The sequence below is a fragment of the Triticum aestivum genome, chromosome 5D (assembly GCF_018294505.1).
Source record: "Triticum aestivum cultivar Chinese Spring chromosome 5D, IWGSC CS RefSeq v2.1, whole genome shotgun sequence".
In the NCBI taxonomy this organism is placed as follows: Eukaryota; Viridiplantae; Streptophyta; class Magnoliopsida; order Poales; family Poaceae; genus Triticum; species Triticum aestivum.
Window position 1 is genome coordinate 472,117,935 of NC_057808.1, and position 71,411 is coordinate 472,189,345.

Below are 71,411 nucleotides of genomic sequence, written 5' to 3' on the forward strand. Positions count from 1 at the left end.
TAATTACTTATGTATTTTACTTTAATTATTTTATTTTTATTTATTTTACTGCTGCTATTTTTATTTATTTTACTGCTGCTATTTTTATTTAATTTATTAAGGTTTATTTATTTTAGTTACTATAGTTTATTTTATTAAGGTTTATTTATTTTTATTTACTATAAAAAATGAACATAGATGCGCCTATAGAGAAAATTCAACCTAAATTCATAATAAATTTTTATGAAATTCAAAGAAATTTACTGTAAATTTAGGTCAAATTCCCTGTATAAGGGCATCTATTTTCACTTTGAGAGGAGCTCAACAAGGCAGAGAGGGACGGGCTTATAAACTGGTGTGAGCGCCCTTCGGTTGGCGAGGTGGGACTAAACACTGGCCCCAACTAGGACCAGGCCTTTAGTCCCGGTTTGTGGTATGAACCGGGACTAAAGGGTGGTGGGCCAGGAGCGTGGCCCATTGGTCCCGGTTTGTCCCACCAACCGGGACCAAAGGGTCCGGACGAACCGGGACCAATGCCCCCACGAGGCCCGGCAGGTCCCTGGCCGCACGAACCGGGACCAATGCTTACATTAGTCCCGGTTCGTGACTGAACCGGGACTAATGTGAATATTGCCCTGTGACCAAAGCCCAGTTTTCTACTAGTGTCACTTGGTATCAAAGTAATTATGGAATCATTAATACATGTAAGAGATCAATGACTCCTACATGAAAATCAGCACATATGTTGTAAAAGAAAACTTCAATTATTGGCAAACATGCTTTGAGAAATATACCGTTAAATCCATCTGGTACGAACACTTTGTCGGAGGGAATAGTAGAATAGATGCAACTACATCACCAATTTCCTTTTCAAAGAAAGGAGCAGACAAATCGTGGAGGCAATCAATGGTTTGAAAAGGATTACTTCGGACTCATTTCACTCACATAACATAAAAAAATGAGTAAAAGCAGGAAGTAGTATTTGCCCTTTCGATTATGAGGAATGGACTACTCAAAAAATAAAAGATAAAAACATTTATATGTTAGTTTTGAAAAAATCATGGTAATCTAGAATTCACTTGGACATCATCTCATCTTATATTCCAACACGCAAAGAAAAAGATGGGGATCTTAAGTGGCATACTTGCATAATTTTTGTCATAAGGGGTTTTAGGGAAGTTATCCTTCGGTGTGAAAGTCTCGTGCGTTCTCTCCTGTGAGGCAAAGACCCAAGCGGCTGTCTACTAGGGTTTACTCAGCCTCTCACCCGCGCTGCCGCCGATCCGCCTCGAATTCTATGGTCCTAGGACCATGGAGGCGCAGTGGATCCTGACACTTGCCGACGAGAGGGCTCCATTTTTAGGTATTTTTATAGTATTGTTAGGGTTTGTGCCATGCTCAGGAAGATGAGGTGGCGGCTTTCTGAAGATGGTATAAGGTTCTCCCTGTCTAGCCCTATTCTTGGTGGCCCTTCTGGCATGTCGGAGGGCATATGGAGGTGTGTCTCCGGTGGATCTCGTGGGATTCGGTCGGCGTTTGTCTTCGGTGGATCCAATTGGATCCGGTCTTCGTTCGTCTATGTTCGTGTCAGGTTGGATATTCCTTCTCTTCATCGGCGGTGATTGCTGTTCTGGTGAGGTGGTCCAATGGGGCCTTAGCACGACTTTCCGACTATCTGCTACAACAAGATTTGCCCGGCTCGCTCTAGTGCTTGTAGTCGTCCCTAGGTGGTCTACGGATCTGGAATTTTTTTTTTACTTCTAGTGTTCTTTGTACTACCTTTGACATCGATGAATAGATAGAAAGTTTTCGCACACAAAAATAAAAGTAATGATGGAACCGTTATTACGTGCAAGATCCATGAATCCTACATGAAAATCAACACATATCTTTTAAAAAGCACCCTTAAATGATTGGCCAACATGCCTAAAGAATTTGTTTCCGATAAAATGCTCTGAAAAATCTGTTATTAATTAAATCCATCCGGACAGGCGCTTTGTAACCGAGGCAACTGCATCACCATCTAGATGTGCATCATCCGTTCCTTGTCAGGCACCTACCTGTAGAGCGAGGTTATGACGATCGAAACTGCTGCCACGAGGAGGACAGACAGAGCCATTATGTGATGATGCAAGAGCATAGTGTCTGATTGCTGGTGCCAGTATGTACAGCCAGCCCGACAGAGATCGTGTTTGGTTGCCTCTACGGAGTCGTGTACCTTTTCTCTCAAATATCTCAAATGGCATCTTCCTCAAGCTCTACTGTGTTTGTGTGTGAGTGTGTGTGTGTGTGTGTGTGTGTGTGTGTTTCTTTCTTTTCTGATAACTGAGCAGCTGCGTGGGCCGGAACTGGGAAACGAGACAACGCAGCCCGTTGGAAACTGAAATTTCAGTGGACTCGAAAGGCCCAAGAAGCTGAAACTCCTCGCTGACTCATTCCTCGTGTCCATCATCGCGAGCGCCGGCGACAGCCGGCAGCCGGCCTGGCGGATCGCAGCGGGGCAGAGCGAAAACGACGAGATCGCTTAATGCGCCGACGGCCGCAAATGCCAAAACATCGCGCGCTTATCAGTACCTCCGTTTCTCTCCCCACTCTCTCTCTCTCTCTCACGCACACACACGCACGCACCTCACATCAGTGATCGACCAGCATGGCCGGCGCCGCGCCTCACGTCATGGTGCTGCCGTTCCCGGCGCAGGGCCACGTCACGCCGTTCATGGAGCTGTCGCACCGCCTCGTCGACCGCGGCTTCCAGGTCACCTTCGTCTGCACCGAGCTCATCCACGCGCTCCTCCTCGACACCGGCACCAGCGGCGACGCGCTGTGCGGCATCCGCCTCGTCTCCATACCGGACGGCATGGCCGACGGCGACGACCGCAGGGACCTCTCCAAGTTCGTGGGCGCCATCACGCGGTACGTGCCGGGCTACGTGGAGGACCTCATCAGGGAGACGGCTGCGTCCGGGGAGAAGGAGGTCAAGTGGCTCCTCGCCGACGTCAACCTGGGGTTCTGCTACCAGGGCGCCAAGAACCTCGGCGTCCGGGTGGCTGCCGTCTGGCCGGCGGCCGCCGCGAGTCTCGGGATGTGGTCCAGCATTCCCAAGATGATAGAGGATGGCTTCATCGATGACAAGGGTACCAACTATCCATCCTTCCACTGCCTACTTTCCATTGTTTATAATTATATCATAAAAGAAAAGTTTCGATTCTTCTTTAATACTTATATACATACTCCTCCCGTTTCAAAATATTAAAAGTTCTACATTTGTCCCAAGTCAAACTTTCGTAAAATTCGACCAAGTTTGGTGAAAACTTTACTAATATCTAATACATGGAACAATATGGTTTAAAATATATATTATGATAAATCCAATGAAACTAATTTTCTGTTGCAGAAGTTGTTATGGTTTTTTCATATACTGGTCAAACCTAAATAAGTTTGGTTTAGGAAAAATAATCTAAAACCTCAAATATTTTAAGAGGAAGGTGTACATTAAAATTTAAAAGATATTGTGAAAGATTTACATTTTTTTTCCTTTTGAGAATAGACACTCGAAGAGTATTCTGTTCAATGAAAAGACAACTAGACACAAAACAACCAGTAAAAAATTACTTCGAAAATCATACACGTCATATTCTTTCTTCGATTGTATGCCGCTCGTCGGAAATTGAAAATCACACTGAACCGACGATAAAGAAAAGGGACACCTGCAAACGATCTCGCCACACCATGCTTTGAAGGCCGCAGTAGTCATCCGCCTCTTGAAACGGGATCTACAAATCGCTAAACGAACATTAATTGGAGCATAACCCCATGCAAACACAAACTTACATTACTTCTCCACCTGTCCAAAGGATTCAAGAAACCGGATCATTTGGGTTAACAAATTGAAAGAAGATGTCCAAGTCACCGCACTATGATCCAACCAATTGTTTTCCTTGATCGATACACCAGCTCCCAAGATCTTAAGAGAGCCAACAAAATACAACATTGTCGTTGGAATCGGTTTAGCGAAAGGGTCGCTACTTCGAGGTGTGTAGTTCAACCTCCGTCGTGCGGAACATCTACAGATTTAGAAACCATTTTATGTCCTAACACTTGAAAATTATGCATGCATCAAGCCTTGCACACTTGCTAAGTCAAGCCGATATCTTATTTATAAAAATATATTTCTCAATTGTTCAATTAATATGTAGTTTATTGTAAGAAAAACCTTAATTTTGAAGGTATGCTAGATAAATAATACACCAAATTTTCAGTGAAGTCTAAGAGGCAAATTCACGTTGGGTCAGATACTTTTTTTGGTATGGCCATATCGAACTAACCACAAATTACATGTTATGTCATTTCGAATTAAATTTTGAGCGTAGTTCCATTTCGAACAACATTTGGTGACTGCCCAAATGAGATTCTTTTTATGTAGATATGGGAAGCTTTATTGTTTGATTTCCGACATCTGTATCAAAAGGCCAAATCTCATTCGCCCACTCAAGTTTGAACCATGCATTGTGTGTTTGTTAAAAGATAAGCTAGAATTTCAGCAAAATAAATAAATAGATAAGCTAGAATCTTGCTAAATTAAAAAACTCTGCAGCAATTCCGCCAACTAAAAAAAGAACTCTGCAGCAACTCCGCTGCAGAAGTCATATGTGCATCTTCTCTGCAGATTGCATATGTGCATTCAGCTTTGCGACTTTTGCCTTGAAGCACACATGATAAAAAAAATAAGTAAATTGCAGGCATGGCAAAGCGAGAGGGGATATATGAGATCGCCCCCAAGATGCCGCCGATCTGCATGTCACGCATGCCGTGGTGCATCGACGGCCCACCCGAGGGGCAGCAGCTGGTCTTCAAGCTCGTGGTCACCGACAACGCCCAAGCGACCAGCCTCGCCGAGATCGTCGTGTGCAACTCGTTCCTCGACGCCGAGGCAGCGGCGTTCGGGATGTTCCCGGAGATACTGCCCATCGGCCCGCTGTTCGCCGATCAGGAGCTTCGGAAGCCCGTCGGGCAGTTCTGGCCGGAAGACGTCAGCTGCCTGGAGTGGCTCGACGCGCAGTCCGAAGGCTCCGTCGTGTACGTGGCGTTCGGCAGCTTCACCATCTTCGACCCGCGGCAGTTCCGAGAGCTCGCCGAAGGGCTGGAGCTCACCGGCCGGCCGTTCCTGTGGGTGGTGCGCCCGGACTTCACCTCCGACGTCCTCGGCAAGGCGTGGTTCGACGAGTTCCAGAGCCGCATCGCTGACAAGGGCATGATCGTCAGCTGGTGCCCCCAGCAGAAGGTGCGTACATTGTCAAGAACTGTGCGTCCTATCGTCGCTCAATGGAAGCTTCAGGCAATCTCCAGGTCCTGATCCATGTCAACATGCAGGTTCTGGCGCATCCCGCCGTGGCGTGCTTCGTGTCGCACTGCGGGTGGAACTCGACGATGGAGGGGGTGAGGAATGGCGTGCCCATCCTGTGCTGGCCCTACTTCGCCGACCAGTTCACGAACCGGAGCTACATTTGCGACATCTGGAGGACCGGCTTGGCCGTGACGCTCGGAGATGGAGTCGTGACGAAGGAGGAGGTGAAGAGCAAACTTGAGCAGGTCATCGGCGACGAGGGAATCGCGGAGAGGGTAGCGATGCTCAGGGATGCAGCTCGTAGGAACATTGGCGAGGGCGGGTCCTCGTATGAGAATTTCCAGAGATTTGTTACCCTCCTAAACGAGTGAGCTGCATTTCACTATATACTGTCTGTCACTGTCTGAGACAGACGACAATTTTTTTTTGTGTTTCTCTTTTTATTTTAGTATTATATATTGTGCACGCTTTTCTGGCTTGTTTCCCTAGCGAACCAAAACATATTGAATTTGCAAAGATTATGATTGCTCACCAAGTATGCACGTGATGCCCTAGCGTACACATGACACATCTTAATCTGTAAAAACAAAATCCGAACGATTTTAACCTGCTAACTGTACGGAATTTCCAATACAAAGTAGGTTATGAAGAACAAAATCAGCATGAAAGGAATGTGCTATGTATCACAAATAGGTTGTGAAAGGAGTAGGGGGAGGATGTGTGCACGTGCATTCATAGACATAAGCGTATATGCATATATGTAAGCGTTTGGGATTGTACTATGTTCAAAAATATATATAATAGTGTGATCTCTTAAAACACACCATTTCAAGAAATTGAATAACACCCACTGTGACGCAGGATGGTACACTCCCAACTTACAGACAATAAATTTTAACTCCATAACCGCATCTACCAAGATTATGCTATACTCTATTCATGAACCTTTTTTCTAAGAAGTTCTAAGGCTATATATTAAATAGTGCTGGTCCTTTACAAGCACACCTTTATAGAAAAAGAAAAATACATCCACATCTTTAGGTTGTCGAAGTCTTCTTCCTCTTGCAACCATCAAGGGCGCGCAGTGAGCAAACCTTGTAGTTGCCTCTGGGCCTTCATCTCGATAGAGTAACTTTGTTTCAACCAAGGAGCTTGTAGAAGCAGTGGCCGAAAAGACGTTGTTCAAGAAATCGGTAACTGGTAGCTGCTCGGCCTGCTTTGGAGTGGCGATTAATCGGTGAATCGGCCTATTAACTGGATTAATCGGTCGACCATTAACCGGTAGATTAAATAGGAACTTTCCAACATATATCTAGTTTTTTTAATGTATTATACCATACTTTCATGCTCTCATCTATGTAATATACCAAAATATGCTACTGTTTGGTCAAACCCTAACTATTGAGGAGCGAGAGGGGGAATGGAGGGGTTGTGGGCCAAAATTTTGGGCTCATTTTCTCACAAATCAATGGGCCAGCAATGATTAATCGGCCGAACAATCAATTAATCAGTCTAACAGACCAATTAATCGGCCTAACAAGTTAACACGATGAATAGATGTTATTCAATTCGACAGCCCAACGAGTAGCGATTAACTGGCCCGTTAACTGATTAGTCAAATGAATTCTTGAACAATATGCAGATCAGAAGATGCCGGCGGCCGCAATGTGCGTAGAAAATCGCTGCCCTGGAGAAGAAACCACCCAAAAGAGCCTGCAAGTACTCCAAAGACCACAAGTGTCGGCCGAATCTATACGGATCCACCGAAGCTCAAAACCGTTCGAATCCAGGAAGATATGTTGAAGGCACACCTCCACACGCCCTCCATGGACACTAAGTGCACTGCCGAAATGGGAAAGGACAAGGACGACATTATTCCTAAACAAGGGCAACTCCCCCGCCCTAGCCGCCCCGACCAAGGCACGAAGACTTCCTAAAGTCTATTACCACCCATGATCATATCTCGGCGCTCTCCTCTGAAGAATAGGACAACCAAGTAGCCACCGAAGGTTACTGAGTCACGGGATTTGAGACGCCAACACACGCTGCTACAGTGGCACCGCACAACCGCGTCGAATCCATCACATCCACTGTGCCATGATGCGAATGTTGCTCTGCCATTCACACGCAGGGCTTGCGCCAACACGCACAACAAGGTTTTTGCCTAGCAGCGCACCCTTGCGGTGGCGAGCGCAGTAGGAGGCAATGGGTTTCCCTGACTGGGTAGGCCATTTATGGCTTAATTATGCCTTATCTTGAAATTTTGCAACAAGTCAAAGACCCCATTCATCTTCTTGAAATAAAGCAAGTCCGACATGTCCATAACACCATTTGATAAGTAGTTATGCATGTACAAGCAACCAGTCTTCAAAATAACCGTTTTGTGCATAGGCACTGCAATATAGACATGACCGAAATGATGTGGAAGGCAAAAGTGAAAAAACATTTAGTGGAAAGTGGCAAAACCAAAATTAAGTAGGTTGGATCCAACTCAAGAAAAAAGATTAATAGGAGTATATACTATTTGTAGTCATTTAGCGCAAGAGCTATACGTTGCCCGTACCGATTCCTAATGTGTTTCGCAAGAGCTATACACTCGCTGTATGTGGGCCGGCCTAGTGAGAGATGAGTTGAGGAGAGGTTTTGTATTTTTTTATTTTTTCTTCGGTTTTCTTTGTTTATTTCTCGATTTTCATCATTTCTTTCTTTTTTCTTTCTTCACCACATGTTTACATTTTGATATGCATTTTATATTTTTTTATACACCAGGAACAATTTTTTGTATGCATTTTCTAAATACATGATTATTATTTTTCAAGTATTTGTTTTGGTGTCTAATTTTTTCATACAAATTGTAAAAAAAATTATACATCTAAAACATTTATATATATGTTTCATATTTTTAAATAAATAATTTTACATTTTCTATATACTTGTTTTTGAACATTTTTCCAATACGTGTTAAATAGTTTTTCAAATGCACGTTGGAACATTTCTTTTATGATGCTAATTTTTTTCCTTGAACTATGCAGACATATTTTTTTACATCTATAAACATTTTTTTAAAGAAGAGCACAAACATTTTGTTTGAAACACATGATCATTTTTCTAAATGCAACGAGCATTTTTTTGGAATGGTACGGAACATTTGTTTACATTGTATAATATTTTTTTCAAAATGAAACATACATTCTCTTTTAAACACATGATTTTTGTTTGAAATTTTCATACTTTTTTTAAAGTTGAGCGGACACTGCATTTACAATTTTTTTTACTGTGCGGTGAACACTTTGAAAATTAACCATTTTTTTATTATATATGTATTTAGCAATAAGCGTGATGCATAGCCGCGCCCGTCATTTAGGAGATGGACAGAGGTGTAAGTGCAGCGCCTGAAAACTCTGGTTAGCCTGTTATGTGTGTATTATTGTTGGCCACACAAACCAATCACAAGGGTTGGTGCAGCCATGATTGAACTAACACATTTATAAACCACAAATCTGCACTCTCTGATCCATGTGCTTTCCTCCTTCTACCTCAGAACAAACCTTATTATGGTCTGCAGTACCACTACCTACTAATTACAACTTGTGTGTTCCACAGAACTTAATTTTCCCGACCGAATGGAGCATCGTGCAGCACAGATTGTCTTGCCGGTACCTGCAGGTCAATCTCTGTGGCAAGGATTTTTTTTTGTCTTGCCGGCACCTGCAGGTCAATCTCTGTGGCAAGGAGTCACCATGCAAGTGAAATCAATGGAGGCGGCCCGAGCGGGGCCTCTCTGACATATTAGCCCGGTCCGGCCCAGCCCGTTGTGCCGGCGGGCCTGAACCCAACTATAAAAACTGCCGCACGGACACGACGGACACGACGCACCGAAACGCAACAGAGAAACAAACGCTGGCGGCACAGGCTGCAGCAAAGCTAGTTGAGCGGCATCCAGCTCGCCATGGCCGTCACCGTGCCCTCCGCCGCCCGCCACCTCCTCCTCCTCGTCACCGTGACCGTCGTCTCCGTCGCGGCCGCGACGCCATCCTCGCCGGGGCGGCCGTTCCGGACGCTGTACGCGTTCGGCGACTCGTTGACGGACACGGGCAACACGCACTCCACGACGGGGCCCTACTCCTTCGGCGTGTCCCACCCGCCGTACGGCGCCACCTTCTTCCACCGCCCCACCAACCGCTACTCCGACGGCCGCCTCGTCGTTGAGTTCCTCGCCACCGACGTCCTCGCCCTTCCCTCCTTGCTGTTGGAATTAACCACGATGAGTAGTCCTAGTCCGGTTTGGACAGGAGCAAGTCACCACGTAGTATACTAGGATTAGAAGTTGTAGCCGTGTAGGTTTGCTTGTGTTTGATCCTAGCTGCTATATATACGTAGGTATACCCCTGTGATTGTAGCTCAGATCAAGCAATAAGATAATCAGGAACGACACGTTCCTGTTGCCATACATCGACGCCTTGTGTTCACGTGTCCTGCTAGTTGAGAATCGGCAGCCGGCAACGCGTACGTGTAGGCGTACGTGCGTTGTGGTCCGGTGAGAATCAATCGAGCTACTAGCCTGCCAGCTTGCTCCTTGAATACGTACTCATGTATCTCGACGGCCGAAAGTATAGGTTGTCTGAATCGCGTCGTATAAAATACGTCGGAAAGTACTCGACGTACGGATCTATGCCAACAATTGGTATCAGAGCTTTGGTGTATTGGCGTGATCTTCGGAAAGCACTAGAAGGATCATGTTGAACACAGGCAAGGAGATCGTGACGGCGGCAGCGGGAGCACCGATGCCGATGGTGGGGGGATCACAATTCCCTCGTCTGGATCGAGAGGACTACGCACTATGGGCGATGAACATGGAGGTCGCGATGGAGGGCGCCGAGCTCTGAGAAGTCGTCGACCCCGGCGGTGCCGAGTACGCGAAGGGCGCGGCGAAGTACCGGAAGGATCGTCAGGCGTTAACAGCGATCTACTCCGCCATGCCGAAGGATGTGTTGCAACACCTCGTCGGAAAGAACTCGGCGAAGGAGGCATGGGAGACCATCAAGATCCTGCACCAGGGTCATGACCGTGTCAAGGAAGCACACCTTCAGTCCCTGATGAGAAACTACGAGTGCCTGAAGATGGATGAAAGTGAGACGGTTGATCAGTTTGCCTCCCGTCTCAAGACCCTCGTCAACGGCATACGCAGCTATTGTTCAACCCTAGAAGAAGTTGCCATCGTCCAACGATTTTTGCGCGCCGCGCCGGCACGCTATATCCAGATCGTCACATCGATCGAGCAATGTCTCAACCTGAAAACCCTCACGGTTGAGGATCTCGTCGGAAGGTTCAAGGCCCACGACGAGAGAATTCGTCTCAGTTTCGGCGACACGGAGGCAAGTGAGCACCTGATGTTGACAAAGGCGCAATGGATCGCCTTGTCGAAAGAGAAGAAAGGCGGATCCACGAGCAGTGGCAAGAAGAAGGGGAAAGGGAAGCAACGCTCGGTGAGAAAGAACTTCGTCGACTCGGACGACGAGGATGCGCCTGCACCACCGAGAAGAAAGTTTGACATCAGAAAAGTGAGGTGTCATAATTGTGGCCTCCTCGGTCACTTCAAGGCTAACTGCGAGGAAGCACCGAAGCAGCGGGCGCTCATGGCTGAGGAAGGAGATGACTGGGATATGATGCTGATGTGCGAGCTAGTGGACGAGGAGGATCCAGATGATCTTGGTCCGCTGGACACGGGTCCGGTCAGTGCATCCGCGCCATTAAACCCAGGCGATGTTGTGGCGCCAGAAGACCACGACACAAGACGTGATGGTGTGCTCATGCCAGTAAAACCAGGCGAATTCGTGGCGCCCAGAAAACCATGATGCAAGGCGTGACGGTGTGTTCATGCTAGCAACAGGCGAAGACGTGGCGCCAGAAGACCACGGCATAATGTGTGACGTTGTGGGCACGCAGGAAAACAGCGAAGACGTGTCGCCGGAACAACTAGAAACTTCGGCAACACGGAGCGATGCTCCGAACGATGGCGCGCGGCGAGACGCATCAGTGACCTCACATGGATCAGCTGGCGTCCCAGGAACAGGAGTTGTAGCCTCTCCTCGAAGCACAAGGAGCAGCGCGTGGAGCGCTGGCGCTACAAGCGACAGGCATGGCGTACGAGGCGTGCACGATGTGCCATGCAGCTCAGCCAGCTGCACTGGAGGCAGTGACCCAGCGGACGGGCCGAAAGCAGGGCGTGGCCCAGCGCCAAGCTCCCAGCCGGGCAGCCCAGCAGGCAGGCCGGCTACTGGCAGGCCAGAACTGCCAGAAGGCCCAGCCGTGGCTCAACCTTCAGTTGACCATGTGGCTGGAGGAGCAGAAGGGCATGCACGTGAAGCATCTCCAGCGTTTTTGGCTGGTTCAACTTGTGAACGTGCAGCTAATTTGGAAGGGACCAAATTGCTAGAAAATGGAACTTGGGCAAGTTCAGAAGCAAGCGTGTCTTCTCCGACAACACGAGAGGGGCGCTTGTTAGATCTCTCTCCAACGGAAGCGTTTCAAATTAATTCGTAAAGATGAAGAGTAAAGGGCAACGACATTTGCACATTGAGGAATCGGAAAATTTTGAAGATGCAAAGACGGAAGAGTGTTGGCGTCGTGCTATGGATGAAGAATTGGGTTCGATCCGAGACAACGATACATGGGAGCTCGCGGATCTTCCCAACGGACATAATGCCATAGAGCTCAAGTGGGTGTACAAAGTCAAGAAGGATGCCAAAGGGAACTTGGTGAAGCATAAAGCAAGGCTCGTGGCTAAAGGATACGTGCAAGAGCAAGGTGTGGACTTCGAAGAAATGTTCGCTCCAGTTACAAGGATGGACTCGGTGAGACTACTTATAGCTCTCGCCGCTCAAGAATCTTGAAGACTACATCACATGGATGTGAACTCCATGTTTTTGAGTGGAGAGTTGGAAGAAGAAGTATACGTGAAGCAACCACTGGGGTACATCAAAGAAGGAGAGGAACACAAGGTATTGAAGCTATGCAAGGCGTTGTACGGGCTACGACAAGCTCCTCAGGCATGGAACATCAAGCTTGACCGTACATTGATTTCTCTTGGATTTGAGAAAGCCCCACTGGAGCATGCAATGTACAAGCGAGGTGAAGGAAGGGATCATCTACTAGTGGGCATCTATGTGGATGATCTGTTGATAACTGGAGCAGACGAAGAGGTGATTGCAAACTTCAAGCTACAGATGAAGGAGCTATTCAAGATGACTGATCTAGGGCTCTTGAGTTACTACCTTGGGATCGAGGTACATCAAAATCCGGAGGGGATCACAATAGGCCAGGAGGCATATGCAAAGAAGGTACTTAAAAGTTGTGGCATGAAAGATTGCAATCTAAGTCCCGTTTCGATGAAGCCTCGTCTCATACTAAGCAAGAAGAGTGAAGCACGCGCGGTTGATGCAATGGAGTATAGAAGTGTGGTCCGAAGGTTGAGGTATCTCACAAATACAAGACCGGACTTGGCCTATTCCGTTGGCATAGTGAGTCGCTTCATGAAAGCGCCCACAACTGAACATTGGGCAGCTGTGAAAAATATACTCAGGTACATCAAAGGGACAAGAAACTTCGGTTGTGTCTATTTGAGAGAGAAGAAGGAGATGGTGGAGCTACTTTGCTATAGTGATAGCGACCTGGCAGGAGATGTGGACGACCGTAAGAGTACCTCGGGCGTGGCATATTTCTTGGGAGGAAGCATAGTAAGTTGGCTATCACAAAAGCAGAAGGTGGACGCATTATCATCTCGTGAAGCGGGTATATTGCAGCTGCAACCGCGGTGTGTCAAGGCGTTTGCCTACGAAGGCTACTCGGTGACCTCACAGGTAAGGAACCGAAACAGGTGGTGCTCAACGTTGATGACAAGTCTACAATCTCTCTGTTGAAGAATCCAGTGCATCATGATAGATGCAAGCACACTGATACAATGTATCGTTACTTAAGAGAGTGTGTGAAAGAAAGCAAAATTGGCGTCAACTACATTTGCACCGAGGACCAGCTTGCAGATATCCTAACCAGATCTTTGGGACGACAGAAGTTCGTGAAGATACGGCGAAGGATCGGCGTCCAAGCTGTGAAGTGAGGACATCGTGTTTAGAGGGGTGATTGTTGGAATTAACCACGATGAGTAGTCCTAGTCCGGTTTGATGCACGTAGTATACTAGGATTAGAAGTTGTAGCCGTGTAGGTTTGCTTGTGTTTGATCCTAGCTGCTATATATACGTAGGCATACCCCTGTAATTGTAACTCAGATCAAAGCAATAAGATAATCAGGAACGACACGTTCCTGTTGCCATACATCGACGCCTTGTGTTCACGTGTCCTGCTAGTTGAGAATCGGCAGCCGGCAACGCGTACGTGTAGGCGTACGTGCGTGGTGGTCCGGTGAGAATCAATCGAGCTACTAGCCTGCCAGCTTGCTCCTTGAATACGTACTCGTGTATCTCGACGGCCGAAAGTACAGGTTGTCTGAATCGCGTCGTATAAAGTATGTCGGAAAGTACTCGACGTACGTACGGGTCTGTACCAACACTTCCTGCCGCCCTACCTCTCCACCCTCTCCCGGGGCGTCGGCGATGCGCTGTTCTGGGCGGGCGAGATCGGCGCCAACGACTACGGGTACAGTTTCATGGCCCCTGACGCCCTCCCGTCAGAGCGCATCCGGAACATGGCCATCGATAGGATCACCACCTTCCTCCACGTATACTATGTTGCTCAGCCTCAGTTGCTCTAGTTTTGTGTTTCTTCTATGTTACTACTCCTTCACAAATGCATGCATTAATCAAGGACACAATGAGCATGCAGATGCATGCATGCATGTCGACGGAAGGTACCGAAAGCAACTACTCCCTTGTTCCCTAATATTTGTCTTTCCGGCCATTTCAAATGGACTAAACATATAGATGTATGTAGACATATTTTAGAGTATGGATTTATTCATTTTGCTTCATATGTAGTCATTTGTTGCAATATGTAGAAAGACAAATATCTGGGAACGGAGGGAGTACCTTGGATGCTCGCTAGGTCTCATTGATAGACACACTCCAATATCAGGACTGTTCTCGACAAGTGACTGGTGAAAATAAAATGCAGCTAGGACTTAGCACTGTCAGTGCTCAGAGCTTCCATGCTCTTACTTCGGTGTCGTTAATATATCTAGCTACTCACTAACTTGACCTCCAAGGAGTGGGCTCTCTACTGTGTTCAGCGGGTGTCGGATATTCTTTAACCGGCCTCCTTACTAGCGGTTATTTTAGCCTCCTTACTAGCGGTTATTTATCATCACTATTATATAGGAGTATTATATGTTGGCATTACAGTCGAGCTCATACTCATATTAATTGATGATTAAGGTGTTCGTTAGATCCACAATTTCCACGAGATAATGGACACGAAGCACATAACATGGATGAACATTCATCATCTCTAACCATTCAATTGTCTGAACAACGTAGGTGGTCTTCCAAAAAAAAAACGTAGGTGGCCACTATTTGTGTGGTGGCCCTCTCCTCCTCCATTTCGACATTTTTATCACTAATGTAAAGGCTGCACGGGACATATCCATATAGCAAATATAATTTTTGTTAGATTTAAGGATAAAGATAGTTATAAGTAAATTAAGTGTGCGTTGGTGTTGGTTGTGTGCACCTAACTATACAGAGATCGGGTATGCACTCATTGTGTTTGTATTCCCTTGATGTTTTATTTTGAGTCAATAAAATCCACCATTTATAAAAAAAGTAAATTAAGTGTGGGTACAAAGAGAACTTGATGACCTTAAGGGCACGGATCACGACTTTTCACGAAAGCATTTCTAGATAATTATTGAATCCGAGGAGCTAAGGTTAGACATTCCCGGTTTATCCTAACTAGAGGTGTCACGGTCTCTAGTTGTGGTCGCACCCAAACCAGATTTTAGTGGATAGTCTACTCGTGATGTCTTCTATCGAGTCATGCAAATGGTAAGATAAACTAAACCAGGAGCAAGTAAAGTAAAAAAGACAAGGATTAAAACAACTATACACTAAAAAATGTTTAACTAATAGATGACTTTTAGGCATAAGGCATAACTAGTCTGATTGTAAAGCGGGGGAAGCCAGGGCTAAAGCATGCAACAATATATGCCTCGTGCACACGCCCCTCACACAAGTACCACCCACCTAACATTTTGTCAGTGTAATATAGTAATTAAGGGTTTTTCGGTGGATGTGACAAAGAGCAAATGACTCGTGGTTACTCCCTCGAGTCGGCGACCTAGGACAAAGTGTTTTTTTCATCTCTTTTGTATTTACACATTTTTCCAAGTAACAACTCGAAAGGTGGGCAGTGGGTTCCTGCATTTCCATGTTGAAGAAAAGAGTTACTGATTAATTAGGGGAAATGGGCAAAAATCAGATACAAAGGGAACAAAGTCCCCCACCGTCTGCCAAAGCGATGGAACCCGAGACAAACACACCACCAAACTAGAAGGCACCACACCAGCACACCAATGCCGATGAAGGGAGAGAAACCAATCCGCTATGGAAAGAGTGGGGATGAGCCTCCCAAATATTGGATACAAAGTTTTATAACCATCCGACCATTTTTTTTCTTTTTTTTCTTATTCAAACAAAATGTTGTGTTTTATTTAAAAGTTATGGTGGTGCCCTAGAAATGGTTTAGTCGCATGAGAAATGCTCCATGAGTCCCATAATATAGTGTGTTTAGATTTCTTTTTGAAGTCAAACTTTGTAGGTTTAGATCAAATGTAGTATAAAAAATAAGTATACTATCAACATCTAGAATACCAAATAAATACCATCAGATTCATCCTGAAATATATTCTCTACTATAAGTATAGGTAATTTTCTCTATAAGCTTCAAATTTGTGAAACTTGAGTTTTGAGAAAACAAACACTTATTTTATGAACAAATTAACTGCAAATTTGTGTCAACCACCGGAATGATTTCTAGTAGGCGACTAATAAAGAAACATGAAAAATGCAGGGGCTGCTGAAGAGAGGGGCCAAGTATGTCGTGGTGCAGGGGATGCCGCTGACGGGGTGCTTGCCGTTGGCGATGACGCTGTCACAGCCGTGGGACCGGGAAAACCTGAGCTGCGTGGCGTCCATTAACCGGCAGAACCTCGACCACAACCACCACCTCCAGGCGGGGCTCCACCGGCTCCGGCGTAGCCACCCGGACGCCATCATCGCCTACGCCGACTACCACGCCGCGCACCTCGCCGTGGTGCGCAGCCCGGCCAGGTACGGCTTCACGGAGCCCTTCAAGGCCTGCTGCGGCACAGGCGGCGGTGCCTACCGAAGACGGGACGGACCGGCGGCGGCTGGCTAGGTCACGTAGGAGTTGGAGTTAAGCACATAAAGACTCAAAAAAAGGGGGGGGATGGGTTGGGCGGTACATGTAATGTGCTTCGGACCAATAGCAAATCAACTGACCCAAATACGTGGTCAGTAAAAAACAGCCCAAACTAGCTCACAAAACAGCCCATGAAAGAAAAGCATGAATCTCAAAGCAGAAATCAATTGTAAAAAGATCGACTAACCCAAAATTAATTTTTCAGGCGACTTGCATATGACTAAAGTGAGAAAAAAATGCCCAAAAAATGTCTTCCTTCTCACTTTCTCCTTCACTCTCTTGCTTGTTTAACGTTAGGTTCCATGGCCGGGGTGTACACCGATCGATACCTAAATTATGTTTCCCAAGGGTAGTTTCCATAGCTGTCCTATTGGGGTTTTTTTTTTTTTGCGAGGGAGACAGGGAGTGCCCTATTGCTAATGGTTTTGATCTTCATCTGATTCTCGCGGTTTAAGAATACTGCGTGCGCTTATCCCTAGTTATTCTCCACATTTTTTTTCTTTATTTTCTACTAGTAGTACTGTCAGTCAGTCGCTCACTCCCACTCACGGCCTCACGGGAGTACTAGGAATAACACCATCTCCAATCATCAGCCGACATCTGAACTCTCTCTCTCTCTCGATTGTGATCTCGACGCCGGTACTATTTGCCTTCAAGCTCCAGTTCGACCTTGTTACGATCCCTGCCCGCGGCCCACCTGAGGAGACGGCGCCAGGCCCACCAGAGGAGAAGGCGCAAGGCCCAACGAAGCGCGACCGAAGGCCCAGCACTCGCTACCCAGCCCATCAGTACGTAACCTAGCCAGTACTTAAGCTGGGTGCCTCAAAAAAAAAAAAAAAAAAAAAACTTAAGCTGGGAAGGCGAGAGGGAAGGCAGGCAGAGACGAGACGACCTGGCGGCGGCGGCTATTCTATCCCCTTTTCCTCTTTCTCTGTTAGAACCCTAGCCACCCATCTTCTAAATTCGTGTAATCAGATCTTGTATGAACTAGTTCGGATCCGAGGTCGTATCAGACCGCCACACAACAGCTATCCGCGAGGCTCCGGACGCGAATCCATCCCATCGATCGGCACCGGCATGGCCGGCGCGGCGCCTCACGTCATGGTGCTGCCGTTCCCGGCGCAGGGCCACGTCACCCCGCTCATGGAGCTGTCGCACCGCCTCGTCGACCACGGCCTCCGGGTCACCTTCGTCTGCACCGAGCCCATCCACAAGCTCGTTCTCGATGCTCTTCGGCGGAACGCCGACGACGGCGAGGCGCTGGACGGGATCCGCCTGGTCTCCGTACCGGACGGCCTGGCCGACGGCGACGACCGGAGGGACCTGTGCAAGTTTCTCGATGGGCTCTCGCGGTGCATACCAGGCTATGTGGAGCAGCTCATCAGGGAGACCAAGGTGAGGTGGCTCGTCGGCGACGCCAACATGGGGCTGTGCTTCGAGGTTGCCAAGAAGCTCGGCGTCCGGGTCGCCTGCGTCTTCCCGGCGTCCGCGGCGGGCCTTGGCACGTTGCTCCGGCTTCCCCAGCTGATAGAGGACGGCTTCTTCGACGACAAGGGTACCAAAGATCCATCCATCTCGCACACCTGAAGTTCTGAACAGGGGATTGGCATTTTTCTCTGAAGAAACAGTGGACTGAATTATTTCTTTCTCTGAATAAACGCAGGCTTCCCGAAACGACGAGGCGCGTTCGAGATCGCCCCCAACATGCCGCCGATGTACACCTCGCACATGCCGTGGAGCATCGACGGCGCCTTAGAGGGGCAGGAGGTATCCTTCCGGCTGGTGTCCCGGAACACCCAGGCGACCAGCCTAGCCGAGATCATCGTGTGCAACTCGTTCCACGACGCCGAGACCGCGGCGTTCGAGCTGTTCCCCGACATAGTGCCCATCGGCCCGTTGTTCGCCGACCAGGAGTTCCGGAAGCCTGTCGGGCAGTTCTTGCCGGAGGACACGGGGTGCCTGAAGTGGCTCGACGCCCACCCCGACGGCTCCGTTGTGTACGTGGCGTTCGGCAGCTTCACCGTCTTTGACCCGCGGCAGTTCCGTGAGCTCGCCAAGGGGCTGGAGCTCACCGGCCGGCCGTTCTTGTGGGTGGTGCGCCCGGACTTCACGACCGGCGGCCTGAGCAAGGCGTGGTTCGATGAGTTCACGAACCGAGCCGCTGTCAACGGCAGGGGCATGATCGTTAGCTGGTGTCCCCAGCAGCAGGTATCTTACATTATCATCAACTTGATGTTTAATCTGTGCGCCTCGGACCAAAGTGCATATTGCAAGCGTCAGATCGTGATGGCGAACTTTTTAAATTTCGTTTTCAACGTGCAGGTCCTCGCACACCGCGCGGTGGCGTGCTTTGTGTCGCACTGCGGTTGGAACTCGACCATGGAGGGGGTCAGAAATGGCGTGCCCATCCTGTGCTGGCCGTACTTCGTCGACCAGTTCGCGAACCGGAGCTACATCTGCGATATCTGGAGGACCGGACTGGCCGTGACGCCCGGTGAAGATGGCGTCGTGACGAAGGAGGAGGTGATCGCCAAATTGGGATTGGTTATCGGTGACGAGGGAATTGCAGAGAGGGCAGATATGCTCAGGGATGCAGCTCGCAAGTGCCTCAGCGAGGGCGGCTCCTCGTATGAGAATTTCAAAAGATTTGTCGATCTTCTAAGCGAATGAGGGGCACTTTTTTTTCTTCGTGTGATGGTCGCTACGATCTGTTGATCCAAGGGAGTTTAAATCGTGGGAAGCTAGTGTTAAGGAATGTAGTTAATTTAGAGTTGTGTAGACAAATACTCCTTCCATCCCATAATATAAAAGCGTTTTTGGCAGGATGGAGGGAGTATATATTTTTATGGCATTATTTTTACTCGTTGTATGTTGTTTTTGCCAAAAAGTTGTGTAATTAATCATTGGACTGCATAGCTACATTTTGTATTTTTGTACGTATATTATGGAGAATGTTGTTGCAACGTACCCATTTCGGTTTCTACTCTTATGAGAGCACGTCCTATTAGCTTGTTTTGAGGCATTGATAAATTGTGAAGGAGCTCATTTAAAGGCGTGGATAAGTTTTGAAAATTCATGAAAACAATCACGGCGTGCATGGGATCATGACCAGCAATTCTCAAGACTTTAAACTTTTTTCAGCCCATTGCTAAGCCTTGTCTACCTATGAGGCAGAAGCTACTGTTTGTAGTCTGAAAGCAAAGGAGAAGATGCATAGAAATACTAGTAGTAGGATGTAATCATGCTCGTAGTAAAAAAAAACCTCGGTGGAAACCATGTCAGATTAGAAGTTTCTAAAAATTATTGAAAAATAAAAATATATTGGGGACCTGATGTTCTACAAAAAAGAAATCTATTTGGAGATATGAAAAAACCATATCTAGAAATGAATAATGACGACAACGCCAATAGTTTGTTTTCGAACTGCCTAGCGATATGACTCTCCTCTCCCCCTCCCCCTCCCCTTCCACTGTCCCCTTCCCACGCCCCTCGCCGCCCTGGCTTTGCTCCGCCCACTGTAGGCTCACCTGACCCCTCACTTGCCTCCTCCTCTCATTTGCCCTCGTCTCTCCCCTCGCTTGGGCGCCTGGCTCATGTCCCGACGCCCCCTCCCCTTGGCTCCTCCTCAAACGGCTTTGGGTGCTTGGTGTCGTTGGGGACTCTGACGTGAATCTGTGCCGGTGGCGGGGTTCTCTGATCTGGTGCCTCTCCTCGTCCTCGGGTTCTAGCTGCCTCCGCGGCGACTGGAGCTCGTCTTCAAAATTTTGCGCCTGGTGGGCGCTACCGTCCTTGTCACTCGCCGGAATCCTTCCCTGCTCCTGGCTGGCAGGTCGTTCCCTTCCGCCCACGGTGTTTTGGTCCGCCCACTCCTATCTCATAGGAGTTTGGTTTGCTTGGCCCTTGCCCTACTTCACCCGTGTCCCTCTCTCCGTCTTTGCCCGTGCTTGCGGTGGTGGGCTTGTCTGCTGTGGCGGCGGCAGCGCTGAGGCGTTGCCGACAAACGGAAACCCTAGTGAGGGTCTGAGAGTGCAACTAATCCCCGGGTGGTTTGGTAATTCATAACAAGATATACTTCATTGAACTAAGGCCTACTCAAAAACATTTCAGGAAATTTCAATTCAGGTATGGCAATGGGATGTCAATGTGGACCCCTCAAAAATACAAAGGAATGATGTTGACAAAGCTTCAAGACTCTACATTTATGGTTTAATGATCCAAGATCACATTGAGTCCATAGGAAAGCCAATACTATTAAAAGGGCATGAGGTTTTGATCATGGTCTAACTACTCAAGTGCTTAGAGATATTGCTCCAAAACCCTCAACCACACTCTCACATTCATCTATGTCCAAAACCCTAAAGTCATTCTCGGTCCCACTGAAACACATACACCAAGATACACTTCACATAGCCACTGCCTAAACCCTAGTATCTCGGTCTCATCAAGATGACCCTTTGGTGTCACCGAAGAGCACTTGCCAACCTTCTGTTACCAATTAATTTCACTTCGGAATTTATGAGTGGTTTCAATTAATGACACCGAAGTGCGGAAAGTGATTAGGTCATCATCATTCGGTTTCACCGAGAGGTTTCATCCGGTCTCCCCGAAAAGCCTAATTTCAGACCTTTTACACATGTCGGTCTAACAAGTGTTTTCACCAGGTCCCACTAAAGTGTGGATAAAGGTGTGGTATTGGTAGATTTTTGGTGCTGCCTATATATACCCCCACCCATTCCACCAACTCTCAAAGAGAGAGAGAGCAACCGGTTCGAAGCTACCACATCCCATGTCCATTTTCTGAGAGAGAACCACCTACCCTTGCATTGAGATCAAGAAGATTCCACTCCAATCTTTGATCCTTGATCTCTAGCCTCCCCAAGTTTCTTTCCACTCCAATACCTCTCCTTCCACATAACCAAAATCTGTGAGGGAGTGTTTGAGTGTTGAGGAGACTATCTTTTGAAGCATAAGAGCAAGGAGTTCATCATCATCAACAACATCTATTACCTTTTGGAGAGTTGTGTGTCCTAGATTGATTAGGTGTCACTTGGGAGCCTCCAAGCTTGCGGAGTTGACATAAGGAGTTTGTAAGGGCAAGGAGATCGCCTACTTCCTGAACATCTACCCCGAGTGAGGCTAGTCCTTTGTGGGCGTAAGCCATGATGGTATAAATATGGTTGCTTCTTCGTGGACCCTTCATGGGTGAAGCCCTCCGTGGACTCACGCAGCTGTTACCCTCCGTGGGTTGAAGTATCCATCAATGTGGATGTACGATAGCACCACCTATCGGAATCACGAGAAAAATCACTGTGTGTTCATTGTGTTTGATTATCTCCAAACTGTTCCTCTACTTTCATGTGCAAAGTCTTTACTTTCCTCTACCACTATACTAGACTTGCATGTGTAGGGTGCTAGTAGACTTGATGGAATTGCTAAAATCTACGAAGAATTAAAATTAAGAAAAGGCTAGCTTTTTATTGGTCAAGTAGTCTAATCACCCCCCTCTAGACCTACTTGCGATCCTACAAGTAGTATCAGAGCTTTGATCTCCATTGCTCTAGTTTAAACACCAAGAAGAGTATAGCATCTAGTGAGGGAAATTATCACCGTAGATGTCCTTACTTTGATGGTACTAATTTTGCTAGTTGGAAGCATAAGATGAAAATGCATATTCTTGGTCATAATCCTGCCATTTGGGCTATTCTTCATGTTGGATTGCAAGGTGACTACTTTGAGGATGGAAAAGAACTAGATCGTGAATGATCCCGAAAGAGTTGAATATGTTGCAATACAGTGCTCAAGCATGTGATATACTCTTCAACGGTTTATGTTTCGAGGAGTTCAACAAGATTAACCACCTTGAGAATGCAAAGTAGATTTGAGATACTTTGGTAGATATGCATGAAGTTACCGAGTCCGCCAAGGAATCCAAGTTGGATGCGCTGTAAAGTCAATTTGACAAGTTGAAGATGAAGGATGGTGAAGGGTTCACAAAAATGTACTATAGGCTAGCTCTCATCAAAAATGAGATTGCCGTGTTAGGAAGTGAAGAGATTGTTTGAAATATGCCCTAGAGGCAATAATAATGTATTATTATATTCCCGTGTTCACAATTAAGAGTTTATATTCTATGATATGACTGCTATGATCCTAGAATATGTGATTCAATGGAAAACTCATATGCACCTGTGGAATGATAAACAGTAAAATAAGATTCCTAGTCTCGCCTCTAAGACTAGCTCAAGAAGTGTTGGTGATCACGTTTTCCGGATCTTAGGATATCATTAAGTGTAACGATAGTCCTAAAACAACTTTGAGAGTATGTCGTTAGAAGAACGATCATATTGAATCGACCCAAACTTGTTTGTTATACTTTGAGATGAAACCGTCAGAAGTTAATTGTTATAACACGGAGTGTTAACTTGTGTTTTAGTTCCTTAGACCATGAGAGTATCATAGTCACTTCTTACCATACGATGAGCTTTGGGATTGCTCAAACGTCATCTTAACACGGTGATCATAACGACAACTTATAGGTCCATCGAAATTTTTGACAAGGGACTAGATATCTCGAGAGTGGTATTTGCTCCTCCGACGATGGGGAGATATTCTTAGGGCCCTCTCAGTGTGATGGCATATATCAGTTAAATTAAAAAAGTTAATAAAATAACTTTGTTACCTAGTTATTTTTCTGGCCAGACACTGGTAACTATGTCATGGGGATGCCAGAACATGTCAATGAGAGAGAAGAACAAAATCGGTAACGAGGAGAACAATATAGTGAGCATGTGTATGACTCAGGAGGATACTAATATATCTTGTCTCGGGTTTTGTGAAGTATCGCGAAGCAAATGGAACATCACATGATAACAAAAGGTTCACTCGAATGACATTTGTGTACTCATATGCACATCCACGGTCGCTATCGGTAATTGAACAAAAGGGGTTTTGTTTATGCCTATGTTTTACTGGACCTATAGGGTCACAACCTTAAGGTAATCACGATATGTTGAGTGTTAGTAGGACGAGAGTAACGAGGAAATATTTTTGAAATAGTTTCGATAATATTCGAAATAGTTTTGAGAGGAACCGGAAGCATTTCGAGGTCAACGGAAGGGTTTCGAAGTTTATCGGGCAATACCGGGTATTACTGATAAATAATATATAGGTGGAAAATGTTTCTGGAGATGTTAAATTAATAATAAAATGCTCTAATAATAGTTAGGAGGCTTTTATATTTAATTAAATATCAAAGGGCCTTAAAAGGCCAAGTGGTGGAAGGAGAATTGGGTCACTTGGGCCCAATAAGCGGAGGCGCCCCCTTTCTCCTTGTAGAAGGAAAGGGGAGGCTGAATTGGAGGGGATTTCACCCACCTTGGACGGCCAAAGGGGTGATTTTCCTTCCTCTTGGGTGCCCTCTCTTCCCTCCCTCGAACCTATATATATACTTGATGACTTGGGCCCTTTGAACACACAAGTTTTGGAGCCTCCTCTAGTTTTCTAGTTCTAGTTCTATTTGGTCCTACTTGATCAATTAAAGCTTGACCTAGATCCTCTAATCCTCATAATTAGAAGCCTGGTGTGATTATAATCTCCTCCTTCTAATTCTCCAGCGATGATTAGCTCTAGACGTTGAAGCGTTGCTGGATCATGAAGACCGTACGCTTTCGGTCTTCCGTTCAAGGGACTGTATGTGGGCGGTTCGCGGGATCATGCATCTATAGTTTGAGGGACTCCAAGTACGATCTAAACTGACTCATCTACGTCCGCCGCTACTCGGAGTCGGTAACGATCATGATCCAAACTGTTTATGCATCTTCATATTGTTCCTGGGTGATTGTAGGGAGATTTTTTTTGTTTTCTACTACATTTCCCAACAGAAATGACCAAAACATTCATCATCAAGAATATCCTTAGAGCCTTGGATGGAAACTCCGACACCATGTGCACATTGATCCAAATGATGCCAAACTACAAAGATCTTAAGCCAACATAAGTCATTGGAAGGATCATCGCTCATAAAATGTCACTCAAGGACAAAGAGGAGCTCCACAACAAGTCTAGTGGTTCTTACAAGGCTTCAAGTGATGCCACAACAACTTCAAGTGACAAGATTGTGTCCCATGAAGAGATTAGCCCTATGGTGAAGAACTTCAACAAATTCTACAGGAATAGAGGCAATGAGAGAACCTCCAACTCAAGATACAATGAGAATAGATCTTCAAGCTGTGACCAAAATTGCTACAATTGTGGAAGACCTGAACACTTCTTAAATGAGTGCACGATGCCTCCCAAGAAAAGAGATGAGTCACCAAGAAGAAAGAGTAGAAGAGATGAGTCACCTCAGAGAGAGAGGAGTAGAGAAGATAGATGTCAACGAAGACCTTCTCGGAGAAGCAAAAATTTGGAGAGGAGAGACACAAGAGATACTCAAGAATTAGACCACAAGCTCATGTTGGTTAATGGGTATCTAGTGTTGGGGATCGTTGCAGAATTTTAAAATTTTCTGCGCATCACCAAGATCCATCTATGGAGTTTACTAGCAACGAGAAGGAAGGAGTGCATCTACATACCCTTGTAGATCGCGAGCGGAAGCGTTCAAGTGAACGGGGTTGATGGAGTCGTACTCGTCGTGATCCAAATCACCGATGACCGAGCGCCGAACGGACGGCACCTCCGCGTTCAACACACGTACGGAGCAGCGACGTCTCCTCCTTCTTGATCCAGCAAGGGGGAAGGAGAGGTTGATGGAGATCTAGCAGCACGACGGCGTGGTGGTGGAAGTAGCGGGGATCCCGGCAGGGCCTCGCCAAGCGCAAGCGGGAGGGAGAGGTGTCACGGGAGGGAGAGGGAGGCGCCAGGGGCTGTTGTGTTGATGCCCTCCCTCCCCCCCACTATATATAGGCCCCCTGGGGGGGGCGCCGTCCCAGGAGATCCCATCTGCATGGGGGGGGGGGGCGGCCAAGGGGGGGGGGAAGGTGGCTTCCCCCACAAGCCAAGGGGGGGCGCCCCCCACCCCTAGGGTTTCCAACCCTAGGCACAGGGGAGGCCCAAGGGGGGCGCCCCAGCCCACTAAGGGCTGGTTACCTTCCCACTTCTGCCCATGGGGCCCTCCGGGATAGGTGGCCCCACCCGGTGGACCCCCGGGACCCTTCCGGTGGTCCCGGTACAATACCGATAACCCCCGAAACTTTCCCGGTGGCCGAAACTGGACTTCCTATATATAATTCTTCACCTCCGGACCATTCTGGAACTCCTCGTGACGTCCGGGATCTCATCCGGGACTCCGAACAACTTTCGGATTTCCGCATACTAATATCTCTACAACCCTAGCGTCACCGAACCTTAAGTGTGTAGACCCTATGGGTTCGGGAGACATGCAGACATGACCGAGACGCCTCTCCGGTCAATAACCAACAGCAGGATCTGGATACCCATGTTGGCTCCCACATGTTCCACGATGATCTCATCGAATGAACCACGATGTCGAGGATTCAATACAATTCCCTTTGTCAATCGGTATGTTACTTGCCCGAGATTCGATCGTCGGTATCCCAATACCTTGTTCAATCTCGTTACCGGCAAGTCTCTTTACTCATACCGTAATGCATGATTCCGTGGCTAACTCCTTAGTCACATTGAGCTCATTATGATGATGCATTACCGAGTGGGCCCAGAGATACCTCTCCGTCATACGGAGTGACAAATCCCAGTCTCGATCCGTGCCAACCCAACAGACACTTTCAGAGATACCCGTAGTGCACCTTTATAGTCACCCAGTTACGTTGTGACGTTTGGCACACCCAAAGCACTCCTACGGCATCCGGGAGTTACATGATCTCATGGTCTAAGGAAAAGATACTTGACATTGGAAAAGCTCTAGCAAACGAACTACACGATCTTTGCGCTATGCTTAGGATTGGGTCTTGTCCATCACATCATTCTCCTAATGATGTGATCCCGTTATCAATGACATCCAATGTCCATAGTCAGGAAACCATGACTATCTGTTGATCAACGAGCTAGTCAACTAGAGGCTTACTAGGGACACGTTGTGGTCTATGTATTCACACATGCATTACGATTTCCGGATAACAGAATTATAGCATGAACAATAGACAATTATCATGAACAAGGAAATATAGTAATAACCATTTATTATTGCCTCTAGGGCATATTTCCAACAGTCTCCCACTTGCACTAGAGTCAATAATCTAGTTACATTGTGATGAATCGAACACCCATAGAGTTCTGGTGTTGATCATGTTTTGCTCTAGGGAGAGGTTTAGTCAACGGATCTGCTACATTCAGGTCCGTATGTACTTTACAAATATCTATGTCTCCATTTTGAACACTTTCACGAATGGAGTTGAAGCGACGCTTGATATGCCTGGTCTTTCTGTGAAACCTGGGCTCCTTGGCAAGGGCAATAGCTCCAGTGTTGTCACAGAAGAGAGTCATCGGGCCCGACGCATTGGGAATCACCCCTAGGTTGGTAATGAACTCCTTCATCCAGATTGCTTCTTGCGCTGCCTCTGAGGCTGCCATGTACTCCGCTTCACATGTAGATCCCGCCACGACGCTTTGCTTGCAACTGCACCAGCTTACTGCCCCTCCATTCAAAATATACACGTATCCGGTTTGTGACTTCGAGTCATCCAGATCTGTGTCGAAGCTAGCGTCGACGTAACCCTTTACGATGAGCTGTTCGTCACCTCCATAAACGAGAAACATATCCTTAGTCCTCTTCAGGTACTTCAGGATATTCTTGACCGTTGTCCAGTGTTCCATGCCGGGATTACTTTGGTACCTTCCTACCAAACTTACGGCAAGGTTTACATCAGGTCTGGTACACAACATGGCATACATAATAGACCCTATGGCCGAGGCATAGGGGATGACACTCATCTTTTCTCTATCTTCTGCCGTGGTCGGGCATTGAGCCGTGCTCAATTGCACACCTTGCAATACAGGCAAGAACCCCTTCTTGGACTGATCCATATTGAACTTCTTCAATATCTTGTCAAGGTACGTACTCTGTGAAAGACCAATGAGGCGTCTTGATCTATCTCTATAGATCTTGATGCCTAATATATAAGCAGCTTCTCCAAGGTCCTTCATTGAAAAACACTTATTCAAATAGGCCTTTATACTTTCCAAGAATTCTATATCATTTCCCATCAATAGTATGTCATCCACATATAATAAGAGAAATGCTACAGAGCTCCCACTCACTTTCTTGTAAACACAGGCTTCTCCATAAGTCTGTGTAAACCCAAATGCTTTGATCATCTCATCAAAGCGAATGTTCCAACTCCGAGATGCTTGCACCAGCCCATAGATTGAGCGCTGGAGCTTGCATACTTTGTCAGCATTCTTAGGATCGACAAAACCTTCCGGCTGCATCATATACAATTCTTCCTTAAGAAAGCCGTTAAGGAATGTCGTTTTGACGTCCATTTGCCACATCTCATAATCATAGAATGCGGCAATTGCTAACTTGATTCGGACGGACTTCAGCTTCGCTACGGGTGAGAAAGTCTCATCGTAGTCAACCCCTTGAACTTGTCGATAACCCTTAGCGACAAGTCGAGCCTTGTAGATGGTCACATTACCATCTGCGTCTGTCTTCTTCTTAAAGATCCATTTGTTTTCTATGGCTCACCGATCATCGGGCAAGTCAGTCAAAGTCCATACTTCGTTTTCATACATGGATCCTATCTCGGTTTTCATGGCTTCTAGCCATTTGTCGGAATCCGGGCCCGCCATCGCTTCTTCATAGTTCGAAGGTTCACCGTTGTCTAACAACATGATTTCCAGGACAGGGTTGCCGTACCACTCTGGTGCGGAACGTGTCCTTGTGGACCTACGAAGTTCAGCAGTAACTTGATCCGAAGCTTCATGATCATCATCATTAACTTCCTCCCCAGTCGGTGTAGGCACCACAGGAACATCTTCCCGCGCTGCGCTACTTTCCGGTTCGGAAGGGGTGACTATCACCTCATCAAGTTCCACTTTCCTCCCACTTAATTCTTTCGAGAGAAACTCTTTCTCCAGAAAGGACCCGTTCTTGGCAACAAAGATCTTGCCTTCGGATCTCAGGTAGAAGGTATACCCAATGGTTTCCTTGGGGTATCCTATGAAGACGCATTTTTCCGACTTGGGTTCGAGCTTTTCAGGTTGAAGTTTCTTGACATAAGCATCGCATCCCCAAACTTTTAGAAACGACAGCTTAGGTTTCTTCCCAAACCATAATTCATACGGTGTCGTCTCAACGGATTTCGACGGAGCCCTATTTAAAGTGAATGCATCTGTCTCTAAAGCGTATCCCCAAAATGATAGTAATAAATCGGTAAGAGACATCATAGATCGCACCATATCTAATAGAGTGCGATTACGACGTTCGGACACACCATTTCGCTGAGGTGTTCCAGGCGGCGTGAGTTGTGAAACGATTCCACATTTCCTTAAGTGTGTACCAAATTCATGACTTAAATATTCCCCTCCACGATCTGATCGCAGGAACTTTATTTTCTTGTCACGTTGATTCTCAACCTCACTCTGAAATTCCTTGAACTTTTCAAAGGTTTCAGACTTGTGTTTCATTAGGTAGACATACCCATAACTACTTAAATCATCGGTGAGAGTGAGAACATAATGATAGCCACCGCGAGCCTCAACACTCATTGGACCACACACATCGGTATGTATGATTTCCAATAAGTTGGTTGCTCGCTCCATTGTTCCGGAGAATGGAGTCTTGGTCATCTTACCCATGAGGCATGGTTCGCACGTGTCAAATGATTCGTAATCTAGAGACTCCAAAAGTCCATCAGCATGGAGCTTCTTCATGCGCTTGACACCAATGTGACCAAGGCGGCAGTGCCACAAGTATGTGGGACTATCGTTATCAACTTTACATCTTTTGGTATTCACACTATGAATATGTGTAACATCACGTTCGAGATTCATCAAGAATAAACCATTGACCAGCGGGGCATGACCATAAAACATATCTCTCATATAAATAGAACAACCATTATTCTCGGATTTAAATGAGTAGCCATCTCGAATTAAACGAGATCCAGATACAATGTTCATGCTCAAAGCTGGCACTAAATAACAATTATTGAGGTTTAAAACTAATCCCGTAGGTAAATGCAGAGGCAGCGTGCCGACGGCGATCACATCGACTTTGGAACCATTCCCGACGCGCATCGTCACCTCGTCCTTCGCCAGTCTCCGCTTATTCCGCAGCTCCTGTTTTGAGTTACAAATATGAGCAACCGCACCGGTATCAAATACCCAGGAGCTACTACGAGTACTGGTAAGGTACACATCAATTACATGTATATGACATATACCTTTGGTGTTGCCGGCCTTCTTGTCCGCTAAGTATTTGGGGCAGTTCCGCTTCCAGTGACCACTTCCCTTGCAATAAAAGCACTCAGTCTCAGGCTTGGGTCCATTCCTTGGATTCTTCCCGGCAACTGGTTTACCGGGCGCGGCAACTCCCTTGCCGTCTTTCTTGAAGTTCTTCTTACCCTTGCCTTTCTTGAACTTAGTGGTTTTATTCATCATCAACACTTGATGTTCCTTTTTGATCTCCACCTCCGCTGATTTCAGCATTGAATATACCTCAGGGATGGTCTTTTCCATCCCCTGCATATTGAAGTTCATCACAAAGCTCTTGTAGCTCGGTGGAAGCGACTGAAGGATTCTGTCAATGACCGCGTCATCCGGGAGATTGACTCCCAGCTGAGACAAGCGGTTGTGTAACCCAGACATTCTGAGTATGTGCTCACTGACAGAACTATTTTCCTCCATTTTACAACTGAAGAACTTGTCGGAGACTTCATATCTCTCGACCCGGGTATGAGCTTGGAAAACCATTTTCAGCACCTCGAACATCTCATATGCTCCATGTTTCTCAAAACGCTTTTGGAGCCCCGGTTCTAAGCTGTAAAGCATGCCGCACTGAATGAGGGAGTAATCATCAGCACGTGATTGCCAAGCGTTCATAACGTCTTGGTTCTCTGGGATGGGTGCTTCACCTAGCGGTGCTTCTAGGACATAATCTTTCTTGGTAGCTATGAGGATGATCCTCAGGTTCCGGACCCAGTCCGTATAGTTGCTGCCATCATCTTTCAGCTTGGTTTTCTCTAGGAACGCGTTGAAGTTGAGGGCAACATGGGCCATTTGATCTACAAGACATATTGTAAAGATTTTAGACTAAGTTCATGATAATTAAGTTCATCTAATCAAATTATTCAATGAACTCCCACTCAGATAGACATCCCTCTAGTCATCTAAGTGAAACATGATCCGAGTCAACTAGGCCGTGTCCGATCATCACGTGAGACGGACTAGTCAAGATCGGTGAACATCTCCATGTTGATCGTATCTTCTATACGACTCATGCTCGACCTTTCGGTCTTCCCTGTTCCGAGGCCATGTCTGTACATGCTAGGCTCGTCAAGTCAACCCTAAGTGTATTGCGTGTGTTCCGAGGCCATGTCTGTACATGCTAGGCTCGTCAACACCCGTTGTATGCGAACGTTAGAATCTATCACACCCGATCATCACGTGGTGCTTCGAAACAACGAACCTTCGCAACGGTGCACAGTTAGGGGGAACACTTTCTTGAAATTATTATAAGGGATCATCTTACTTACTACCGTCGTTCTAAGCAAATAAGATGCAAAACATGATAAACATCACATGTAATCAAATAGTGACATGATATGGCCAATATCATTTTGCTCCTTTGATCTCCATCTTCGGGGCGCCATGATCATCTTCATCACCGGCATGACACCATGATCTCCATCATCGTGTCTCCATGAAGTTGTCACGCCAACGATTACTTCTACTTCTATGGCTAACGCGTTTAGCAATAAAGTAAAGTAATTTACATGGCGTTATTCAATGACACGCAGGTCATACAAAGAATAAAGACAACTCCTATGGCTCCTGCCGGTTGTCATACTCATCGACATGCAAGTCGTGATTCCTATTACAAAAATATGATCAATCTCATACATCACATATATCATTCATCACATCTTCTGGCCATATCACATCACAAGGCACATGCTGCAAAAACAAGTTAGACGTCCTCTAATTGTTGTTGCAAGTTTTTACGTGGCTTCTATAGGTTTCTAGCAAGAACTTTTCTTACCTACGTAAAACCACAACGTGATATGCCAATTACTATTTACCCTTCATAAGGACCCTTTTCATCGAATCCGATCCGACTAAAGTGAGAGAGACAGACACCCGCCAGCCACCTTATGCAACTAGTGCATGTCAGTCGGTGGAACCAGTCTCACGTAAGTGTATGTGTAAGGTCGGTCCGGGCTGCTTCATCCCACGATGCCGCCGAATCAAGATAGGACTAGTAGCGGCAAGTAAATTGACATGAGCTACGCCCACAACTGCTTTGTGTTCTACTCGTGCATAGTAACTACGCATAGGCCTGGCTCATGATGCCACTGTTGGGGATCGTTGCAGAATTTTAAAATTTTCTACGCATCACCAAGATCCATCTATGGAGTTTACTAGCAACGAGAAGGAAGGAGTGCATCTACATACCCTTGTAGATCGCGAGCGGAAGCGTTCAAGTGAACGGGGTTGATGGAGTCGTACTCGTCGTGATCCAAATCACCGATGACCGAGCGCCGAACGGACGGCACCTCCGCGTTCAACACACGTACGGAGCAGCGACGTCTCCTCCTTCTTGATCCAGCAAGGGGGAAGGAGAGGTTGATGGAGATCCAGCAGCACGACGGCGTGGTGGTGGAAGTAGCGGGGATCCCGGCAGGGCTTCGCCAAGCGCAAGCGGGAGGGAGAGGTGTCACGGGAGGGAGAGGGAGGCGCCAGGGGCTGTTGTGTTGATGCCCTCCCTCCCCCCACTATATATAGGCCCCCTGGGGGGGGCGCCGGCCCAGGAGATCCCATCTGCAAGGGGGGGGGGGCAAGGGGGGGGGAAGGTGGCTTCCCCCACAAGCCAAGGGGGGGCGCCCCCCACCCCTAGGGTTTCCAGCCCTAGGCGCAGGGGGAGGCCCAAGGGGGGCGCCCCAGCCCACTAAGGGCTGGTTCCCTTCCCACTTCTGCCCATGGGGCCCTCCGGGATAGGTGGCCCCACCCGGTGGACCCCCGGGACCCTTCCGGTGGTCCCGGTACAATACCGATAACCCCCGAAACTTTCCCGGTGGCCGAAACTGGACTTCCTATATATAATTCTTCACCTCCGGACCATTTCGGAACTCCTCGTGACGTCCGGGATCTCATCCGGGACTCCAAACAACTTTCGGGTTTCCGCATACTAATATCTCTACAACCTTAGCGTCACCGAACCTTAAGTGTGTAGACCCTACGGGTTCGGGAGACATGCAGACATGACCGAGACGCCTCTCCGGTCAATAACCAACAGCGAGATCTGGATACCCATGTTGGCTCCCACATGTTCCACGATGATCTCATCGAATGAACCACGATGTTGAGGATTCAATCAATCCCGTATACAATTCCCTTTGTCAATCGGTATGTTACTTGCCCGAGATTCGATCCTCGGTATCCCAATACCTTGTTCAATCTCGTTACCGGCAAGTCACTTTACTCATACCGTAATGCATGATCCCGTGGCTAACTCCTTAGTCACATTGAGCTCATTATGATGATGCATTACCGAGTGGGCCCAGAGATACCTCTCCGTCATACGGAGTGACAAATCCCAGTCTCGATCCGTGCCAACCCAACAGACACTTTCGGAGATACCCGTAGTGCACCTTTATAGTCACCCAGTTATGTTGTGACGTTTGGCACACCCAAAGCACTCCTACGGCATCCGGGAGTTACACGATCTCATGGTCTAAGGAAAAGATACTTGACATTGCAAAAGCTCTAGCAAACGAACTACACGATCTTTGCGCTATGCTTAGGATTGGGTCTTGTCCATCACATCATTCTCCTAATGATGTGATCCCGTTATCAATGACATCCAATGTCGATAGTCAGGAAACCATGACTATCTGTTGATCAACGAGCTAGTCAACTAGAGGCTTACTAGGGACACGTTGTGGTCTATGTATTCACACATGCATTACGATTTCCGGATAACACAATTATAGCATGAACAATAGACAATTATCATGAACAAGGAAATATAATAATAACCATTTATTATTGCCTCTAGGGCATATTTCCAACATCTAGCTCTGACTCTGGCAATCAATTCGAGAGAAGCAACACTCCAACTCCGACTATAGTCAAGATAACGGTGTTGTCGGACTAGCTCTTGTATCCTCCAAGTCCTATGATCTATTTGATCCACCAAATGAAGGCACTGGAAGATGATTCATGGTGAAAGATCCTAAGGTAACTCATCCCGAATTCATTGACTTTAATAGTGATGAGGATGACTTGCTCAATGATGAAACTGGTCATGCTAGCTATAATGAAATTTCTAGTAATCATGAAAGTCAAGATGAGGTTGTTCTCAATGCAACGAGGGAGATTGAGCAATTAACTCAAGAACTAAACACTCTTAATTAGCTCATGAAACTCAACAAGAGGGTCATAGAGAGATCCTAAAGACTCATGAGAAGCTACGCTTTGAGAAGCTAAATTTAGAGCAAGAGCATGAGTTCTTAAAAGCTATCAATTACGACCTTCGAAAGAAGAGTTCATATTATATTGCCAAACAACTTATCTTGTCTACTTTTATGCCACACATTAAATCTAAGCAATCACATAACAAGAGCAAGAAAGGTTCTACTTGTAGTGGTAACAATAACAATGCTAAATCCAACATATTTGCTCCTAGTAGTTCTATTGAATCCACTAACGATTCTCTTAGCCAAGTTACACTTGAGCAAGAAAACAATTTATTGAAAGGAATCATAGAGAATGGTGTCTACAAAAGTCTTGCCATGAGTAAGCAATTTGAGGAAATTGTACACAAGCAAGGATGGCACTGGAAGAACCAAGGTGTTGGTTTTGAACAAAAGTTCAATGCAAATGGAGTTGAGTGGGAAGAAGATCAATATGCCAAGACGAAGTTTGTTCCCCAAAATGAGAAGTATGATTCTACATCCTTCAAGGTAACTCAAGATCAAGATGATCTTTCTCCACAAGACCGCAAGGAAAAAGGAAAGGACAAGCTACAATATGAGCAAGACTCATATGAAGAACCTCTTCAAGCTTTGGTCAAGCAGGTTCCCAAAACTACTTCAAGCTTCGCTTCACCAAATGGCACCACAACTCCAGGGATTACCATCAAGTTGATGTGGGTCCTAAATAGGAAGAACTAGAGAGTTCTTGAGGGTGACTCCGCCAACAAACTTCACTCACATTCATTTTTGGCAAGGATTAGCGCAAACCAATTCCACATCATGCACTAGTTCATAGAGTCACAAACCCTCTTGTTAGTAAGTCAAGGGACATGGTAATCAATACATTAATGGACATCATCATATGTGTACTTAACTCTATGTCTTTGGATATCTTTGTTGTTCCTTGTGGGACTAACCCATGTATGTTGGAAGTGCTACAAATCCTATGGAAAGCTCCCAACTCATGATCATCATCATCAACATTGAGCTTCCACAACTACAACTACAACCGCATGAAGTCTTCAATGACAAAACCCAAGGTTAGTTCATCCCTCTTAGAGGGGATCTCACATCTAGGGGGGCTTTGATCTAAGAGTTGAGCTAACGCAACTCTAGTGATGTGAACAAATTAATTCTTTATGTAGAAATGATAACCCCATTTGTGCCTAAACGGTGAGTATGCCCTATGATCAAATGTTCTCATTTGACTCCAACGTCAAGATACTCATAAATAGGTGACTTTGTAGCCAACCATTGCCTTGATAGTTGTTAGGTTGGTTGTGCATACTTGTCATATTTTATTTGCAATATTTTTGAGTGAGCATGTTGCCATGCATATTTTCTCATTTGAGGACATCCAATTGTTGCTTGATTGATTTGGATATTTTGACTAGTTGGGTGGACAAGAATTCCTAAGAACCCTCCCTAGCTATCTATCCCAACCTGTCTCAAATTCGTTCTTATTGATCACAAAATTTGAAAAAGTTCCTACTCGGTCCCACCGAATGAGGAGCATTTAGAGCCTCTAATCATAATAGCTAGAGCTGAACCTTAAAACCTTTTATGTGTACTTCGGTCTGACCAACTCATTCCCTATCGGTCTCATCGTGTCATATAGGTTGATCTCAAATTTGCCCCTCGGACAGCTGGACTAAAACCTTTTGGTCTCACCAAAACACTCTTAACAGAGCAGTTATACACTTTAGTGCTACCGAAATTTTTCACTCGGTCTGACTGAAAGAGCATGATGTATATATACTGTGGACGGTTCGATTAAAAATTTCTTCAAATGCCGTGTCCCCGCACTTCAGCTCTGTCACCGCCCTGATTGCCTGATCGTCGTCCATTGTTTCCATGACCTCCTGCCGCTGGATTCCATCGTCGTCGCCGTCAATCTTCTCCGACGTCACCACCCTCTCATGTTTGCGATAGTTCACTATTCTTGACTATGATGAAGCCCAAAGAACTGTTAGCAGATCATCGACAACCAGAGCCCATCGATTGTCAGAATTTTGTAAGAAATTTCATCACGACGTTAATAAACTGAACCGAAACAACACTCGAGGGAAGCATAGCAAGAATATCAAACCCTTACATCCACATGTGATCTAGATCGAAACCTGAATCTACTAATAGAACTGCTCATGATGCACTATTGGGAAACGTAGTAGAAAGAAAAAAAATGGCCTACGATCACCCATGAACACTATGAAGATGAGATTTGGATCAGATCATTATTAACTCCGAGTTGCAGCGGAAGAAGAGTCGCTGTAGATCGTTCTTGGAGTCCCTCGAGCTGTAGATGAACGATCCTGCGAACCGCCCATGAGTAGTCCCTTGAAGGGAAGACCGAAAGCATGACCTCTCCATAGATTGCAAGCGTACGGTCTTCACGATCCGGCAGCGCTTCACCGTCCATAGCTAATCGTCCCTGGAGAATTAGAGGGAGGAGATTAGAACCACATTAGGCTTCTAATTATGAGGATTAGAAGAATTAGATCTAGCTCTAATTGAAACAACTAGAACAAGACTAGAGAACTAGAGGGAGGGGGGAGAAGAATGTTGACGCGTGGCCGTGTGGGGGGGGGGGGGGGGGGGGGAGTGAGGGGTCGGTCGTGATCTGATGGACGGGTACGACCACATCCAACGGTGCGTGAGGCGAGTGGTGCCAGGTTTGGGCCGGACAACTGGCCCATAACATTGATCTTACGAAAATTTGCACGTATGTAGACAATTCATTAATGTTTATTGTCAATTATTTTTTTACTATTCTTTCGATTTTAGTGTTTTGTTTTTTGAGCGGCTTCAATTTTAGTGTTTATAAGTGAGCATTTGAGCTTGTGTTTATAAGTGAGCATTTTAGTGTTTATAGCTAATTGGGCAAAGTTGCACTCAAAGCAAGTCGAGCAGAGAGGCTAATAGCACAAGACATCTAATTGTAGTACAAAGTAGTGTAAGCGCCCGCACCAGAGACTACAACCCCAACAAGAGCGATAGCAGCATCCCCAGCTATGAGCAACTGCTTGGCCCGGCCATACCAGGCATGAGAACAAGAAAACTCTCACGAAAATGAAGTTGTCGAGGATGCTGATCAGGCAGACGAAGGACGGGAGGGAGAAGATGACGCCGGTGAAGAGGATCGCGCGGCACCATTTGACGCTGGACGCCGACAGCTCGTCGAGTAACTTCTTGGGGCCGACGATCCAGATGTCGAATGTGACGCAACACGCTTGGACGACGCCGCAAACCAACATTGCGAAGCATGAGAGAAAGAGCACATTGTAGACGCCCATGTCCGCGGTGCACGCGACCGGTAGCACGTGCGCTGACGGCTCCTTCTCATACACTATCATCATCCCCGTTACCCTGGTTTCATTGAAATATATGAAAACGTGCCCAGTGGGGTGGGGTGGGGGTGGGGGGGGGCTTTGCCTCCCTGATGCTCTAGAAAAACTTTGAATCATGGTTCACGATATAATCAATGTCAGGAATCCTACTCTCTTTTGTTGGCTCATGTTTTTACACCACAGTCTGGTATAACTATAAAGAATAATCGGATTGTTGTATACATTGGCCGGCAGCGTTCACCGTCTATAGCTAATCATCGCCGGATAATTAAAGGGAGTAGATTAGAACCACATTAGCCTTCTAATTATGAGGATTAGAAGAATTAGATTTAACTCTAATTGAAACAACTGGAACTAAACTAGAGAACTAGAGGGAGGGAGAGAAGAATGTTGACGCGCGGCGAGGGAGGGGGGGAGGGGTCTCTTGGGATCTGATGGACGGGTACGACCGCATCCAACAGTGCACGAGGCGAGTGGCGCCAGGTTTGGGCCGGACGACCCGCACATAGCATTGATCTTACGGAAATTTGCACGTATAAAGACAATTCGTCAATGTTTATTGTCATTTATTTGTTTACTATTCTTTCAACTTCAGTGTTTTGTTTTTTGAGGGGTTTCAGTTTTAGTGTTTATAAGTGAGCATTTGAGCTGGTGACCAGAGACTCCAGGCCGCTATTTAGAAAGTTGAGCCTAGCACATGAAACCCTCTTGGCCTGCCTAGCCACAAACATGGCCTCGCGGAAACAACTACAATGACCAGATTAATGGCGACTGTTTTTGAACTTATGCTAACTTGCACTGACAATCATGCCCATCCACGACATGATCCAAATATGATGAAAGTCGTTGGCAACTTCCATCGGCAATTTCAGTTCGCCATCTCTATCTATAAAGCAGTGGCGAATTACAAAACTTCCATATCGATCCCAAGCTGTCGTGCAGCGACAGCGCCATACGCACAAGCTGTCGTACTTATTATATTCCAAGTAGCACATGCGAACTGCTAGAAAAAGCTCGGTGGTCGTGATCCTCCTTTTCGAATAAAAAGTAGTAAGTACAACCTTGCAAGCTGGGTAGTTGCCAGTAGGTCTCGCATCCATGGCTGCCCCTCCTAGTCCTCGGCCTCCTGTCATGGTGCTTCCCTTCCCTGCACAGGGCCATGTCATGCCCCTCATGGAGCTCTCCCACCGGCTCGTCGCCCACGGCCTCGAGGTGGACTTCGTGAACACGCACTACAACCACGACCGCGCCCTCAAGGCCATGGCCGCCGAGAGAGGAGCCGTTGACCCCGACGGCATCCACATGGTCTCGCTCCCGGACGGCATGGGCCCCGACGGCGACCGCACCGACATCGCCTTGCTGGGCAGCGGCTTGCCGGCGGCCATGCTCGGACCCCTCGAGGAGATGATCAGGTCCAAGAAGATCAAGTGGGTGATCGCCGATGCGTCCATGTGCTGGGCGATGGAGCTGGCCGCCACGGCCGGCGTCCGCGTCGCCCTGTTCTCGACTTTCTCGGCCGCCGTGTTCGCGCTCCGGCTGCACGTGCCCAAGCTGATCGACGATGGCGTCCTCGACGAGTCTGGTAAGAAGAAACCAAATCAAGTAGACCACTGCTCTGTGTCGTTGTTTTGTGACTCAGAGATCGAGTGCTTGTATGAAATGCAGGGAACGTGAAGAGGAACGAGACGATCCAGCTGAGCCCCAAGATGCCGCCGATCGAGGCTGCCGAGCTACCATGGGTCTGTGTGAGCAGCTTGCCGGAGAGACGCAGGTTGATGATTCAGATCTTGCTCAAGACCAACCCGGTGATACCGCTGGCCGCCATCGTCATCTGCAACACGTTCGAGGGGATCGAGTCGGAGGCGCTGGATCTCGTCCCCAACGCGCTGCCCGTCGGCCCCCTGGAAGCGCCGGCGGCGTCGAGGTCAGCCGGCCAACTCTGGCCACAGGACCTTGTCTGCCTCCCCTGGCTCGACGCGCAGGCTCGCGGCTCGGTCATCTACGTAGCGTTCGGGAGCTTCACCGTCTTCGACGCGGCGCGGATCCAGGAGCTCGCCGACGGGCTCGAGCTCACGGGCCGGCCTTTCCTTTGGGCGGTCCGGCCGAACATCACCGCCGGAATCGGAGAAGATTGGTTCGACGCGTTCAAGCGCCGCGTGGAGGGGAAGGGGCTGGTGGTGGGCTGGGCGCCGCAGCAGCGCGTGCTCTCGCACCCCGCCGTCGCCTGCTTCGTGTCCCACTGCGGGTGGAACTCGACCATGGAAGGCATGCTGCACGGGGTGCCTTTCCTCTGCTGGCCCTACTTTGCCGACCAGTTCGCCAACCAGAGCTACATCTGCAACGTGTGGGGCACCGGCGCCAAGGTCCACGCCGACGAGAGAGGGGTGGTCACCAAGGAGGAGATCAAGAACAAGGTCGAGCTGCTGCTGGGTGACGATGGGATAAAGGCAAGGGCGGCTACGTGGAAGGACGCGGCGTCTGCCAGCATCGCACAGGGAGGCTCGTCAGATCAGAACCTGCTCAAGCTTGTGAAATTTCTAACACAACAATAGTCTTCAAATAACGTACTAATATTTCTTCAATAAAGTCCCTAGATTTTCCGCTCGAGCAAGGTTTAATTCAACGTTTTGTGCTAAAGTCGAGGCAAATGCAAATATGCCAAATCGCAACTGAGGATTTCGATCCAACAGTTGGTTGAAATCGACTGCAGAAATTTTCATGTAATCGTGCTATAGGCACTCTCTTATTTCTAGGGAAATTATATGTTGTGATAACCAACGTAGCTTGAATATTGAAGAGCTCACTATGCTTGGTCATCAGTTCACCTCGGCAAATACCCGGTAGATTCCTACTTAAATTTGACCTGGTTAAAACACATCTCGCCCCCACGTCACTCCTTGCAGACTCCAGAGAAACACAGGCGGACACCAAAACCGCCGTCGCCGGCGGCCCCTCCCCCCATCCACCCCCCCCCCCCCCCCCCGCCCTCGAGTCATCGGTTCGATGATGATGGAGGCGTCACTCCTTGCAGACTCCAGAGAAAACACAGGCGCGTCGCCGGCGGCCCCTCCCTCCATCCTCCCCCCCCCTCCCCCGCGCGCCCTCGAGTCATCGGTTCGATGATGATGGAGGCGTCTAAAACGTGTACATGTGGTGTACGCTTTAGGTCTGCTGCACCGGCTGTGGGTTCCGATACGTTATGTCGATGGATCGACGACGACACCGATTTTAGATATGGGGAGTGAGAGCACTCCACATTATCGAGTTTTGTAGGTGTGAGTTGTGGCTTCGGGTGGCTGATGTATGTTCTTGTTAGACATATGTTGAATGGAAGGCATGCTGCACGGCGTGTCGTTCCTCTGCTGGCCCTACTTCGCCGACCAGTTCGCCAACCAGAGCTACATCTGCAACGTGTGGGGCACCGGCGTCAAGGTCCACGCCGACCAAAGAGCGGTGGTCACCAAGGAGGAGATCAAGGACAGGGTCGAGCAGCTGCTGGGTGACGATGGGATAAAGGCAAGGGCGGCTACGTGGAAGGACGCGGCGTGTACGAGCATCGTAGAGGGAGGCTCGTGGCAAAATTTCGTGTTTTGACCCTTCTCGCATACAAATTCAGGATTTGACCCCGGTTGGGATTTTTTTTGGGATTTGACCCTTTTTCTTACCATCAGGGGCGCTGGCGGTAGGGTTAGACATCCTACCGCCAGGGGCCCTGGCAGTAGGGTACTAATCCACGTCAGCACACGGAGACGACCGCCATCCCCCTCCGTCGCACCCTACCGCCAGGGACCCTGGCGGTAGGCTGTCTAACCCTGCCGCTAGAACCCCTGGCGGTAGGGTGCGAGTAGTTATTTCGTCCGAGACCCCGCGCCCCTGCCCATCTCCCCACCCCTCCCCCTCCCCCCGTCGGCAGTTTATTCTTTCTCCCCCCTCGCCCCTCTCTCCCTCTCTCTTCTCCTCCACTCTCCCCCTCGGATCTTCACCGTTTCTTCATCGTTTTAGCGGATCGAGATGGCCCCGAAGAGAGAAACGTAAGCTCCTCCGATCCCTCCAAGTAGTTTTTGCAAACTTGCTTCCGATTCGACGCATTATTTGCTTGAAATCCCTCATATTTTTGAACTTAGATTGGAATTCTTTCACCTAGGATTGTTTTAGCTTGATTGTAGTTCTAGTTCTTAGTTCTTTAGTAACTAGTGGTATTGAATATGAACTCTAATCAATAGTTCATATGTTAGTGTGAAGATGAACCCTAGTTCATAATTTTTTTGTTAAAAAAATGATGATGTAATGCATGTGGGAAAGCTTGTTTTGTTTTATGATGCATGTTGATATGATGATATGGAGATGTTGTTTGGAGAAAATATATTCAAGATGAACTCTATTTCAAAAAAACAATTCTTAAAAAAATGATGATATGATGCATGTTGGAGGATTTTATTTTGATATGATGCATGTTGATATGATGTGATCCATCATGTGTAGTAGATGTTGTTGGAGGAATATGCATGTTGGAAGATGAACCCTAGTTCATGTAACCAAGAAATTTCATCTTTTGTTTATGTATGCTTATGCTTACGATGCTTTTGTTTATGAAATTTTATTAAGGCGGGCACCTCTTGCGGACAACATCGGCCCACGGTACTCCATGCTTGACTATGCATTCGACAAGGGTCATCGTGCCCGTTTCATAGAGAACGGAGTGGTAAGTAATATGAAGGAAATATTGATCAAAGTTTTCGGATTGATGAAAATAAGTTCCTAACTTTTGCCGTCCACTTTTTGACAGATGCTCCAGCCACTGCGCATGAGGGGTCACGGGGTTCATGGGAATATGGACTACGATGAGCGCTACGCGCCGTACTTCAAGAGAGCCCGACTATTGGGTCTCGTTTTGCAGTTCAAGCGTCAGCCGCCGACGCTTGTCCATGCAGCTATGACAGCTTTGATTGACCGGTAGCGACCGGAGACCCATTATTTCCATCTACCATGTGGGGAGATGACGGTGACCCTCCAGGATTGGTCGATGATTACTGCCATGCCGATCAAGTGTCATGCACTCACCGGGCGAGTGGAGAGGACCAACTGGCAGCAGAGGGTTACCACCCTCATCGGCGACTGCCCCGGTGCTAAGGGTAACCGTACATCCGGTGTATCGTTGCCCTGGCTCTCGGAGCACCGGAAGACATGCCCCGAAGGCGCAGATGAGGCGACTGTGGAGTGGTACGCGAGGGCCTACCTATGGTATCTTCTCACGGAGGTCGTGTTTCCAGACAGCTCTGCGAACTCTGCCAACTGGTCGTATCTATTCTTCCTAGCCGACTGGGATGCAAGGTACAGTTGGGGGACCGCATCTCTCGCCTACCTATACCGTTCAGTAAGAGAGTATCTAATTTCCTACCTACAAAAGTATGTCCATGACATTTTGTTATATCTGATCCTCATTTGGTGTTTTGCAGCTTGACGATGCAACCCAGAGGACGGGAGACAAGTCCAATATGGGTGGCTTTGTCTGGGCCCTCTCCATTTGGATGTGGGAGCGGCTGCCGGTGAGGCGTCCGGAGAAGATGCCAAGACGCCCATGGGGTGCCTATAGCGAAGACGGCGACGAGACTCGACACCCCACCGTAGCTTACAAGTGGGACATTGTCAGGGGTTTGGTGCGACATATGCCAAAGGATGGCTAATCATGGTGGGAGCTAGTAAGACGTCGCCGGTGCCTGGAAGCGGGATAAGGCGTAGACACGAACGCCGTTGCACTTTACCCAGGTTCGGGGCTCTCCTAGGAGATAACACCCCTAGTCCTGCTCTGCGGGGTCTCTGCATGATCACTAAATCAACAAGTAGCTACAAGTGCTCCTTGAGCTGTTTGCTAGAGGAGGAAAAGGGGCAAGGCTAGCTCTCTGCTCTCTCTATGTGGTGTGTGTGTGTATCTCAGGGGTTGAACCCTTTGCATGGATGCCTTGGGGGGTTTATATAGGCCTACTCCCCAGGGGTACAAAGGTAATCTGGCTTGGTGTAGGACCCGACTGTCAGTGTCTATGGTTGCCGGCTTCTCCGCCGGCAGCTGGGGCCCGCCGCTTGATGGGACCTGCCGGCTGTCTTGTACTTGGCCGACAGGCGCGCCCGCCGCTCGCGAGTCTTGCCGGCTGCTTAGCACTATAGCCATGTGGCTGATGATGCTTGCTTTGTCGGGGAAGGTGTGGCTACAGTCCCGCCGCCTGGTGGGAGATCACTATAGCCACTCCGTGTCTCTTCTGATTAATGGTGCACAGACTTCGAGGGAGGGGAGGGCCGCCTGGTCAGGAGTCGGTCCCCCCTGAGCCGGCTGTCCGGGGCTCGCAAACTTCTCGCTTCTCATGGACAGGTAGGGCCCGCCGTCTGCGGGCCGTACCAACAGCCCGTCGTGGGAGCATGGCCTTCTCTGCCACGGATGATGTCATGGGTTGCGTGGCCACAGTGCTGAGCCGGGCGAGGGATGTCCGCCCAATACGCTGCACTGTGGCCATGCTTGGCCCTGGAATCGGGGGTGACAGGCTGCACTGTAGCCACGCCCCGTCTAGTCGTGTTTATGTGGGTGCAAACTTTGAGGGCTCGAGGCGCCGTCTGCTAGGAACCGGCCTCTCTAGAGGCCGCCTGTTAGGAGTCGGCCCACCTCGAGACTGCCTTCTGGAGTCCGCCGGCCTCTGGCAGCCGGCCCCTTGGAACAGTCGGCCTCAGGGAGGCGGCGCTTCGTCCTTGGTGCCTGAGGGGCGCAGCCTACCCCAATGTCTTGAAATACCCGGGGAGACTGATGAGGCTACTCATGGTCATTTACTCCGACAGTAGTCCCCGAAGCTGATGGGGCGCCGCGGCTGAAAGGGCAAGAAGCCTCAGCAGCTTCCTACTCCGAGTGGTTGGCAATTGGGCTTCATCCGTCTTCCGAGGCGTTGATAGCTAGGAGTCGGCCGGGACCAGGCGGGCCGCCTGGTGTTTTCAAAATGTAGAAGCGGGAGCCAGGTGGCGCGCCGGCCAGGTGCCAGGCTGGCCGCCTGCTACCTGCGCGCCATGTGGCGCCAACTAGCCGGGCTGGCCTACCAGCCCGCGCGCACGACGGGACGTCGTTGCAGTCTGGGGCCCGCCACTATCGGGCCTCGGCACACGCACGGATCTGGTGCGGCCGAGGCGGGCAGTTAGGATTCCGTGGTGTAGTAACCACACGCCGTTACTGCGCGGTAAATGCGGGGGAGTGGGATTTTGGGCGCAGTTAATCCCACGCCCCCCACGTTCACGCCTCCTCGGCTTCGCCGTCTGGGGCTATAAGTAGGGGAGGAAGGGGGCGGCAGACACATGGGCGCCCTCCTCTCCCTTCGCCTCTTTCTTCTTTCTTCCTTTCTTCGCTGCTGCGGCGCCCCTTCCTCTTTGCTGAAGCGCCGCCGCAGCTCATCGTCGCCAAGCCTTTCCCTCCCGCGGCGCTGCCGCTCTGCCGCGGGTTCGCTCACTCTTCGCTGCGCCACGCCTCCATCAAGCTTCAAGCTCTCATGGCGCGCAACAAGGCGAACTCCGGCGCCTGGGACGGCTCCAATGTCCACGAGGATCACCTCGACTTCCTCCGCAACACGCGGCGGTTGCCCGGCGCAGGCTACGTAGAGGTGCGCCTCCCGCCGGAGAAAGAGATCACGCCAGCGCCGAAAGACGGCGAACGTGTCGTCTTTCGGTCACACTTCCTCCGTGGCTTCGGCCTGCCGGCCAGAGGCTTTCTCTGCTCCTTCCTCCAATTCTATCACCTCGAGCCTCACCACCTCACACCAAACACGGTGGTGCTACTGTCAGCCTTCGTTACGCTCTGCGAGGACTACCTCGGCATCCTCCCCACCTCAAGCTCTGGGGGGAATTCTTGTACACCAAGCTCGGTGTTGCCGCCAAGGACACGCCGGCTCAGTGCGGAGCCTTCATCGCGGTGCGACGCCCAGGAGCCGGGAACTGCTTCCCGTCCATCAGCTTGACACAGTCGGTCAAGCTGTGGCAAAAATCTTACTTTTACGTCAAGAATGTCCACCCGACGACCGATTTCATCAACCTGCCGGCTTATACAGCCGGCTCGCCAACTGAGCCTCGCACCAACTGGACCTTCAAGCCGAAGATGCTATCGGCGCCTCCATTGCCGCCATCGCTCGGCTCTAGGTGATGGTGGAGTCGGAGGGCCTCCAGGGGTCGGACCTGCTGACCGCCTTCGTGGTGCGCCGGGTGCTCCCTCTTCAAGGCCAGCCTCACATGATCAGTCAGATGAGCGGGCGTCGAGACCCGTGCCGGCTGAGCACCAAAGAGATGCCGGGCACGGAAGTGGCCCGGCTGGTGAACTATATTTTGAACTGCAAACTCTCGGAGGAGGAGTGGCAGTTCGGCAGGCTGCCATATTCTCGCACACGTCCGCCGCCCGCATTAAGTCTCTAACTCTCTTTTCTTTTAATTTGCCGGGATCTGCTTTGCCGTCTGATCAGTTGGTCATGATGCAGATCTTCACGACCCAGTCATCGGCCGACGCCCTGGAGCAGGACCATGAGTACCTGCCGGACCGGGCGGTGAGCGATGTGGACGACCCCGACTTGGGGGCGGCTGCCTTGGAACAGGATGATGCCACAGGTGGCGGTAGCGGAGCAAGCGGCTCCGGAGGAGGAGGCGGCCTCGATGAATGGCCGGATAATGCCGAGGAGATCGAGCCGCGCCGCCCGTCGGTTATCAACAAGGTGGGGCGAGCTCTTCAGCCGCGCCGTCTGCACCAGGCGGCACATCAAAGCACCGAGCCAGCGCACTGCTGTTCGGCAACCGGCCGAAGAAGACCAAGAGCACGGCCGTAGCGACCAAGCAAGCGGAAGCTGCCGCTAAGGCGGCCCGCTTCCAGAGGACCCCAAAACAACCACCCAGTGTCTGCGTAAGTGTTTTCTATCCTCTGGGGTTTTTCTTCTTTCTTGCAAACTCCTTCTGAATTTCTTCTTTCCCTTGTTCGAACAGGGCCCCGCTCTCTCTTGAGCGGTCGAACTCTGCTTCCGTGATTGGGACGGCGGAGGGCTCCACCAACACCCGCAGCATGGACCCGCGCGTCGAGCTCCAGGCGGCGACGGAGCGGAATGCGCGGGAGGCGCGCGAGGAGCGGGAGAGGGCGGAGAAGGAGAAGGCGGCGCAGGAGAAGGCCGACGCAGCGGCCGAGGCCCAGGCCAACGCCACGGCTAAGGCCTAGGCGGCCGCGACCGCCAAGGCGCAAGCGGAGGAGGCGACCCACGACCAAACCCCGCAACTCATCACCCCCCTGCGCTCCGTGCCACCCGCGCCCGAGATCCCGGCGACGACTGGAGGAGTCGGCGATGAGCAGCCGGTCATGGAGAGGGGAGGCGACGTCGTCATCTTGGGGGCGGAGATGCCTCCGCAAGCGCCGACTGTTGAGGCCCAAGGCAGCCGGCCTGACGTGCCACCGGTACCGCCAGTCGTCGGTGAGCTGGTGGTGCGGGCGACCCCCGTGGTGCGTACTCCGGCGCACCATCGCGTGGAGAAGGCGCCATCAGCCCCCGACCGCAGGAGGTCAGGGCTGCGAGTTCGTCAGCCCCCGACGCAGAGGCCACCAGCCGCACCCCGCTGGAGTGGACGCCTGGGTGCGGCACGGCCGTCTTGAACACGGCCACACAGGACGTCGGGCCCTGCTCCAAGCCCAAGGCGCCGCCCTTCAGGAGTACACGAAGGCGTTCGTGGCGACGCGAACTGCCGTCCGGGTATGTCCCTTGTTTTCATTTTTGATCTTTGTAATCTTCCGTGGGGGCGCGTCAATGCACCCACTGGGTGTAGTCCCCGAGTTCCGGGCCGGCTGCTGAGTAGGCGGCCTGGAACTTCCAGGTAGGTTCAAGTGCTGACTTACTTTTTCTTCTGCTGTCTTTGTTGCAGGATTATCATAATATCCGTGCGACCGCCTTCAACTCCCACATCCAGGAGCTGGCCAAGCGGAATGCTGATTTGGTTGAGAGCCGGAGTGAGCACTTCGTCTTCTTTCTGTCGCGGGGGCGCATCAGCGCACCCGCTGGGTGTAGTCCCCGAGATTCGGGCCGACTGCTGAGCAGTCGGTCCGGATCTTCCCGGTGTCTACTTGTCTTCTTTGTTGATTGTTGACCGTCTTTTTCTTCTTGTCTTTGCAGGTGCCAATGCCACCTTGCGGCAGCAACTGGGCGAGGCCCAAACCATGCTGCGCGCCAAGGAGGAGGAGTGCAGCAAGGCGGCTGAGGAGCGGAACCGCCTGGTCAAGGAGCTGGCTGACCAGGCGGATCATCACAAGGCGACCCTTTAGAAGGCGAAGGACAACGAGACCGGCCTCATGGCTGAATTCGAGACTGAGCGTTCGAACTGGGGTGAGGAGAAGAAGGCTCTGGCCGACGGCTTCAGTGAAATGGAGGATATGATCGATGGTGAGTTGCTTCTTCTTTTGCACGACCACCGACTGCCGATGAAGTCGGCTTCTGGCTTCTAATATCTTCATCTTGTGCAGAATTCTTCCCTGGCTACTCTGTTGCTGCCAATCAGGCCATCGAGGCGTGCCGCGAAGAGCGGAGGAACGAAGGCGTGGAAATTGCGCCCAACGCTCCCCGGACTTTCAACGAGCGGCTTCTTGCCATCCAGTCGCGCCTTCAACCGGCTCATCGGATCCTGCGCCGTCTGCAGCGCGTCGGAGCCCAGGTGCTGTCCGCCCTCTGGCCAGAAACTAACATTCCGTGCACCCCCAGGCGGACTGCCGACTAGCTGGACGTGGCTATTGGCCGTCTTGAGGCGTGGAAAGGTTCTTCAGCCCAGGCGGGTGCGCGCCGGGCCTTGGAATTCGTCAAGGCCTGGTATCCCGGGCTGGACCTCGACCAGCTGGCCACCTTTCGGTTGGAGGCCGCCTGGGAGTTGGCAGCGGTGGCGGCTAAGCTTACTCAGCACGCGGCGGCGATCGCCGAGTACACCAACACCGACGACTTCATCCCTGAGCTGGACGAGGAGGGTGCCGAGCTGCCGGCCAACTGGTTCGGGCTGAACCCGGCTGATGGCAAAGTCTCGATGGAGGAGAGAGCGGATGGCGAAGACGACGCGCCGGAGGATGGAGCGGACGACCAACCTCAGCTCGATCGTGCCTCAAGCAGCAAGCCACGTGCGGGGTGCGTCGGCTGCTGCCGGAGACGACCAAGCCGAGATTCACCAGCCGGCCGCTCCACCAGCCGGCGCCGCCGACTCCACCAGTCTACCAGACCCGCCTACTGCTCCCCTCGAGGGACCCGATGTCTTTGCGCTTAATACAAAAGGTAGCATCGTACATACTACATTCAACTGTAAAATATTCGGAGGAGATTGCGTTCCATGGGCGCTCCGATTCCTTGCCGGAGTCGTCTCTCTTGCGTGCTCTGGGCTTCTGTGCATCGATGAGGTAGTAGGAGTCGTTTCCAACGCTTTGCTGATGATGAAGGGGCCTTCCCAAGGGGCTGAGAGCTTGTGCTGGCCGGCTGTTCGCTGGATCAGCCGGAGCACAAGGTCTCCCTCTTGGAAGGATCTAGGCTTGACCTTCCGGTTATGGTATCGGCGTAAGCTCTGCTGGTAGATGGCGGAGCGGCTGAATGCCAACAACACGCCCTCTTCCAGCAGATCGACGCCGTCTTCTCGCGCCTCCTTTGCTTCCGCCTCCGTGTACATGGTGACGCGAGGTGAGTCGAACTCGATGTCAGTTGGGATGACAGCCTTGGCCCCGTACACGAGGAAGAAGGGGGTGAAGCCGGTTGACTTGTTCGGAGTGGTGCGTAGACTCCAGAGGACGGCCGGCAGCTCGTCGATCCAACAGCCGGCCAAACGCTCCAGAGGCTCGACCAGTCGCGGCTTGATGCCAGACAAGATGAGGCCATTTGCTCGCTCGACCTGGCCGTTTGACTGCGGATGGGCAACGGATGCTAAGTCCAGTCGGATGCCCTGTGTCGCGCAGAAATGGGCCAAGGCACCTTTGGCAAAGTTTGTGCCATTATCAATGATGATGCTGTGTGGTATGCCATACCGGACAATGATGTCTGCGATGAAGGTCACAACAGTCGAACCATTGAGCTTCCTGATTGGTTTCGCTTCAATCCACTTGGTGAATTTGTCGATGGCGACAAGCAGATGGGTCATGCCGCCGTGTGCTGTCTTGAATGGTCCCATCATGTCCAGCCCCCAGACGGCAAAGGGCCACATAAGGGGGATGGTCTTGAGTGCAGAAGCCGGCATGTGCTGCTTGGAGCTGAATTTCTGACGTCCCTTGCAATGCTTGACCAGATCTTTGGCGTCTTCTAGAGCAGTCGGCCAGAAGAAACTATGGCGGAAAGCTTTGGCGACAAGTGATCTGGAGGCCGCGTGGTGGCCACACTCACCTTGGTGAATATCTTTGAGGATTACTTGGCCCTTCTCTTGCTGTACGCAGCGCTGGAAGACTCCAGTCACGCTGCGTCTGACAAGCTCTCTGTTTACTATCGTGTAGGCTCATTCTGGGCGTTGCACTTGCCGGGCCGAGATCTCATCAGTCGGCAGCTCTCTGTTCACCAGGAAGTTGAGGATGGGCTGCGCCCATGATGGAGCTTGGTCTTCTTCTACTGTCATTACAGCCATAGTAACTAGGGCGGTTGGGTTGGGAGGCGGCGGGTTGGAGTCGGCCGCTGCTTGCTGTGTCGTTGAAGTCCCCGAGCCGGGCTCTACAGTCCCCAGGCCGACTGCTGCAGTCCCTGGGCCGGGTTCTGAAGTTCCCAGGCCGGGTGCAAGTGCAGCAGTCCCCGAGCCGCCTGCCGAAGTCCCCGGGCCGACTGCTGAGGTCCCTAAGTCGGATCCGACTGTTTCAGGGGAGCCGACACGAAGATGGAGTCTGGTTCTGGCGAGGGCTTGATGGACGGCTTGAGGAGGCGCTGAAGGGAGACGCCGGCTGGTATGGCTTGTCGGATGGAGCCGATTCGCGCTAGGGCATCTGCTTGCTCGTTGTCAGCCCTTGGTACGTGAAGGAACTCGCACCCTTCAAAGTATCCGCTGAGTTGCTGGACGACGAAGCGGTAGCTTGCCATGTTTGCATCCTTGGCGTCCCAGTGGCCAGACGACTATTGGACCACCAAGTCCGAGTCACCGTAGCACATGATCCGGCGGATGCCGATCTCTTTGGCCAGCCGGAGTCCATGTACCAGTGCCTCGTACTCGGCCACGTTGTTGGAGGCGGCAAAGTGGATTTGCAAGGTGTATCTGAGCTTGCCGCCTTTGGGAGAGGTGAGGACAACGCCGGCTCCCAAGCCGGTTCTCATCTTCGAGCCATCGAAGTGCATTCGCCAATGGGTGGAGTCCGGAGCTGGCGGCAGGTACTGGGTCTCGGCCCAGTCGACGAGGAAGTCGGCTAGTGCCTAGGACTTGATGGCGGTGCAAGGCTGGTAGAAAATGGTGTAAGGGACCAACTCAATTGCCCATTTGGCCACTCAGCCTGAAGCATCTCTGTTGCCTATGATCTCGGCAAGCGGGGCGGTGTAGACAACCGTGATTGGGTGCTCTTGAAAGTATGGCTTGAGTTTCTTGGCAGCGAAATACATGCCATAGCACATCTTCTGATAGTGTGGGTAGTTCTGCTTTGAGGCTGACAGCACCTCGCTCAAGTAGTACACGGGCCTCTGGACCGGCTGTGCCTTGCCATCTTCTGGGCGCTGTACCACAATAACTGTGCTGACCACTCGGCTGGTTGCGGCAATGTAAAGGAGCATGAGCTCTTTAGCAGTCGGAGCCGCCAGGACAGGCGGCGTGGTCAACATCTTCTTCAGCTGGAGAAAAGCTTCGTCCGCCTTGTCATTCCACTCAAAGTGAGTGGTTTTCTTCATGAGCTGGTATTGGGGAAGAGCCTTCTCGCCCAGCCGACTGATGAACCGGCTGATGGATGCCAAGCAACCGGTAAACTTCTGGACGTCTCGCAGTCGGGTGGGTTTCTCCATCCTCTCGATGGCTTTGATCTTCACAGGGTTGCACTCAATGCCGCGTTCTGAGACCAGGAAGCCAAGGAGCTGGCCGGCTGGTACTCCGAAGACGCACTTCTCTGGGTTGAGCTTGATTTGAAAACGGCGCAGATTGTCAAAAGTTTCCTTGAGATCCTCCAAGAGTGTGCCGTGCTTCTCCGTCTTCACCACAATATTGTCGACATAGACGTGGGTATTTATGCCAAGTTGCTTGAGGAGACACTTCTGCATGCAACGCTGAAATGTGGCACCGGCATTTCTCAAGCCGAATGTCATGGTCAGGTAGCAGAAGGCTCCGAATGGTGTGATGAAGGCGGTCTTCAGCCTGTCGGCCGGGTTCAGCTTGATCTGGTGGTACCCCGAGTAGGCATCCAAAAAACTCAGCATCTCGCGTCCGGCTGTGGAGTCTATCACTTGGTCAATTCGAGGCAAAGAAAACGGATCTTTGGGGCAAGCTTTGTTGAGGCTTGTATAATCAATGCACATGCGCCATTTGTTGTTCTTCTTCAGTACAAGGACTGGGTTGGCTAGCCACTCCGGAAAGAATACTTCGATAATGAAGCCGGCTGCCAGGAGTCGGGCTATCTCTTCACCAACGATTCTTCTCTTCTCTTCTCACAGACGGCGGAGGGGTTGCTTGACTGGTTTTGCATCTGCCCTGACATGCAGCTTGTGCTCGGCGAAATCCGTCGAAAAACCCGGCATGTCCTTGGGGGACCATGCAAAGATATCCCGATTCTCATGGAGGAAATTGACGAGCTCGCTTTCCTATTTGCTCTCAAGGGTGGTTCCTATGAGAGCGAACCTCTTCGGGTGCTCGGGGTCCAAGGGGATCTTCTTGGTTTCCTTGGCTAGCTGGAAGGAGCCCTGGGTCTCTGACTCCTTGGGTTCTGGTGACAGGTCTGGCTGCTTGCTGGCCATGGCCACCACCCGGTCCAGGAGCTTCTTCTCAGCAGCAATCACCAGGGACTCGGCCAGCTGGCTGCTGGCTGCAGCACAGGCGGACGACTTCTTGTAGTCTCCAGCTATGGTGATAATGCCCTTGGTTCCCGGCATCTTCATCTTGAGATAGGCATAGTGTGGAACTGCCATGAATTTGGCCAGAGCAGGTCGGCCAAGCAGTGCATAATAAGGGCTCTCTAGATCCACCACTTCAAACCAAATCGCTTCGCAGCGGAAGTGGTCCTTGTCTCTGAAGAGGACATCTATCTTGATCTTGCCGATTGGTGAGCACGACAGGCCGGGCACGATGCCGTGGAAGCAGTCCGACTGGGCTGGAGCTGCTTCACTTTGATGCTCAACTTCTCCATGGTATCGCGGTAAAGGATGTTGATGCTGTTGCCACCATCTATCAGGACTTGGGAGAAACGAGCAGCTCGCCTCTCTGTTGCAAAAGTAGCATCCAATAACAGGGCATAAGAACCAGGGGAAGGCATCACTTCCGGGTGGTCAGCTCGGCTCCAGCTGATGGGCTTCTCGGACCAGTGCATGTATTCGAGGACTTTAGAGGCGACACCGTTGACCTCTTGGTGTTGCTGACGCCGACTGCGCTTGTCATCAGCCTGGCTGATGAAGACAACGTAGGCTCCATGCTCTTCAGGGAATTCATCTTGGATGGCGCCGACTGCTAGATGAGCCGCCGGCTGCTGAGGAGGCGGCGGCGGCTAGCCAGCAGGTTGGGGAGGCAGCAGTCCTTCGCCCTTGGAGATTCGGGTGAGCCAGTGGCACTTCCGAGTGGTGTGGTTGGACGGCTTCGCGCCGCTGTGGAACTTGCAAGGAGGATCGAGGGTTTGCTCATAGGAAAAGGCAAGCAACCAAGCCGGCTTGCCGCCCTTCTGACGCTTGGGTAAGGGTTGCCCTTCCAGCTGCTGGTCTTCGACTGTTGCCACCTGCCGGCTGGTGGAAGCCGACATCGGGGATTTGCGCTTGTTGTCGTTCTGCTGCTGGCGCCGACTAGAGTCACCAGCCGACGTTCTAGGAGCCGGGGGAGCACCTTCCCCGAGGCGTCCACCCGGAGCTCCGACTTCATGGAGGAGTCGGCAGTAGCATACGTGTCTGCTATGATCAGCAGCTCGTCGAGTGTAGCCGGCTCATTGCAGAGGAGTCGGTGCTTGAGGAGAGTGCCTTCTCTGCACCCGGCGGTGAAGTATTCTAGGGCTTGAACCTCGTGCACCCCTTCGCAAGAGTTGCGCAGCTCGGCCCACCGCGTCAGGTAGTCGCGAGTGGATTCGGCAGGGCCTTGGACGCATAGAGAAAGCTGGCGGGGCTTGGGCGGCCGCTTGTAGGTGCTGGTGAAGTTGCGGATGAAGATTTCGGTGAAATCTACCCAGCTATTGACGCTCTAGGGCTTGAGGCTGTTAAGCCAGGTCCGGGCCGTGCCCTGAAGCATGAGGGGGACGTTCTTCACGACAACGCGCTTGTTGCCGTTTGCTATGCTGACGGCGGTGGAGTAGTCCACCAGCCAATCCTCCGGCTTCACGGAGCCGTTGTACTTGGGCGTGTCTCTGGGAAGCGAGAACCCCTTGGGGAAAGGCTCGTCGCATATGCGGGGGCCGAAACAAGGCGGGCCAATTGCATCTTCTTCTTCTAGTGCCAGGGACCGATTCAGTCGGTCTATCTGATGGCGGGCGTCATTTTCTCCAATTCCTTCACGGTGGCCCAGCGGGTCGCTGAGCGTCGGCTGCTCAACAGGCGGTGGGGAGGCATACCTCTCCCTCCGAGGAGGAGGAGGAGGCGGACAATCGTTCCGCTTCTCCACGGACCATGGACGGCCGTCTTGGTCGCGCTCGATGGTGATGCGCGTCCGGCTGTGGCTGGCAGCCGGCTCTTTGTCTCTTCAATCGCGGGCGCCGCCTGCAGTCCGTGTCCGGGAGGTAGCGCCTTGGTCTCGGCGGGGGGAGGATTCACGGCGCGCGCGCGCCGGGCTCCGTCATGCGGCAGCCGGCTTCTTGCTGCTCCGCAGCCGCGTCAATGAGCCGCTGAACGCGCTCGGTCATGCAACGGCGCTTGTCGCCCTCCAGGTTGCCCAACTCGTCTGTCGCTGCCTGGGCAGCGCGTATGTTCTCCATGGGCGTGGCGTAGACTGCGCGGTCAGCACCCAGCATGCTGGTGATGGCTGCGCCGCGCTGGCGGAGAGGTCCCACGCGGCTGGGTCCACTAGCAGCCGGCGTGCCACAAATGGCGTGGTCGAGTTCGCGCTGGTAGGCCTCTAAGAGGCGCTTCATGGCCGCCTGCTTCTTGGCGATTTCGACGAGGGAGACGCGGCAGGCTTCTAGCGTCTCGGCGTTGGCGACTTCCGCGATGGGCGCGGACAGGTCCCGCAGTGCCGCCTGCAGCGGATCGTGAGCGTCTTCGTCGGCGGCTCCGTCGTGGCTGATGGCGAGCACCTCGGTGACGGTGCTGCCGCCGCTATCTGCTCGAGGGAGCAGGTCGTCGATGACCACCACGGTGGTGGGGAAGGCGTCGAGGGATGCCGTGTCGGAGTCGACAAGCATCGGATCGGTGGAGCCGATCGACTCCAGGTCAAAGGCGGGCTCATTGGCGATGTCAAGCTTGCCAAGGAGGTCGACGAGGCAGCTCTCAGAGCTGGCAGCACCCGCACCTGGCGCAGGCTCGTCGGAGAGATGGATCTCGCCAACAAGGTCAGCGAGGCAAGCCGCCGCGCAGGCGAGCTCTGCGCCGTGCAGCGCGTCAGCACAGACGCCATCGGGCGTGCCGGGCTGGCTGCGCTCGCTAGGAAGGAACAAGGTTCCCGTCTAGAATAGATCTCCGAACGACGGTGCACCTAGCCGGTGGGCGCCAAATGTCGGGGGTTTGGTCGACATATGCCAAAGGGTGGCTAATCATCACTACAAAAAAAAAGACACATCCGTGACATTTTGGGCCGAACGAATTTTTTTTCTGTCATACATATGACACTTCTATGACGATAATTGTGACAAAACCCGGTATCATCATAGATGTGGTGGGCTCCTACTTCTATGACAAAAAATCATGACAGAAAATGGGCTTTTTGTCCTGGGCGGGCCGGAGACGCAGCTGCATGACATTCTTTGGGCCGTCCATGATGGAAAAAACCGTGGTAGAAGCAAGGGCGAGGAAAATTTCGGGGAGTTCCCGGTTACGGTGGGAGGTCGGGGGGGGCGAGCGATGCGCGTTTCTCTCGTACACGTACGCGCATGTGTGCGAGGCGTTGGCTCTAACTGAACCCGAGCGAGGCGTTGGGCTCTAACTGAACCCGAGCGATTGCACTGCAGGCTATGCGTTACTGAACCCGAGCGATCAATCGATGGCTGTTAACTGAACCCGATCGAGCGATTCCTTCGCTACTGCTGCTAACTAAAGCTGATCGATGCTGCCTCTGGGATGAACAGTGAGCGTTGCCGGGGGGTGGATGAACAGTGAGCGGCGGCGTTGCCTCTGGATGAACAGGACCCCGTGGTGTGGAGGGCTGGATGAACAGTAGACGGTGGAGGGGTGCCCGTGGAGGGGTGGTTGAACAGGACCCCGTGGTGTGGAGGGCTGGATGAACAGTAGACGGTGGAGGGGTGCCCGTGGAGAGGTGGTTGAACAGTAGCCGGTGGAGTAGCGCGCCGTGGAGGCTGGATGAACAGAAGCCCGTGGAGGCTGGAGGAGGTCGACGGTAGCCCGTGGAGGCTGGAGGAGGTCGACGGTGGAGATGAACAATATCCCGTGGAGTCCCGTTTTGCGGTACGCCACACCCCTCCCGATGAACAGGACCCCCATTTCGAACGTAGGAGGTCCGTTTCGTATGTTTTGCGGTACGCCACACCCCTCCCGATCAACAGGACCCCCGTTTCGACCGTAGGAGGTCCGTTTCGTCTGTTTTGCGGTACGCCACAGCCTTCCCGATCAACAGGACCCCGTTTCGACCGTAGGAGGTCTGTTTCGTCCGTTTTGCGGTACGCCAGACCCCTCCCGATGAACAGGATCCCGTTTCGAACGTGGCCGGTCGAACACAAGGTCGTTTCCTCCGTTCTGCGGTACGCCAGGCCTCGTTTCCATCGCCTGTTCCGTCCAAGCCCTCCCGATGAACACGACCACGCATTCCGTTCCGACCCAGCCGGTTGGCGCCCACGTGTTCCGTTGCCTCCCGATGAACACGACGCATTCGTTGCCTCCTCATGAACACGACGCATTCCGTTGCCTCCCCATGAACATGACGACGACGCTGTTTCTCCATTCCGACCCAGCCATGTCAACGAGCCCTCGCCGTACGTATGCGCGAGTAGGCGTTCGAGACCCTGCCCGTATGTACACATACGTGGCCGTATTTTCTTTCTTGCACCCTGGCCGCTGTACGTACGTGTACATGCTACGTGCGCGCCTCTACTACGACACGTGCACGCCTCTACATCCACCAGTATATATGTACGTACACGTTCGCGACCAGAATGACAACACTACGTACGCTTCGACCAGGTGGGTCCCGACTGTCAGGCACTTCCTTGCGTGCGAAGATGTAGCTGGTGGGTCCCAGCAGTCAGGGGGGCGAATCGTTTTGTTTTTTTTGCCCGGACGCACTTCCTTGCGTGCGAAGGTGTAGCTGGTGGGTCCCAGCAGTCAGGGGGGAAACATTTTTTCACGAAATACGGTGGCCAGTCCGGTGGGTCCCCGCTGTGAGGTGGAGGAATAATTATTTCGCGCGTAATAAGGAGGCACTTCCTTGCTGCGGCCGTGGACCCAGCTGTCAGCGTCTCCATGCACAGTACTCTTCCGATGGAAGTCGGTCATTGACCACATTGACCACGCCGCGCCCAGAGCACCACGGCGGTGGACGACGGTGAGGCCTAGGAAGGGGACGACACGGAGGCAGGGAAGACTCGACAGTTGTTTCCCACGCGGAGGGGAGTACGACTGTACGAGGGTTTACTGGTTCGTCTGCCGTCGCCGGAGAATAACAGCAGGTGTGGGTGAGGAGAGGGATGGCTAGGCCAGCGATGGGAGTACAGTGGGGCGGTGAGGCCTGCGCGGCAGCACAGCCGGCCGCGGGGAGGAGGGAGCAGGCAGTCCCGCCGACGCTTGTTTGAGCGGCTGGAGCAGGAAGAGCAGAGATTGAAGAAGCATGACGGCCATTGGATGGACATCCAACAGTTAGTGCTTGTGCGTCAACCTTTTTTTAAGAAAGCCTCAAATCTGTGGAAAACAACATACAACCCATCTGCCATTATTTCTAATAATTTACAGCCCATTTGCTAATTCTTAAGGTTTTTTTGGAGCCCATATTCTTTTTGTTAGCATTACAGCCCATATTGTGGCCACGATTAAAAAATTATACGAAATTTTGCATATTTCGGTGCGGTCCGAACTGGTTTTAATCCCGAAATTTTGACTCACATTCAAACTGATTTAAAAAATAAATGTATATCAATATAAAATCCAACAAATTCTCCACGCATAAAAATTAATGTAATTTAAAATCTTGAAATGAAAAAAAACATATTTGAAACTAATTGCCGGTTTGATGTGTTTTAAAAATGTACAACCCATTTCTCATTACTGATGGGCCATTTTCTCGGCCAGCCGAATGAAAGCTCTCCTCGTCTTGAAAGATTTGCAGCCCAACAGGCCTGACAAAGCGACTTACTTGGCAAATCACAAAAAAACTGGGCTGTGGCCGTGGACCCAGCTGTCGCCTCTCCACGTACAATACTCTTCCGATGGAAGTCGTTCCTTGACCACGTTGACCACACCGCGCGGAGAGCACCACAGCGGTGGACGACGACGAGGCCTAGGAAGGGGACGACGCGGAGCCGGGGAAGACGCGGTAGTGGAAGCCCGCGCGGAGAGGAGTACGAGGGTTCACTGGTTCGGCTGCGGTGTGAGGCTGCCGTCACCGCAGGGCCTGGCCAGCGGTGGGAATAGTAGGGGGCGGTGAGGCCTCTGCGGCAGCACAGCCCGCCACGGGAGGCAGGAGCATGCGGCACGACCGGCACTGCTTTGGGCGGCTGGAGCAAGAAGACCAGAGGTTGAAGAAGCACTACGGCCGTTGGATGGACATCGTACGGTCACTGGAGCTAGAATCGTTCATATTGACTAAGTTGACAAAGCCCTTTGTCCCCATCAACTTAGTAGGCCCACAAGTCAGCCTCCCACCAAGGTGGGTCCCAGCTAGCCGGGGGAGTATTCATTTTTCTGTGCGTAATAAGGAGGCACTTCCAGTGGGTCCGAGCTGACAGCGGGGGGAACGTTTTTTCGCGAAATACGGTGGCCCGTCCGGTGGGTCCCAGCAGTCAGGGGGAAACGATTTTTTTTCACAAAATACTGGTGGCCCGTCCGGTGGGTCCCCGCTTTCAGGTGGAGGAATAATTATTTTTCGAGTAATAAGGAGGCACTTCCTTGCAGCTGTCGTGGACCCAGCTGTCAGCCTCTCCACGTACAGTACTCTTTCGATGGAAGTCGGTCATTGACCACATTGACCACGCCGCGCCGAGAGCACCACGGCGGTGGACGACGGCGAGGCCTAGGAATGGGATGACGCGGAGCCGGGCAAGACGCGGCAGTGGATGCCCACGCGGAGAGGAGTACGAGCGTTCACTGGTTCGGCTGTGGTGTGAGGCTGCCGTCGCCGCAGAATAACAGGGGGTGTGGGTGAGTGGAGGGATGGCCTTGCCAGTGGTGGGAGTAGTATGGGGGCGGTGAGGCCTCCGCGGTAGCACAGCCGGCCATGGGAGGCAGGAGCAGGCGGCACGACCGGCGCTGCTTTGGGCGGCTGGAGCAAGAAGACCAGAGGTTGAAGAAGCACTATGGCCGTTGGATGGACATCATACGGTCACTGGAGTATTGACTAAGTTGACAAAGCCCTCCGTGCCCGTCAACTTAGTAGGCCCACAAGTCAGCCCAACAATATGGTGGGTCCCAGCTAGCAGGGGGTATTCATTTTTTTGGGTGTAATAAGGAGGCACTTCCTTGCGTGCGAAGATATAGCTGGTGGGTCCGACCTGTCAGCGGGGGAACGTTTTTTTCGCGAAATACAGAGGCCCTTCCTGTGGGTCCTAGCTGTCAGGTGGAGGAATCATTATTTTGCACGTAATATGGAGGCATTTCCTTGCGTGTGGCCGTGGACCCAGCTGTCAGCCTCTCCACGTACAGTCCACTTCCGATGGATGTCGTTCATTGACCACGTTGACCAGGCCGCGCCGAGAGCAACAGGGCGGTGGACGACGGCGAGGCCTAGGAAGGGAACGACACGGAGCCAGGGAATACTCGGCAGTTGTTTCCCACGCGGAGGAGTACGAGGGTTTACTGGTTCGTCTGCCGTCGCCGGAGAATAACAACATGTGTGGGTGAGTAGAGGGATGGCTAGGCCAGCGATGGGAGTATGGTGGGGCCGTGAGGCCTGCGCGGCAGCATAGCCGGCCGCGGGAGGAGGGAGCAGGCAGTCCCGCCGGCGCTTGTTTGAGCGGCTGGAGCATGAAGAGCAGAGATTGAAGAAGCACGACAGCCGTTGGATGGACATCCAACAGTCACTGCTCTCGTGTGTTGACTAAGTTGACAGGGCATTGCGTGTGCGTCAACCTTTTTTTTATGAAAGCATACGCGTCAACCTGTAGTAGGTGCACAAGTCAGCCTCAAATCTGTGGAAAACAGCATACAACCCATCTGCCATTATTTCTAATAATGTACAGCCCATTTGCTAATTCTTAAGAATTTTTTTGGAGCCCATCTTCTTTTTGTTAGCATTACACCCCATATTGTGGCCACGGTTAAAAAGTATACGAAATTTTGCATATTTCAGTGCGGTCAACTGTTTTTAATCCAGAAATATCGATTCACATTCAAACTATTTTGAAAAATAATTTATATAAATATAAAATCCAAATAATTGTCCACGCATAAAAATCAATGGAATTTAAGATCTTGTAATGAAAAAAATTGAAACTAATTCCCGGTTTGATGTGTTTTAAAAATGTACAGCCCATTTTTGGGCAAACCGAATGAAACTCTCCTCGTCTTGAAAGATTTGCAGCCCAGCAGGGCCGATAAAGCAAGTAGGCCTTGTTTGGGTATTTCTTAAAAAAAATAGAACTGGGCTAGCCATTTTCAGCAAGAAAAAAAAACAACTGGGCTCATGATGTGGTAAACATAAATAAAACCCTGGCTAGACGGGCCACTGCCCCCGCACAGCCCCGTTGTTACCCTGATCCGTCGCTAAAACTAGTATAAATAACAACTGCTTGTTCCTCAAAAAAAAACTGCGCGACTTGCTGGGTCCCTGGTGTCAGCCGCTCGTAGTGTAATTCTCTCGTTTATTGACTACGTTGACAATGGCGTGAGCCCCAGATGTCCAACCATTAGGAGGAACCATATTTTTGGGCTTGTACTATAGAGGCACTTGCTTGCGTACTGCCATGACGCTGGTGCGGGACGTCCTCGATGATGTTCATGGCAAGGTCCGTCTTGTATCCAGCCCAAATTAGATCGGGGCATGAAATAGTTGCCCCAACTAGTGTTTAATAGTAGTTTGGATTGTGTCTAATTATCCGAACCTTGCCTGTTATCGACCCCTCTGGGGCTAGTACTCTGTTTGAATCCGTCTATGGGAACTGCTGCTACTTTTGTGTGCCCGTGAATCATATGAGAACCATCATAATTGTTGCCGAAACAGATGCGTCCTCACTAGTTTTTTCATGAATATGGCATGGTAAGACATAAGTTGTCATGGTTTATCATACGAGTAGTGTGTGTTTTGATGAAATAGAGCACTCGTTCGAGAACCGTGCACCGACGTATACATAAGTACTTGTAAACACTGTTGGTGCTACCCCACTTGTAAGCAGTTGTGCAAAACACGACACATTGGCTCAGCTCGCTTCAACACTAGGCTATCGACCAGCTAACAATCCACAATCTGCTGTCTGACATATAAGCAACTATGTATCTTGTTACAGTGGTTCATGCAGTTAATTGAGGCCACAATGTAATAAATTCCAAACGTTCACACGCTAGTCCAGCGCTCATGTGGAACACTCACATTAAACTCGTCTTCATAAAAACTTGAAAAGCATAAGTTAAGCAATTTTATACATCTCAATGATTCATAGAACATAACAAACATATACTAGTTCACAGCAAAAGACGAAGTTGTGAGAAGGTTTACAAATCAGGAAAAAACAAGCAAGGCTTCTTTGAGCAAAGGGCCTCCCGGCAGGCTTAAATTTCTTGGAGTTCACTCTGGTTTTTTCTTGTTGCCACCATCCAGGGTTAGGTTCTCTCATTCCAGAATAACCAATTATAATTGTGGTCTCAGCTGGAATGCTGAACTGAACCATGCAGTGTACTGACCAGCTGAAATGCTTGTGCATTCCACTAAATTTAAGCACCGCTATTTGCAGAAATAAGCAGACCACAATGCCTCTTGTCCGCGCACCTGTCCAAAAAACCACCGTGCAGCCGTGCCAGCTAGTCCTCGGTCCATGGATGAACTGGTAGAAAGTGCATTCCGGACTAGGATGCAGTTGTTTTCGCTCGTCCCTGCACTACAATCAGGAAGTAAAACGTACGAATCAGCTTCTTTTAGATTGCGTTGGTCATTCCACCTTAGTTATTACCAATGTAGGGATACCTTGAAGACGGGAGGTTAGACGACGGCAACGAGGGATAGCCATCTCATTTTGTGCAGTTGTACTAAAACTATGGTGTGTGCTTTTGATTGCGCGGATAGAAACGATACGGAGACAGACATCCCGAAATGATATGGAGACAGACATCCCTGTTTGCACAAATATGAAATACAGTTATTTAAACAGTGACAGATATTACTACTTTCCCCCGTTTCCTCTTAGAACCAAGTCCTAGATTCATGCTACAGCTTTCCCACTTTCTTCCCTGTTTGAACCAACGCTTTGAGTCGACTATATGAACTAGCTTTACTTCTAATAATAGTAGAAGTCTAGGTGGCTTTGGAACAGCGGATGGAAGTAGAAAAGGATCCACATGAAGGGAGCTGGGGCAGTAGAGCAAGGCAGGTTTCGAAGGAATATATACCTGAGGGTCGTCGGCATGTGGCAAAGACGGCATCAGGAGGCCGCATCTTGGCCACAATACCGCAGGGAGGAAGAAGGGGTCGGAGGCCCTCCCGAGCCGGCGCTCTCTCGGAGAGAATGGCACGGCCGCCGATCGGGACGCGCGGGCAGCCGTTGGTCTCCTCCCTCGCCGCCGACGACAGCGTGAACGATGCACCTACACCCCTGCCCCGGTCGAGGTTGTCCGGCCGGATTTGTGACCAGCCGTGAGCTGAGAGAGAGTGTGGCCACCTATGTGTTGCTTAGATCTGGAGACCATGAGAGAGTGAACGAGAGGAACCCTAGTAAAGCAAGCGCTAAGGCTCCTGCTTTTATATATAGTGGAGTGATTTTGTTGTACCAGCTTCAAAAAAATGCGCTCCTACGTGTACCCGCGAGTGGGTGTGAGAGAACTAGTGCGTGCGTGCACCGCTTCTCTTCGTGAGAGTACAATATACTATGCCCAAAGAACGTTCGCCGCAAGAGTAATAGTATAAGTGTGTGACGTGTGAGCTAAAATAAAATGTGCGCGCTGTCTTTTGTTTTTTAGAAGTTCTGAGGGTAGGGTGTGAAGAGCACATATGTGTGTGACGTCTACCTGCAGATAGACGGTGGGTGCGACGTGCGAGTCTGCGAGAGGACTCGAGAGAGTCGTGACTCGTGAGGGTGCGTGTGCATGAGAGAGAGGGGGGCACGTATCAATGCAATGCATGTGTCCGTAAATCATTATCCGACAAACGTTCGCCACAAGCCTTTTCCTGACGGACGCCGTAAGAACCGTTAGATCGGCATCCGACAGTGTCAGTTTTGCCATGTCATTTAACAGAACAGCCACTCCTCCTACACACAAATCTTCCACGTGAGTGTTAGCAACTGCCGTATGCTCCCTTCGTTCCGAAATGCAGTGCATATAGCTTTATTGAAAATTCGAACCTCGCAAACTTTTACCGAGTTTTCGTGTACCAAATTGCACATGTAGAATACCATGTATATATCATTTCATTCATCTTCTAGAGGTAACTATAAAGATGGGTGGGGAGTCTACAAAGAAAGACCATCGTATCACCCACAACAATTTCAAGCATCCTTTAGTGTCGAGGAATATCATAGGAACTCTATATGATATGATTTTTATAGGATTTTTTTCCTTTAGAGCCAATTGGTTCATAGGAATAGATTCATATACTCCACATTTCAAAGGAAATAAACATGATATCATTTCTATAGCTTTAGAGCCACTTGATTCATATGAATGGATTCCTATACTCCCTTAATTTCAAAGGAATTTTTTTTCTCGAATACGCACAAGTGTGCGTATCATTCATTAAAGAGAGGGGGAAGACTCCCAAGCATCCACACGGGCTACAATATTTACATGACACACGCCCAACTCCGCCGGTACACTAAGGTGTATTACTCACGATCCGTCTGCCTACTACCGTGCTCGTCGAATCCCCTAGTGTCACCCTTGAACAGTCCAGCTTTGGCCCAAAGCTTCCCTTCATCCTTGAGCCGGTCCTTGACTTGTGGCAGAGATACTGATGCCCCGTTGAACACGATGTCATTCCGATGCTTCCAAATTGTCCACAAGCCCATGATGCATTTAGCCCTTAAGGATCTGCGATGCGCCGGATGTTGGTCCTGCCTCAAGCACCAAGCGCTCAATGATTCATCCTGGAGTGGTTCTAGCTCATGTAACCCTGTCCTCATTCCCATCTCGTGCCAGACCTGCCTCGCAAACACACAGCCAAGAAGTAGGTGCTGTATTGATTCCTCGTGTTGGTCACAGAAGGGGCATGCGTCCTGATGCGGGAGCCCTCTCTTGGCCAGCCGGTCCGACGTCCAACATCTGTTTTGGATCACGAGCCAAAGGAAGAAGCGACAGTGGAGTGGCGTGCTTGATTTCCAGGTAAACTCCGCCGTGGATGATCGTTGCAGGCCCATGAAATTTGCCGCGTATGCAGAGCGCGCGGAGAAGTTCCTGTTCTGCTCCCACGACCAGGTAGTTCTGTCATCCTCCCCTTCCACTAGTTGCGTGTCTGTTACCCTTTGCCACAGAGCCAGGAATTGTGCCATCTCATTGGCAGTAAGATTTGGTCCGATGTCTCTTGCCCATTCCTCATTTGTGAGCGCGTCCGCAACTGTCCTTGAGGCTCTCGTCCGCCTTCTAACTCTGCTATAGATGGCCGGGGCTAGCTCACAAATCCGGTAGCCCGAGATCCACCGGTCCTCCCAGAAATGAGCACTTCGGCCATTGCCTACAGTCGTCCGAGAAGCCGCGGTGTATAATGCGTGAGAAGCAGCAGGGACGTCGATGGTGAACTCTGCCCAGGGTCTCTCTTTGTCCGTTTTCTGTAACCATGGCCACCGTGCTTGTAAGGCCTTGTTCAACCAGCTCAGGTTAGGGATCCCAAGCCCACCTGCCCACTTGGGTCTGCATACGCTGTCCCATGCCACGACACAGTGTCCTCCTGTCGCCTCTTTCTTCCCACACCAGAGAACCCGCGGCAGATTTTGGACAGGGCCTTGATGATCTTCACCGGAATGTTCATGGCCAGCATGGAGTGGATCGTATTGCGCAGAGAACCGACAAGATCAGCGTTAGTCGACCACTCTTCGGGAGCATTGCCGCCTTCCAATGCAGCAGACAATCAGCAAGTTTATTTCAAAGGAAAATAAACATTAGCGTATATTCAATAGAAAAGTTCCTATGATATGAACCAAATTACATCTCTTTTCTAATCCCTCCTCATAGGAATTGAGATACATGTCATCTCTAGATTCAATAGAAAAGTTCCTATGATGTGAACCAAATGACATCTCTTTTCCAATCCCTACTCATAGGAATTGAGATGCTCCATGTCATCTCTTTCCCTACAACTTCCATGTATACATCTTCTATTCCTAAATAGATAGTACAACCCACTAGTAGCTTTTTTCCAAAACATGCAACTATGGCACAAGAACTATATAGTGTGCCAATAACTTTGAAAGATGGTCGCTGGATGAAGCTAACCCGACAGTGCAGAGATAGGCAAATCCGAGCACTACTGGCCATTGGATATCATCAACATTCCACCAGATCTGCCACATGTACAATTTGGAAGACTCCATGGTTGAACTTAAGCATAATGCACAAACCTCAAAACACAAGCACTTCTCCTTTGTTCTAGAATCTTCTGTATCATAATTGGTTTTTTTTCTAAATGAATTGCCATTATTTGTTTTTTACTTTATGATTTACAATGCACAACCCCATGAATCTTAACATTTCTATAAAACTAATTGATTTTGAATGAGATGAACTATAAGAACTAAACGAACATCTACATCATTCATATATGACTCAAAGCTTTACATGCTATAGTGTGTATTTATTCATAATTTGGTTTCGAAATCTCATGCGTTCAATACATGTGTACCTTACTAGTTTTGAGTAGAGTAGCAAATTTCACGCGGCCCCGGGTATATCAAAATGCAGGGCCCATGCATAATTGCCTTTCGGTCGAACCTACGTCCACAATATTTTGTACGTACTATATCTCCACTGGTCCCCGAACCCAAAATGCTGCCTCGTTCCCGTAAAACCAAGTGGCCCACACATATTTAAGGCGTCGACTCAAACCCGTTTACTACGACGTGGCCCCGCACGCTGTAGTACTCCTACAAACCCTACCGCCGCACTCATCATCGGTTTTCTTCAAGAGGATGAGGGAGAAGCCGATTTGTAGTGGAGGCGCTTTAAAAAAAAGGATATGTAGTGGAGACCCCTACCCTAGGGTGCCCTGGGTAGCTGCTGCACGCATCATTGTTTTCTCTTTTCTTTATGCTCTTGCGCCCTAGAGTGAAATGATGGTTGCTTCATCCATCCAGCTTAATGCGGGAAAGGTGGGGCTTTATGATTTGACCCCTCATCGCTCATTTTCTACTACTGCGGCGCTACGACCGGGGTGCCTCCAATTCCAACCGCTGCTTCGAACTGTAATTTGGTGCATCGCACGTGGAACAAGACGGTGGATGAGCCACATGTCGGCCAAAGGGGTCCTGTTAAGTGTGTCACCATTTCGTGTGCGGACTGACCCTGCTTGAGTTGCTACGCCAACACGACAGGAGCAGCCTACCACTTGGTTTTGCTCCTTGGTGAATCCCGACTATATTGATCTAAAAAGATACGTGCTGAACTACCCTCTCCGTCTCGGTTTTTTATTTTTAGGCGTCTCGGTTTATAGGGCCTGCACGTAGTTCTAGGTCATCCATTTGACTAACTAAATATGAGTTACTATGTCACAAAAAGTATATCATTGGATTCTTAAGCGGATGTAGTTGTATTTAAAAGTCGAGGGCGGGGCTTTTCCTGCGCGGTAGGCGGGGCAGTTCCGCCTAGTCGGTTCGACAGAGACGCGAGAAGATGGGGGAGTAGGCTGCTGCAAACGTAGGGCTGTGTGATTTGACAGCGAGTTGCTGCTGGACAGGTGGGGCCCCGTGATTTGACTTGCCATTATCATTTTAACTGCGGCGCTATGACCGGCGTGAGTCTCCCGATTCCTGACCACCTCCATACAGGTGCCTCTCCCAATGCTCCACCATGTAGTAGAGGCTGGCTCTTGCATGAGAGCCCACTTCTCCACTTTTTCCTTGCCTCTCTTTCCTCCACATATGGAAAAATGCCATGTAAAGCGCACTATTGTACTTACTTTTACTTGCTCCTACAGGTGCTTAAGCTTGCCACATAGGCATAAAGTCTGATGTGGCAAGTTAATCAAGAAGAGAGAGACTAGTTTGGTGACCCAAGGAAGAAACGGTGCTAAGCGCGTGTACCTAGGTGAAAAGACAATTTTGAGTCTATAGCTAATTAAATGAAGCAAACTTAGCAACACCATTTCATTGGAAGAGGTCACTCCTTGGCAAATGCAATAAATACTAGTACTCCCTGTGTCCCATAATATAAGAACGTTTTTGGCACTACACTAGTGTCAAAAACGTTCTTATATTATGGGACGGATTAGTTGCATAGTTTAATTTCAGGTGTGCTTAGTTTAATTTGACGGGTGTGTTGTGCTGAGCCCCCAGCAGAACTATGCTATGTTTCTTCTCGTTACTTTAACTCTTCAGTATGTACATACTACTAGTATTTCTTTAATAGAATTTAGCACCCCAATTAAGCATGTACTAGCTTTTTTAATAGTACTATATGCATAATTTGGCGACGAGCGCTCTCTATATGTACCACCTTTTTTTAATTTCAATTTTTGCTCCATGGCGCAATCCATCGATAGTACTACTGTACAAAAGTATACATTTTTTAAAAGGCTAAAATACTGTTCATCACATATATAGCCAGTTAAATTCTCAACCTAGAACGACGTGCATGCCATGTAGTAAACCGATACGTAGGAAGTATAGTAAAAATGAGGTGATTTTATCGAGCGATCGGCGGGCGAGCATGGCCTGTCATGCGGTCCCACGTGTCATGATGTACCAAGGCGATGCGCGTATCCCTCTTGAGGCAGAAGCAATACTACGTGGTTTGAGATGATGGCAAACCGAAGTGTGAAATAATGGTTGCTTCGTCCGTCTGGGAAGATGCGGCATTGTGATTTGACGTCTCATTGCTCATTACTACTACTGGGCCGGTACGAGTGGGGTGCGTCCCCCCTGCTGTTCTGCACTGTTATTTGGTGTTTGACACGTCGACCCGGTTGCTATATGTCCCACATGTCGGCGATAGGAAGTACAGAATTCATGAAAGGGAGCGTCGACGGAGGAGTATACTACAGAATTCATGAAAGGGAGCGATTTAGTTTTGGAAAAATCTGTTTTTACGGAGTACGTACCCACTAGGGTTTATAGGGCTCATCTAAAAAACATTCGTTTTTCCGTTTGATAAGTCTCAATTCTACTATACTTGTGAATTGTGGTGGTTTTCAGTAATGAAAATCGGAAGGGGCAAGCCCTTCTTTGATAAAAAAATTAATCGTCCTTATATATTCATCAGTCTTGCTATAAGTCGCAGTAGATGCTATATAGGTCCGTCGGATCTTAAATCAAGATCCGTGCTTTCAGATTTTCTTTTTTCTCTCTTAAATCTCAGTCGAGTGAGACATAGCCACGCCATTAAACAGAGGCTCGGGCGCCATTAATGGAGATCTTGGGAGAGAGGTCGACGGCAGATGGAGGTCAAAGGGCTCTCCTCCTGATAAGCACGCACAGGGGTCTGATCGCACGCCTCTCGTACTCAAATAGCTACCCTACACGGCGCCTCCTAGCTAATAAAAAATGGGGACGTGTGGCGGCATGTAAATGGTACTAGTAAGTAGAATGCCCACGGTTTCAATAATACTTGTGTTTCCGATTGTAACGTGACAGCACTTGTTCCAAAATGACTTTGTTGATTGTTGATGTGTGCGCTTTCGCAAATCGGACTGCAAATTTACCACAACATGTTGGTGCCATGTCATGGCACCAAGCCAAGTTTCATTATTTTCATGCGTGTTTTGCATTTACAGGAATTAAAAAACTAAGTTTCTCAATGTTTCCAACCCAGCCACGACGCCCAGAATTTTGAATTTCATTCCCATTTCTTGCATGGAACCTAGAAATTTACCCGAGGACACACATGTGATTTTTCAACCAACTTTGGTGCACTAGAACATGTGCTTGTATTTCAAATTTGAATTATGCACACAAAGGTGACACGTTCCCTCCCAGAACCACGAGCCTTCTTGAGAGAAGCTCCGATTTGCAAGAAGCCTATACCAAAATTTGTTCCTATTCGGCCAATTTTTTTACCACGGCATGGTACTACCATGACATGACACCATGCCAAGTTTCATGATTTTCAAACCAAGTTTCTCAATGTTCTCGACCGAGCCACGATGCCCAGATGTTTGAATTTTATTCTCATTTTTTGCATGGGACCTACTCCCTCCTTCCATCTATATAGGGCCTAATGTGTTTTTCAAGACAGCCTTTGACTATTGACAAGATTAATAGCACATGAGATGTATACTATGAAAATTATATTATTGGAAGCTCCTTTGACATACAAATTTGAAGGTATGCTTTGTGTAAGTTGCATGTCATATATTATTGCTCTAACGTTTGGTCAAAGTTAGCCTCGAAAAACGCATTAGGATCTATATAGATGGAAGGAGGGAGTAGAAATTCACCCGAGGACACAAATGTGATTTTTCAATCAACTTTGGTGCACGGGAGCATGTGCTTGTAGTTCAAATTTGAATTATGCACATTAAATGACCAAAAACTCAATTAATGTGTAAATAAGGCCAAACGAAGCCGGAATAATTCCAAAATTTAACAGGGCACTCATGTAGTTCTATGTTGCCTTTGTAAATAAACTCAAGGGGGACAACGTATATCGTTTCGCACTCAAAGGTGGCACGTTCCCTCTCAGAACCACGAGCCTTCTTGAGAGAAGCTTCGGTTTGCAAGAAGCTTATACCAAAATCTGTTCCTATTCGGCCAATTTTTTTACCACAACATGGTAGTACCATGACATGACATCCATGCCAAGTTTCATGATTTTTAGACGTGTTTTGGATTTACAAGAATTTCAAAAACCAAGTTTCTCAATGTTCTCGGCCGAGCCACGATGCCCAGATGTTTTAATTTTATTCTCATTTCTTGCATGGGACCTAGAAATTCACCCGAGGACACAAATGTGATTTTTCAACCAACTTTGGTGCACGAGAGCATGTGCTTATAGTTCAAATTTGACTTATGCACATTAAATGACCAGAAACTCAATTAATGTATAAAAAAAGACAAACGAACCCGGAATAATTCCAAAATTTAACAGGGCACTAATGTAGTTCTATGTTGCCTTTGTTAAGAAACTCAAGGGGGGGAGGGCAGCGTATATCGTTTCACACTCAAAGGTGGCATGTTCCCTCTTAGAACCACGAGCTTCCAAATCGGCCCAATTTTTTACCACAACATGTTAGTGCCATGACATGACACCATGCCAAGTTTCATGATTTCCAGGCGAGTTTTGGATTTACATGAATTTAAAATCAAAGTTTCTCGATGTTCTTGGCCGAGTCATGACGCCCAGATGTTTGAATTTCATTCTCATTTCTTCCGTGGGACCTAGAAATTCAACCAAGGACACACATGTGATTTTTCAACCCACTTTGGTGCACCGGAGCATGTGCATGCAATTCATATTTAGATTATGCACATTAAAAGTCCAGAAACTCAATTAATGTATAAAAAGGCCAAATGAACCCGAAATAATTCCAAAATTTAACAGGGCACTCATATAGTTCTATGTTGCCTCTGTAAATAAAATCAGGGGGAGGCAGCGTATATCGTTTCGCACACAAAGGTGACACGTTCCCTCTCGGAACCACGAGGCTTGTTGAGAGAATCTCCGGTTTTGCAAGAGGCTTATACCAAAACTTGTCCCAATTCAGCCAAAAATTATACGTATGAAAACATGGTTTAGATTATCCCAAACATCTCACTACCTAGACCAATAATGTACTATGATTTGAATTCAACATAAAATGGATACAAATATTTGATTTGGAGAGCGTATGGTACATGTAGTTCATAGTGAAATATGATTACTGCTATATGTATGTTTTTTGTTATCAAGATAATATTTAAATTATTGTATAACTTGACAACAATCGTATTCAAATAAGGAAAATTGATTCAAATTTAGTCCATATGGTAGACGACAATATATATGTTCACATGGT

General features: G+C 49.5%; 3 protein-coding genes across 3 annotated transcripts; all 3 read left to right on the forward strand.

The window, feature by feature from the left end:
• The first annotated feature begins 2,258 nt into the window (after positions 1 to 2,258).
• LOC123122886 (UDP-glycosyltransferase 83A1-like) lies at positions 2,259 to 5,834 on the forward strand. The gene is made up of 3 exons (XM_044543259.1): positions 2,259 to 3,113; positions 4,719 to 5,260; positions 5,350 to 5,834. The coding sequence occupies exons 1-3, from the start codon at positions 2,630 to 2,632 to the stop codon at positions 5,692 to 5,694; spliced, it is 1,371 nt and encodes a 456-aa protein (XP_044399194.1). The 5' UTR covers positions 2,259 to 2,629; the 3' UTR covers positions 5,695 to 5,834.
• An 11,738-nt stretch (positions 5,835 to 17,572) lies between these two features.
• LOC123122885 (UDP-glycosyltransferase 83A1) lies at positions 17,573 to 19,697 on the forward strand. Its single transcript, XM_044543258.1, has 3 exons — positions 17,573 to 18,269; positions 18,378 to 18,922; positions 19,037 to 19,697. Exons 1-3 carry the CDS (start codon positions 17,792 to 17,794, stop codon positions 19,382 to 19,384), a joined length of 1,371 nt encoding a protein of 456 aa, XP_044399193.1. The 5' UTR covers positions 17,573 to 17,791; the 3' UTR covers positions 19,385 to 19,697.
• An 18,970-nt stretch (positions 19,698 to 38,667) lies between these two features.
• On the forward strand, positions 38,668 to 40,450 carry LOC123125567 (UDP-glycosyltransferase 83A1). Its single transcript, XM_044546041.1, has 2 exons — positions 38,668 to 39,258; positions 39,342 to 40,450. Exons 1-2 carry the CDS (start codon positions 38,775 to 38,777, stop codon positions 40,226 to 40,228), a joined length of 1,371 nt encoding a protein of 456 aa, XP_044401976.1. The 5' UTR covers positions 38,668 to 38,774; the 3' UTR covers positions 40,229 to 40,450.
• The last annotated feature ends 30,961 nt before the right edge of the window (positions 40,451 to 71,411 follow it).

Bases quoted from the DNA above. Each gene is read 5' to 3' on its own strand.
- LOC123125567 (XM_044546041.1), top strand. From the start codon at position 38,775: ATGGCTGCCCCTCCTAGTCCTCGGCCTCCTGTCATGGTGCTTCCCTTC. The intron at 39,259-39,341 runs GTAAGAAGAAAC...TATGAAATGCAG, and splicing joins TGGCGTCCTCGACGAGTCTG to GGAACGTGAAGAGGAACGAG.
- LOC123122885 (XM_044543258.1), top strand. From the start codon at position 17,792: ATGGCCGGCGCGGCGCCTCACGTCATGGTGCTGCCGTTCCCGGCGCAG. The intron at 18,270-18,377 runs GTACCAAAGATC...GAATAAACGCAG, and splicing joins CGGCTTCTTCGACGACAAGG to GCTTCCCGAAACGACGAGGC. The intron at 18,923-19,036 runs GTATCTTACATT...TTCAACGTGCAG, and splicing joins GCTGGTGTCCCCAGCAGCAG to GTCCTCGCACACCGCGCGGT.
- LOC123122886 (XM_044543259.1), top strand. From the start codon at position 2,630: ATGGCCGGCGCCGCGCCTCACGTCATGGTGCTGCCGTTCCCGGCGCAG. The intron at 3,114-4,718 runs GTACCAACTATC...AGTAAATTGCAG, and splicing joins TGGCTTCATCGATGACAAGG to GCATGGCAAAGCGAGAGGGG. The intron at 5,261-5,349 runs GTGCGTACATTG...GTCAACATGCAG, and splicing joins GCTGGTGCCCCCAGCAGAAG to GTTCTGGCGCATCCCGCCGT.